Below are 51,016 nucleotides of genomic sequence, written 5' to 3' on the forward strand. Positions count from 1 at the left end.
GGACTAGTCTACCTGGTTACACATATAGAAGTAGAACTAGTCTACCCGACAACACATATAGAGGTAGGACTAGTCTACCTGGTTACACATATAGAGGTAGGTCTAGTCTACCTGGTTACACATATAGAAGTAGTACTAGTCTACCTGGTTACACATATAGAAGTAGAACTAGTCTACCCGACAACACATATAGAGGTAGGACTAGTCTACCTGACTACACATATAGAAGTAGGACTAGTCTACCTGGTTACACATATAGAGGTAGGACTAGTCTACCTGGTTACACATATAGAGGTAGGACTAGTCTACCTGACTACACATATAGAAGTAGGACTAGTCTACCTGGTTACACATATAGAAGTAGGACTAGTCTACCTGGTTACACATATAGAAGTAGGACTAGTCTACCTGGTTACACATATAGAAGTAGAACTAGTCTACCCGACAACACATATAGAGGTAGGACTAGTCTACCTGGTTACACATATAGAGGTAGGACTAGTCCACCTGGTTACACATATAGAAGTAGGACTAGTCTATCTGGTTACACATATAGAAGTAGGACTAGTCTACCTAGTTACACATATAGAAGTAGGACTAGTCTACATGCTTACACATATAGAAGTAAGACTAGTCTACCTGCTTACACATATAGAAGTAGAACTAGTCTACCCGACAACACATAGAGAGGTAGAACTAGTCTACCTGGTTACATATATAGAGGTAGGACTAGTCTACCTGGTTACACATATAGGTAGGACTAGTCTACCTGGTTACACATATAGGTAGGACTAGTCTACCTGGTTACACATATAGAAGTAGGACTAGTCTACCTGGTTACACATATAGAAGTAGAACTAGTCTACCCGACAACACATATAGAGGTAGGACTAGTCTACCTGGTTACACATATAGAGGTAGGACTAGTCCACCTGGTTACACATATAGAAGTAGGACTAGTCTACCTGGTTACACATATAGAAGTAGGACTAGTCTACCTAGTTACACATATAGAAGTAGGACTAGTCTACATGCTTACACATATAGAAGTAAGACTAGTCTACCTGCTTACACATATAGAAGTAGAACTAGTCTACCCGACAACACATAGAGAGGTAGAACTAGTCTACCTGGTTACATATATAGAGGTAGGACTAGTCTACCTGGTTACACATATAGGTAGGACTAGTCTACCTGGTTACACATATAGGTAGGACTAGTCTACCTGGTTAGACATAGAGGTAGGACTAGTCTACCTGGTTAGACATATATAAGTAGGACTAGTCTACCTGGTTAGACATATAGAAGTAGGACTAGTCTACCTGGTTAGACATAGAGGTAGGACTAGTCTACCTGGTTACACATATAGAAGTAGAACTAGTCTAAATAACAAAAAATATAGAAGTAGGACTAGTCTACCTGGTTACACATATAGAAGTAGGACTAGTCTACCTGGTTACATATATAGAAGTAGGACTAGTCTACCTGGTTACATATATAGAAGTAGGACTAGTCTACCTGGTTACACATATAGAAGTAGGACTAGTCTACCTGGTTAGACATATAGAAGTAGGACTAGTCTACCTGGTCACACATATAGAAGTAGAACTAGTCTAAATAACAAAAAATATAGAAGTAGGACTAGTCTACCTGGTTACATATATAGAAGTAGGACTAGTCTACCTGGTTACACATATAGAAGTAGGACTAGTCTACCTGGTTACACATATAGAAGTAGGACTAGTCTACCTGGTTACACATATGGAAGTAGGACTAGTCTACCTGGTTACACATATAGAAGTAGGACTAGTCTACCTGGTTACACATATAGAAGTAGGACTAGTCTACCTGGTTACACATATAGAAGTAGGACTAGTCTACCTGGTTACACATTAAGAAGTAGGACTGGTCTACCTGGTTACACATTAAGAAGTAGGACTGGTCTACCTGGTTACACATTGAGAAGTAGGACTGGTCTACCTGGTTACACATTAAGAAGTAGGACTAGTCTACCCGACAACACATATAGAAGTAGGACTAGTCTACCTGGTTAAACATTTAGAAATAGAACTAGTCTACCTTGTTACACATATAGAAGTAGGACTAGTCTACCTGGTTACACATATAGAAGTAGGACTAGTCTACCTGGTAACACATATAGAAGTAGGACTAGTCTACCTGGTTAAACATATAGAAATAGGACTAGTCTACCTGGTTACACATATTGAAGTAGGACTAGTCTACCTGGTTACACATATTGAAGTAGGACTAGTCTACCTAGTTACACATATAGAAGTAGGACTAGTCTACCTGGTTACACATATAGAAGTAGGACTAGTCTACCTGCTTAAACATATAGAAGTAAGACTAGTCTACCTGCTTACACATATAGAAGTAGAACTAGTCTACCCGACAACACATATAGAAGTAGAACTAGTCTACCCGGTTACATATATAGAGGTAGGACTAGTCTACCCGGTTACATATATAGAAGTAGGACTAGTCTACCTGGGTACACATAGAGGTAGGACTAGTCTACCTGGTTAGACATAGAGGTAGGACTAGTCTACCTGGTTAGACATAGAGGTAGGACTAGTCTACCTGGTTACACATATAGAAGTAGGACTAGTCTACCTGGTTACACATATAGAAGTAGGACTAGTCTACCTGGTTACACATATAGAAGTAGAACTAGTCTACCTGGTTACACATATAGAAGTAGGACTAGTCTACCTGGTTACACATATAGAAGTAGGACTACTCTACCTGGTTACACATATAGGAAGTAGGACTAGTCTACCTGGTTACACATATAGAAGTAGGACTAGTCTACCTGACTACACATATAGTAGTAGGACTAGTCTACCTGACTACACATATAGAAGTAGGACTAGTCTACCTGGTTACACATATAGAAGTAGGACTAGTCTACCTGGTTACACATATAGAAGTAGGACTAGTCTACCTGACTACACATATAGTAGTAGGACTAGTCTACCTGGTTACACATATAGAAGTAGGACTAGGCTACCCGACAACACATATAGAAGTAGGACTAGTCTACCTGACTACACATATAGAAGTAGGACTAGTCTACCTGGTTACACATATAGAAGTAGGACTAGTCTACCTGGTTACACATATAGAAGTAGGACTAGTCTACCTGGTTACACATATAGAAGTAGGACTAGTCTACCTGGTTACACATATAGAAGTAGGACTAGTCTACCTGGTTACACATATAGAAGTAGGACTAGTCTACCTGGTTACACATATAGGAAGTAGGACTAGTCTACCTGGTTACACATATAGAAGTAGGACTAGTCTACCTGGTTACACATATAGGAAGTAGGACTCGTCTACCTGGTTACACATATAGAAGTAGGACTAGTCTACCAGGTTACACATATAGAAGTAGGACTAGTCTACCTGGTTACACATATAGAAGTAGGATTAATCTATCTGGCCTGCAAACAAATGAAGGCCTATAAATGTGCCCATTTGGGGATGTCTGGTAGTATTTCTGATTGTCTTAACGCACCACCACTAATGAGTTGTGGAGCTTCTCAAAGCACATTTTTCCCCCACCTCAAACAGCAAGTAAACAAAGTCTAATCAAAATCAATTACAAATGAGAATAACTCCTCAAAGTATTTGTAAAATATTTCCAGCTCTCCCCCTTTCGATAACCACTCGGCACGAAAGGGAAAAACGTAATGCTCTGATCCAGTGGAAATGTCAAAACACCTGATTCCTTCTTATCCCTTTCACAAATAGCCTACAGCTGTGTCGGTCGAGAACTCACAGGCACGGGAAGCTGAGGGCCCAGAATATTTTATACAATGTTTCAAGTTCGTTTTAGACAGGCCATGCGATTTATAGGACATTTATTTGCAATGTTTTTATTTGTTGGCTTTATGTAGGCTATTTTTTTACATAGTTGGCAATGGCAATAAAAGTTACTTTTAGATTTGTATATCTTTCATTTAGATAGAATGTAGATTAATCACAGACAATGATTTTGAGATACTATTATAAATTAAATGAAACTGTTCCAGTAAAATTAACATATGAAAATCATAACTGTCACCAGATCAGTAGAAATGGTAAGATACATTTGCACTCCAAATGTAGGTTGCCAACTGCTTGTGTAGCCGATTACCAGCAACGTCAAATTTTATGAATGCCAGCAGGAAGAGTTTATTCTCTTCTGGTTGGGCGATATTGATGTAATGCCATGAAAATAAATGCTGAATATTATACAATGACTTATCAACAGCTCTAACAATTTGACCCCCACAGATTTCCTGTGGGGGTCAAATTGGTAATTCTAGAATATACTATATATCCTAGAAACCTGGTTAAACTATCATTATGACATCATGGATGAATTCTAGAATATACTATATATCCTAGAAACCTGGTTAAACTATCATTATGACATCATGGATGGCCAGTCCTTGTATTCATAGTGTAGTGAATTCAGGGGAAAGCCCTGAGCTGGACTCAAACCTGGGTCCAGCGACTGTCAAGCCAACACCTTAAAACTGTTACACCAAGATGTCAGAACTTCTTGACGAGGTCCCTAGGTTTTGGGTTAAGGTTGATACAATAGCTTTCTCTATGAATTTGAGAGTGGTTACATTTCTCCAACCCCCATCCCTCAGCTGTTTACCAAACCAAGTCTCTTGACAGCCATTTTGTTGCTGTTTAAATACTTGGTTGTCCCTTTAAAAAAGCCACACATCAATCAACCAATCTGAAGTTGAAACAATAACAAAGCAGTCATTCCACAACTGTTTTGGTAATAAGATGATGATGGGCCTGGAGACATTTTACTACTCTCAAATTCATAGACATACCTATGGATGCAAGGACTGACCATCCATGATATCAACATTATAGTTTTAACCATGTTGAGGCTATACAGTGTTGATTTACATTGTTTCTAAACATTGGAGTAAAAAAAGCTTATTTTGGGTTCTGATGGGGTACAACAGTTGAACTAAGCTCATGAGGCAAGTGTTATATTCTTCAAGAATCAATGGCTATAAAATAAATAATTTAAAAGTCAAAATATGGATGTAGCAATTGCAGATTTCCCTTTTAACACCAAACATCAGTTCAACAAATGCAGAGTTTGTACCTCTGTATTTAAGACAGTACTTACCAGTGGTAATCACGGCCCGGTTTCTCAAAACCATCTTATGGCTAAGTTCATCTTTAGAACCACTGGATGCCTTAAATTGCGTTTGGGAAATCGGGCCCAGATATTCAGTTTCTTCCTCCTCTTCTTCCGATTTGACCGTATTCTCCCCCTCCTCCGCTTTCACTTCAAAAACTGAATCATCCTCATCTTTTACTGTAACACCCTCCTCCTCTTTCACTCTGAACGCCTCTCCCTTCACTGTAACGTCTTTCTCTTCTTCTTTCCCTGTAACAGCCTCACCCTCTACTTGTTTTTGTATTGTAACATCCTTCTCTTCCTCCTCCTCTTTGACGAGAGCTTCTTTCTCCGTCCAGCAGACCGTCTCTTCTTCAGCAGGAAGAGAGTAATTTAGTGAACTCATGGTCGGAGATGTTAGCTAGCTAGGCTAATGCTAACTTAACCAGCCCGCCAGCTGAATAATAACAACACCGTAAATATGAAATGAAATAATATAACTTACTAACTAGACGACAGACGAGGGTTTCAAATACAGTGGCTAATATACACTAAATCGTCTAAAGAGCTTTATTGGTTCGTCTATCTTGTCTAGCAAGCTACCGATGTGGCTGAATTACTGTTGCTGCTGTTGAAAGAAGCGTTCCGTCCACTAGATTATACGTCACACTAACAGCATTGCGTTCCGTCCACTAGATTATACGTCACACTAACAGCATTGCCTTAAAAACGCACACTGCCATTAAGTGGGTAACGCTCAGTCTGAACTGTCTGAGAATTGCTGTGGGTGAGTTCAAAATTGAATTGTCCCGGGATAGAAATATATAAAGTTGACATTACATCACAAAATCCACGTTTTAAATCATACATTAGCAATTTATGTTTTAGGAACTACTGTTGTTGGTTTGGTGTCAAATAAGCCTCTCTTTATATGTTATTTGCCAAATCTCAGTTCTCCATGTGGGTTTTATGCTAAAGATCCCTCTTTCAAGTTGGTATCTAACTGGAAAATGCATCTTCTTTAGGAGTGCTATTTTTACCCTGTCGACTACTGATCATTCATCCACACTGTGTGTCTCATCAATGCAGGTCATTTATGACAAATGTATAAAGTATATGTTTTATAAACTCATGAACACCAGCCAGTTTATTAGCCCGGTTTTGTTAGTTTAGGTGTATTATACTTCTTCGCCACAAGAGGGGGACATTGAGTAATTCTTCAGGTTAATTTGATATATTTTGATAGTAAAATGGATGACAGTTTATTCTGATGTAGTGAATATGAGACACATGGAAACAATGTATATATTTATTTTAGTAAATTAGGAATTAGTAGGAATTGTTAAATCCACTATATGATCACAATGACTTTGATAGACATTTCAATCGTTTTTTTGTTAGTATATTATAGGGCAGATTAATGTAGAATTGCTGTGGGAGTGCTATTTATATCCCGTCACTACTGATCATTCATCCATACTGTGTGTGTCCCATCATTGCAGCTTTGGAAATAAATGAACTATCCATCCATTGCTCTTTCCTGTGTTGACTCACTGACTTGAGAGACCAGGAAGGTCACACTAGCTCGATAGGTTGATATCTAGCTCAAGCTTCACCTCATGCTTTTCATGAACTGTGTGGTTGTGTTATCTAGTGGGAACCCGTTAGCACGGTGGGCTCTGGTGCGTTCTTGCCGTGGGCTCAAAATGACAGAGGAAATCAACCTGCTTGCTCCTTTTGTTTTGTCAACTTTTCGATGGGGATGTTATGTTTGATACCGGAGGTACGAGGCTTTGAAAGCATTAAACTTCAAAGCAGTGTGCCGATGCCTGTATCACTTTATCAGCAGCACGTCATCAATGACGTCTGAAGATTCGTTTCATCGAACAACCACCTGATTGGTTTGGTTTGGTTCGACACTGCTGGCGACTGACTGATCTACAAATCACCTTACATCATAAATAACTACTCATTATTATTTAAGCAGTGTGTTACTTTATCAGCATTGATCAATGACTTCTGAAGGTTAATTTTCTCCCATCATTCTGTTTGTCTCTGATCTTTTGATCTGCAAACACGTTTAGGTTTTGTTAGTTTGGTTCTAAATGGTCTCGGTGCTGGTTGGCTACACTGGTTAGGCTAATAGCTAGTTGGCTAAATAGCTAACGTTAGCTGGTTGGCTACGCTGGTTAGGCTAATAGCTAGTTAGCTAAATAGCTAACGTTAGCTGGTTGGCTACGCTGGTTAGGCTAATAGCTAGTCGGCTAAATAGCTAACGTTAGCTGGTTGGCTACGCTGGTTAGGCTAATAGCTAGTTGGCTAAATAGCTAACGTTAGCTGGCCGGCTAAGATTACTGCATATAGCTAATGTTAGCTGGCTGGCTAAGATAACTGCATATAGCTAACGTTAGCTGGCCGGCTAAGATAACTGTATATAGCTAATGTTAGCTGGCCGGCTAAGATTACTGCATATAGCTAATGTTAGCTGGCTGGCTAAGATAACTGCATATAGTTAACGTTAGCTGGCTGGCTAAGATAACTGCATTTAGCTAATGTTAGCTGGCTGGCTAAGATAACATACTTTGATATTTGGTTAGATGGCGTTTTGTATTTCCAAAACGTTGGTTTACTTTAAATCACTCAAGTCATGAGTGCAAACGATTGGCTTAATTTGAAGTTCTACATTTTGTTAGGATTTATGTTTATGCACTATAGCCTGTTGGCATATTGAATCAAGGGGAGACACAAGACGGAGCTACTCTACCCAGCAACCAGATGTGGACAAAGAAAAGCGCCAAGGGGCTTGGACAGGTTCGGGTGCCCCCAAAAGCGGAGCAAGAGTATTAACCATGCTAAGCCTCTACTATGATAGGCCAACGGGAAGAGTTGGAACTAAAACTGTCATAGTATAAAAACTACTATTTGAGTACATTCCACAGTTCTCTGATCTACCCTGCGTGGTGATACAGTGAACCCGTATATACGAGAATTGCATTTACCGTTTGAGTTTAATTAAAATACTTAAAATATTTTCGGTGACTCTGAATCACATTTTTGTCCTGATGCCAGAAATCTCTTTACATTTGAAGTTATTTCTGTTGTAGTTTACATCATAGGGAATAGGCTGGTCCTCCATTTTACTTTACACCTGACTTTGGCATTCTTCTAAATTCTGATTGGTTTAATGTAATAACTCCAAAAATAGAACAGTGAGGTGTAACTTTGCATTGGGAAAAATATTTTAGTTTATCTTTTTATAAACAATACAAAAACATACAAACGACAACATCATACAAACATTAACTACATCACACCTGTCCAGACCCACTAGAACACACCTCCATCTCCATTAACTACATCACACCTGCCCAGACCCACTAGAACACACCTCCACATCTCCATTAACTTCATTCCATCACCTTTTTTCAGTCAGATGCCAACTCACTTTCAACTTTTGGATAATAAAGCATTTGACCTTTCTATTGAATTAACAACAGAGGATTGGTTGATTTCCAGGTTTAATTAAGTATAATATTTAAGATGATTTATGAGAAAAGTATCGTCCAACTCTGGGGTATCTCACTGCACCCTCAAATGTCCTGTTTTGAAATATACAGACAGACGGATTAAAAGTAATTTTACATTGTATAACTGTACTTCTGACAGCCAACTTTCTAACTCCGGTTATAACTTTAGGACATCATAACATTCCCAGAAGGATTATTGAGTCATTGTTAGTTTTACACTGAAGACATGACTCTGCCGTTGTGCTGTAGAATTTGTGAATTTTGTCTCTTGTATAATAAGGGACTATCATTTGTCCCACATCACAGGCCACAGACTTTGATGCAGTTAAAGACTTCCAAAATGTTTTCTGCAGTTTAAGATCAACTGAGTTTTTTAAATGAGGTTTCTCCCTGTTCACCTGCCAATGTTAATCTTTTGAACGAGACAAGTTACCAGACAGGACATATTGCTAATGTTCTTCCCATTAATAACCTGAATGACAATTAACTTGTGGGCGGTTGTGGTGATGACGGGCCTATTCGATGACATCGTCCATCAGGATTCCCCAAAAAAGAAGGCGCTCTGGATTGATCACTGGAGTCAGATGTGAAGGAGGAGGTTGATCATCAGGAGTCAGATGTGAAGGAGGAGGTTGATCATCAGGAGTCAGATGTGAAGGAGGAGGTTGATCATCAGGAGTCAGATGTGAAGGAGGAGGTTGATCATCAGGAGTCAGATGTGAAGGAGGAGGTTGATCACCAGGAGTCAGATGTGAAGGAGGAGGTTGATCATCAGGAGTCAGATGTGAAGGAGGAGGTTGATCATCAGGAGTCAGATGTGAAGGAGGAGGTTGATCATCAGGAGTCAGATGTGAAGGAGGAGGTTGATCATCAGGAGTCAGATGTGAAGGAGGAGGTTGGTCATCAGGAGTCAGATGTGAAGGAGGAGGTTGATCATCAGGAGTCAGATGTGAAGGAGGAGGTTGATCATCAGGAGTCAGATGTGAAGGAGGAGGTTGATCACCAGGAGTCAGATGTGAAGGAGGAGGTTGATCATCAGGAGTCAGATGTGAAGGAGGAGGTTGATCATCAGGAGTCAGATGTGAAGGAGGAGGTTGATCATCAGGAGTCAGATGTGAAGGAGGAGGTTGAGCATCAGGAGTCAGATGTGAAGGAGGAGGTTGAGCATCAGGAGTCAGATGTGAAGGAGGAGGTTGATCATCAGGAGTCAGATGTGAAGGAGGAGGTTGATCATCAGGAGTCAGATGTGAAGGAGGAGGTTGATCATCAGGAGTCAGATGTGAAGGAGGAGGTTGATCATCAGGAGTCAGATGTGAAGGAGGAGGTTGATCATTAGGAGTCAGATGTGAAGGAGGAGGTTGATCATCAGGAGTCAGATGTGAAGGAGGAGGTTGATCATCAGGAGTCAGATGTGAAAGAGGAGGTTGATCATCAGGAGTCAGATGTGAAGGAGGAGGTTGAGCATCAGGAGATGTGAAGGAGGAGGTTGATCATCAGGAGTCAGATGTGAAGGAGGAGGTTGATCATCAGTGAACCTCTAGGATTGTGGCTGGGCTGGCGTTTCCACTTACAGCTTGGTCATATATTTTGAAACATTGAATGTTGATACTGTGAAACTATGTTATATATTTGTACCTCCTGTTTCATGAAGTGATGTCACTAAGTACTGCCCCTATATATACAATGCATTCGGAAAGCATTCAGACCCCTTCACTTTTTCCACATTGTGTTACGTTACAGCCTTATTCTGAAATGGATTAAATCATTTTTTCCCTCATCAATCTACACAATACCCAATAATGACATCACAATACCCCATAAGACATCACATTGCCCCATAATGACAAAGCAAAAACAGGTAAATCAATGAAAAAATTTGATTTTCTTTAAAAAACAAGGAAATTTCTAAGTGACCCCAAATTTTTGAATGGTAGTGTAAATCTACATGGTGTATTGTTACACCATGTAGGAGCAGTATAGACCTAGTCTGTTCATTATATACATCTACATTATGTATTGTTACACCATGTAGGAGCAGTATAGACCTAGTCTGTTCATTATATACATCTACATGATGTATTGTTACACCATGTAGGAGCAGTATGGACCTAGTGTGTTCACTATATACATCTACATGATGTATTGTTACACCATATAGCAGCAGTATAGACATAGTCTGTTCATTATATACATCTACTTGATGTATTGTTACCCCATGTAGGAGCAGTATGGACCTAGTCTGTTCATTATATACATCTACATGATGTATTGTTACACCATGCAGGAGCAGTATAGACCTAGTCTGTTCATTATATACATCTACATGATGTATTGTTACACCATGTAGGAGCAGTATAGACCTAGTCTGTTCATTATATACATCTACATGATGTATTGTTACACCATGTAGGAGCAGTATAGACCTAGTCTGTTCATTATATACATCTACATGATGTATTGTTACACCATGTAGGAGCAGTATAGACCTACAGTAGCTTGCTAATTATTTAGATGTAATATAACTTAATGAAACTGCTTTAAATATGTGGTAAACATTTTTTATTCGTAATAATCAATCAACACATTCCTGTCTTTGTATGTCTCAATATAATGGTATTATTTAATTACATACCTTTATAATAATCTTTGTCTGAAAATAAAATATGATCCTCAACTGCGTTTCCCCTCCAGTCAGCAGACGGCGATGTGCGTCTTTCAGGCGACGCTGCCAGCGTGACGTATAATCTAGTGGACGGTTCTTCATAAACAGCTCGTCAACCACCTCGGTAGCTTGCTAGCCAACATAGCCGAAAGATTCAAGCTATTTATACGCTTTCGGTGTATATTAGCTACTGTGTTTTCGACACACTTAGGTCGTATCTAGTTGTTAATCTATTTAATATTACGTTATTTTGTATTAGTCAGCTGTAGTAGCTGGCTGTTTAAATTAGCACTAGCCTAGTCGCTAATGATAGCTAGCTAGCTAACATCCCCGACCATGAGGTCAGTAAGCTTCTCCCCTCTTGTTAAAGAAGAGGTCTGCTGGACGGAGAAAGAGGGTCTGGGGCTGAACATTGTCGTGAAAGAGGAGGGTGAGGCTGTTACAGTGAAAGAAGAAGAGATAGACGTTTCAGTGAAAGAAGAGGAAGACGCGTTCAGAGTGAAAAAGGAGGAGGATGTTACAGTAAAAGAGGCGGAAGAGAAAGAGGAGGATGCAGTTTATGGAGTGAAGGAGGAAGGGGAGATTACTGTCACATTGAAAGATGAAGAGGAGGAGATAGGAGATCTGATTCACACCAGTAAGTACCGCCTTAAATTCGTTTTTAACTTTGGATATTCGGAGTTGGCTCTTCAATACCTCTTCAACGGAGGGCCCAGGATGATGACTGATATGTCTAGAATCAGACGAGGTAGAGAGCAAGCTACCCCTTGTTTTCTCCGTTCCGTTAACAAAAAGTGACTTAACATATATATTTGAGAAGGGTCTATCTGCTGACCGCAGACTGGGGGGCACGGCATGTAATGATGATTTACTACACACCGTGCCCCCCAATAGTGCCATGTGAGAGTTGGGTTGCCTACAACAAAGATTATGGATGTCCTGACAAGATGTCTCTCCTCCCTATCAAGGGGAGTCGTTGTCCACAAAGCTTCACTGCGGGTTGTCTAGCTCCCGCCTATCCTATCTTTGGATTGGTGGATTCATCTTATTATTGTAATCTATTGTTTATATTCTATGAGGGCTGTTGTCGTCAACCGCCTGTATTCAATGGAGAGAGATGCTAAGCTACTAGCATGCATATGCTAAGCGATCTGGAGACAAGTCCTATAGTATTTTTATCAAAGTTGTCGGTATGTCACGTGTCCACATAACAACTTCAGCATTACGAAACTTCTGTTGGATCAACTAAACCTCACGTAGCAAATAAGCCTTTCATTTTGTTGTTGACCAAAAATCGACACTTTCCAGATTGGGTTGATAATTGTTTCCACGTGGATATAATCTACTGTAACCTACTGGCATGACCTAGAGAGATACAACCTACTGTAACCTACTGACCTAGAAAGATTAAGTTATGATATTCCTGGATTTTAAATGATTTTTTTCCAGTAGTAATGATAATTTGTATCTTCCTATCCACATGTGGGATCCCTCTCCTTTGTCGTTCCCTCTACACCAATAACAGACAACTACTGTGGGTGTCCCAATCACGGCCGGATGTTATACAGCCTGGAATCGAACCAGGGACTGTAGTGACACCTCTTGCACTGAGAGGCAGTGGTTTAGACCGCTGCATTTGTGTGTGTGTTAACTATTAGAATGCTGTACTAGAATGCTAACAAGGCCTCTAAAATTTTAAATACCGGTTATCGGTATCGTTTTTTGGGGCAAGGAAAATATTAGATATCGGTATTGGCCAAAAATGTAATATCGGTGCATCCCTTTATTCTAAAATGTTTCACAATACCCCATAATGACATCACAATACCCCATAATGACATCACAATACCCCATAATGCCAAAGCAAAAACAGGTTTAGGTTTTTTGCAAAATGTATTGAAACTATTCCCCAGGATAACTAGTCTCAGAGTAATGTAAGATCCCAGGATAACTAGTCTCAGAGTAATGTACGATCCCAGGATAACTAGTCTCAGAGTAATGTAAGATGCTTGGAAAAAGAAGCTGAAAAGAATAACAGAACTGCACCATTAGAACTAAAATATGTCGCCTGGATGTCAGACCCCAAACCCTCCAAACTAAATAAATAATAAAATGTGTATCCTGGAAGTCAGACCCCCAACCTTCCAAACTGTAAATAAATAAATAAAATGTGTCTCCTTGGCAACATTAGAACCTCAGCACGTTTACTGTATATGTCGAGACAAAGGAATGATGTAAACAAATAATCCAAAATATTTTTGTCAATGAGACAGTATATAAACAAAGGAATGACCGAACCCCCTTTGGTGACTGAATGCTTGTAAGGAAAACTAGATGATCAAAACATTAGATCACATCAAATAAGCCTGAGTGGTTTCACCTCCTCCCAGACTATACTGGATACTACAGTTATAACTATACATAGTTATACAGGATACTAGAGTTATACAGGATACTAGAGTTATACAGGATACTAGAGTTATACAGGATACTAGAGTTATACAGGATACTAGAGTTATACAGGATACTAGAGTTATACAGGATACTAGAGTTATACAGGACACTAGAGTTATACAGGATACTAGAGTTATACAGGATACTAGAGTTATACAGGATACTAGAGTTATACAGGATACTAGAGTTATACAGGATACTAGAGTTATACAGGATACTAGAGTTATACAGGATACTAGAGTTATACAGGACACTAGAGTTATACAGGACACTAGAGTTATACAGGATACTACAGTTATAACTATACATAGTTATACAGGATACTACAGTTATACAGGATACTACAGTTATAACTATACATAGTTATACAGGATACTACAGTTATACAGGATACTACAGTTATACAGGATACTACAGTTATAACTATACATAGTTATACAGGATACTACAGTTATACAGGATACTACAGTTATAACTATACATAGTTAAACAGAATACTACAGTTATACAGGATACTACAGTTATACAGGATACTACAGTTATAACTATACATAGTTATACAGGATACTACAGTTATACAGGATACTACAGTTATAACTATACATAGTTATACAGGATACTACAGTTATAACTACATCGTTATACTGGATACTACAGTTATACAGGATACTACAGTTATACAGGATACTACAGTTATACTGGATACTACAGTTATACAGGATACTACAGTTATACAGGATACTACAGTTATAACTATACATAGTTATACAGGATACTACAGTTATAACTATACATAGTTATACAGGATACTACAGTTATAACTATACATAGTTATACAGGATACTACAGTTATAACTATACATAGTTATACAGGATACTACAGTTATACAGGATACTACAGTTATAACTATACATAGTTATACAGGATACTACAGTTATAGAGGATACTACAGTTATAACTATACATAGTTATACAGGATACTACAGTTATACAGGATACTACAGTTATACTGGATACTACAGTTATAACTATACATAGTTATACAGGATACTACAGTTATACAGGATGCTACAGTTATAACTATACATAGTTATACAGGATACTACAGTTATACAGGATACTACAGTTATAACTATACATAGTTATACAGGATACTACAGTTATACAGGATACTACAGTTATACTGGATACTACAGTTATAACTATACATAGTTATACAGGATACTACAGTTATACAGGATACTACAGTTATACTGGATACTACAGTTATAACTATACATAGTTATACAGGATACTATAGTTATACAGGATACTACAGTTATAACTATACACAGTTATACAGGATACTACAGTTATACAGGATACTACAGTTATAACTATACATAGTTATACAGGATACTACAGTTATACAGGATACTACAGTTATACTGGATACTACAGTTATAACTATACATAGTTATACAGGATACTACAGTTATACAGGATGCTACAGTTATAACTATACATAGTTATACAGGATACTACAGTTATACAGGATACTACAGTTATACAGGATACTACAGTTATAACTATACATAGTTATACAGGATACTACAGTTATAACTATACATAGTTATACAGGATACTACAGTTATACAGGATACTACAGTTATACAGGATACTACAGTTATAACTATACATAGTTATACAGGATACTACAGTTATACAGGATACTACAGTTATACAGGATACTACAGTTATACAGGATACTACAGTTATACAGGATACTACAGTTATAACTATACATAGTTATACAGAATACTACAGTTATACTGGATACTACAGTTATAACTATACATAGTTATACAGGATACTACAGTTATACAGAATACTACAGTTATACAGGATACTACAGTTATACAGGATACTACAGTTATACTGGATACTACAGTTATAACTATACATAGTTATACAGAATACTACAGTTATACAGGATACTACAGTTATACAGGATACTACAGTTATAACTATACACAGTTATACAGGATACTACAGTTATACTGGATACTACAGTTATAACTATACATAGTTATACAGGATACTACAGTTATACAGGATACTACAGTTATACTGGATACTACAGTTATAAATATACATAGTTATACAGGATACTACAGTTATAACTATACATAGTTATACAGGATACTACAGTTATAACTATACATAGTTATACAGGATACTACAGTTATACAGGATACTACAGTTATACTGGATACTACAGTTATAACTATACATAGTTATACAGGATACTACAGTTATACAGGATACTACAGTTATACAGGATACTACAGTTATAACTATACATAGTTATACAGGATACTACAGTTATACAGGATACTACAGTTATAACTATACATAGTTATACAGGATACTACAGTTATACAGGATACTACAGTTATACAGGATACTACAGTTTTAACTATACATAGTTATACATTATACTACAGTTATAGAGGATACTACAGTTATAACTATACATAGTTATACAGGATACTACAGTTATAACTATACATAGTTATACAGGATACTACAGTTATAACTATACATAGTTATACAGGATACTACAGTTATAACTATACATAGTTATACAGGATACTACAGTTATAACTATACATAGTTATACAGGATACTACAGTTATACAGGATACTACAATTATACAGGATGCTACAGTTATACAGGATACTACAGTTATACAGGATACTACAGTTATAACTATACATATAACTATATAACTATTACTCTGGTAAAGACAGTTATGCCGTGCTCCATGTTGGATCTAACATCCCTAACAAATTGATGTTTATAATGTGTTAATGTCTGCTTGATTTACAGTAGGGTATCTTTAGTCTGTCTGGACACAGAGATACTTAGCTCATAATGTGTAGAGAACTGTTCCTTGATGGATAGGCTATTGTACAACACACAGAGCTATTTCCCTTTTATTTGTTGTTAGGTGAAGTTATGGGTCCTACAGTAGGTCTATGTTATTGTTAGGTGAAGTTATGGGTCCTACAGTAGGTCTATGTTGTTGTTAGGTGAAGTTATGGGTCCTACAGTAGGTCTATGTTATTGTTAGGTGAAGTTATGGGTTCTACAGTAGGTCTATGTTATTGTTAGGTTAAGTTATGGGTCCTACAGTAGGTCTATGTTGTTGTTAGGTGAGTTATGGGTCTTACATTAGGTCTATGTTATTGTTAGGTAATGTTTTGGGTCCTACAGTAGGTCTATGTTGTTGTTAGGTGGAGTTATGGGTCCTACAGTAGGTCTATGTTATTGTTAGGTTAAGTTATGGGTCCTACAGTAGGTCTGTGTTATTGTTAGGTAATGTTCTGGGTCCTACAGTAGGTCTATGTTGTTGTTAGGTGAAGTTATGGGTCCTACAGTAGGTCTATGTTGTTGTTATGGGTCCTACATTAGGTCTATGTTGTTATTGTTAGGTAATGTTATGGGTCCTACAGTAGGTCTATGTTGTTGTTATGGGTCCTTGAGTACACTATGTATGTCATGCAATAACAACCAAAGTGCTTCTTTGTTCATTACAGGTATATTTGTTGTTAGGTGAAGTTACGGGCCAATTTGGCAAACAGTGTACAAACCCTCATTGTCAGGTTGATGGAAAAGCTAGACAAAGAGCATTTTACTGTTTGAAGTGTTTTTTAAATACAAAGCGGTTGATTTGTGATGATGACACAAACATTATATTAAGCAGGACATTCAAACAAGCCTTACAATTATAATCCAAAGTAGTGTGAAATGTCCTCATAATCAACCTGGAAATGGAGGTTCCTCCCCTGAGTTTTACCCCATTAACATTCAGAATACATTGTGAAAAACTAAAATCTTTGCTCACCATTTTTGCTCCAGGCAGATATACTACATCCATAACTAGTGGTTTCCTTATTACCAGATATACTACATCCATAACTAGTGGTTTCCTCATTACCAGATATACTACATCCATAATTAGTGGTTTCCTCATTACCAGATATACTACATCCATAACTAGTGGTTTCCTCATTAGCAGATATACTACATCCATAACTAGTGGTTTCCTCATTACCATATATACTACATCCATAATTAGCGGTTTCCTCATTACCAGATATACTACATCCATAACTATCGGTTTCCTCATTACCAGATATACTACGTCCATAACTAGTGGTTTCCTCATTACCAGATATACTACATCCATAACTAGTGGTTTCCTCATTACCAGATATACTACATCCATAACTAGTGGTTTCCTCATTACCAGATATACTACATCCATAACTAGTGGTTTCCTCATTACCAGATATACTACATCCATAACTAGTGGTTTCCTCATTACCAGATATACTACATCCATAACTAGTGGTTTCCTCATTACCAGATATACTACACCCATAACTAGTGGTTTCCTCATTACCAGATATACTACATCCATAACTAGTGGTTTCCTCATTACCAGATATACTACATCCATAACTAGTGGTTTCCTCATTACCAGATATACTACATCCATAACTAGTGGTTTCCTCATTACCAGATATACTACATCCATAACTAGTGGTTTCCTCATTACCAGATATACTACATCCATAACTAGTGGTTTCCTCATTACCAGATATACTACATCCATAACTAGCGGTTTCCTCATTACCAGATATACTACATCCATAACTAGTGGTTTCCTCATTACCAGATATACTACATCCATAACTTGTGGTTTCCTCATTACCAGATATACTACATCCATAACTAGTGGTTTCCTCATTACCAGATATACTACATCCATAACTAGTGGTTTCCTCATTACCAGATATACTACATCCATAACTAGTGGTTTCCTCATTACCAGATATACTACATCCATAACTAGTGGTTTCCTCATTAGCAGATATACTACATCCATAACTAGTGGTTTCCTCATTACCAGATATACTACATCCATAACTAGTGGTTTCCTCATTACCAGATATACTACATCCATAACTAGTGGTTTCCTTATTACCAGATATACTACATCCATAACTATCGGTTTCCTCATTAGCAGGGAGGAGTTTCTACAACCAAATTGCATGTGCATCGACCTCGTGCCACAATTTTAGCAAACACAGAAAGGGGCCTATATTGGAGACCAAAAGTCGTCTGGCACACTGCTTAGAGTATCAACAACATGAATAACTTATTTCTAGTCTACAATCTTAGATGTTACTATATGACTTGTTGCTCATTTTAAATCAATTGTCAAATAATTTTAACATTCATTACAGACATCAATTGTTGTACAACATCATGGCTACGCTGTTGGCATCACCTTTTACAGTGAATTGCCGCTGTTGTGGGCCTTTAATCATCTGACTGATTTTGTTGTTCACATAGGAGAGAGACGGGACTATCGTGGATCCTCTGGGAATCCTCAACAACCTCATGATGCTGACGAGGCAGAGAAGAGTCTCTCCACATCAGAACTCCTCCAGAAACACCAGCAGAGACCCACAGGGAAGAAATCTCATTGCTGCTCTGACTGTGGGAAAGGTTGCAAATCTTCATCAGAACTTAAAATACACGCGCGAGTACACACAGGAGAGAAACCTTATAGCTGTGATCAATGTGGGAAGAGTTTTGGTAGATCTGACCAGCTGACATCACACCAGAGAATACACACAGGAGAGAAACCTTATAGGTGTGATCAATGTGGGAAGAGATGTACTACATCAAGCAATCTGACTTCACACCAGAGAACACACGCAGGAGAGAAATCTTATAGCTGTGGTCAATGTGGGAAGAGTTTTTTTCAATCTTGCTCTCTGACTGTACACCAGAGAACACACGCACAACACACAGGAGAGAAACCTTTTAGCTGTGGTCAATGTGGGAAGGGTTTTGATAGATCTGGCCAGCTGACATCACACCAGAGAATACACACAGGAGAGAAACCTTATATCTGTGCTCAATGTGGGAATAGTTTTACTACATCAAGCAATCTGACTTCACACCAGAGAATACACACAGGAGAGAAATCTCATAGTTGTGATCAATGTGGGAAGAGTTTTGGTGCATCTTGCTATCTGACAGTGCACCAGAGAATACACACAGGAGAGAAACCTTATAGCTGTGGTCAATGTGGGAAGAGTTTTGGTAGATCTGGCCAGCTGACATCACACCAGAGAATACACACAGGAGAGAAACCTTATAGCTGTGGTCAATGTGGGAAGAGATGTACTACATCTTACTCTCTGACTGTACACCAGAGAAAACACACAGGAGAGAAACCTTATAGCTGTGGTCAATGTGGGAAGAGTTTTGTTCAATCTGGCTCTCTGACTGTACACCAGAGAACACACACACAACACACAGGAGAGAAACCTTTTAGCTGTGGTCAATGTGGGAAGAGTTTTGGTAGATCTGGCCAGCTGACATCACACCAGAGAATACACACAGGAGAGAAACCTCATAGTTGTGATCAATGTGGGAAGAGTTTTATGACAACAAGCAATCTGACTTCACACCAGAGAACACACACAGGAGAGAAACCTCATAGTTGTGATCAATGTGGGAAGAGTTTTACGACATCAAGCAATCTGACTTCACACCAGAGAACACACACAGGAGAGAAACCTTATAGCTGTGATCAATGTGGGATGAGTTTTACTATATCTAGCTCTCTGACTTCACACCAGAGAACACACACAGGAGAGAAACCTTATAGCTGTGATCAATGTGGGAAGAGTTATACTACATCAAGCCATCTGACTTCACACCAGAGAACACACACAGGAGATAAATCTTATAGTTGTAATCAATGTGGGAAGAGTTTTCCTACATCATTCCAGCTGACTTCACACCAGAGAACACACACAGGAGAGAAACCTCATAGCTGTGATCAATGTGACAAGAGATACTCTGATAAAAGATCTCTGATCAAACATAAAAAAATACATACATGAAGTTGTTTCATGATATCAATGAAATAACGTCACAATGTAGAATGTTTTAACATTGTAGTAGGAGTATTTTAATGATGTCACAATGTAGAATGTTTTAACATTGTAGTAGGAGTATTTTAATGATGTTCTACCTTATCCTTATCCTTTGCCCTGTTCAATTGATTGCAGCATGATATTGATATTAGCCTCAGGGGAAATATAGGCTCTGAATTGAAAGAGTATTATTTAACAAAAAGTGACTAACAAAAAAAGAGCTGTGTTACACTTACTGCGTTGGTGACCCACTTTAATCAAAATGCAGCACTTCAAAATGTAGCTAGCTGTTTTCTACAAGTTGAAAAAGCTGCTTGTTTAAAAAAATACATGTAATATGATAATTGTTGCAGATGTTTGTGTATTTACACACTTGAAAGCAGTATAATAAATTGGTCTATAATCAATTTTATTAACAATCTGACATCACTCCAGGATTTCTTGACAACATTCAAATGCTAATTGTCTTTATTCCACTACTGAAGAAGCATGACTCAAAAGTAATCATAATTATTCATGCAACCAGCTGACCGTTTTTGTGTATAATTATATTGACAATGTTGCCCTGCTTTTAGAATATCAGGATTCATTCTCAGATGTGCTAACCCAAATGCATGACATTGGGGACTGGGCCCGATCCAACAACATGCCTATCGAGTGAACCCTGAAAAGAGAGAGAGAAGTAAGGTTGAAAGTTACTACGGATATTGCAGGAGTTGGTTGCTGATTGTCTCAAGGGTGGGCAGTCAACAAGTTTTGCGTTTAGCCAGTGCGTTGCCATGGATCACAATTTATTTTGACTGCACGTTTTTCCGTATTGGAGATGAGATTTAGTTTTTTGGGCTCGTTCCAAGGGGACCAGAGTTCTAGAAGCTAGTGAGTTTTAGGAAGAGGAGAGTTCTAGTAGCCAGTACTATAATACTATTGTATATTATTATTATTTATATTATTATTTAGAAATATGTGTTTTTTCTTGTTTTTAATTGTTGACAGCCAGTAGACACTATGTTTATATTGTAGTTGATTATGTGAAATGGAAGTTGTTTTCTGTTGGGGGTGAGCATACTTGTCCAACAAAAATATAGGATATATTTGTTGTCTAAAGGGGGAAGGTGTTACGGGCTTTGGTTTTTCCATTTATGTTTTGAGGTTGGACTTTAACACGTATAGCTCGTTAGCACGTATAGCTCGTTAGCACGTATAGTTCGTTAGCTCGTATAGCTCGTCAGCACGTTTAACTCGTTAACATGTAGGACGCACTGATTGGTGTCACCTCGTTAGTCAGTATGTGTTACACCTGTGCTGGCTTGTCCATCTCGTTAGTGGGAAGGTGTTTCACCTGAGCTGGTCCAGGTTCTATTTAAGAGTGTCTGGCCCAGTGCGCCAGTTGTCTTGATAGATGTGGAGAGTCAACACCTTTAGTTGCTCCACCTTTTTGGTTTGCGTCCTGTCTAAGTTTGGTGTGGGTTTTTATATTGTTTGCCTCTTCTTGGGCAGATTTAGTGGGTCTCATGGTGGGTGTCTTTTAGGTCCCAGTTGTTGTTACTAGTCAACTTTCATTCGACACCCCCATAGTGTCTTTGAGAACCCCTCCTAAAAAACAAGCTTATATTTTGGGTTGGATATTGCATCCAATTAGTGTTTTAATCAATGGCATTTCCTTAGAATGCTCATTAGTCTTTCAGTTGTTAATCTTCTGTTTTTTTTTATCCTGTTATTTTTGTGTACTAAGTATTTCTGTTTATTTTCATTGTTTTCTCCTGTGAAGCCATTGTGTTGCATCCATGTCTAAAATGTGCTGTATAAATAAAGCTTGATTTGATTTCAACAAATGAACCCAATGACTGATCAATCAACAGACCCTCCATCTTAGTATGAAAAACAGATCAATCCCACTTTTCAAGCCTGCTACCAGGGTCTACCAGGGGCTTGAGGTGGTCTCCCACAGCTCTGCTGGTGGAGTGGTAAACACCACCCCCGGCTCTACCAGGGGCTTGAGGTGGTCTCCCACAGCTCTGCTCATGTCATGTTCTGTGGCCTTGCCGTTCCATTTCATGACTGCCCCTGCAACACAGAAAGAAACACATTTAGTCATATTATATAAAACACTCAAACACAGTAATGGATATGGAGCATCTAGGGCCTCAGTTACACCTGGCACCTAAATGTGACTTCTGTCATCTGATCACTCCAAGCTGCATTAGGTTCAGATCTAACAGGATGGACCTTTGACATAGTCTGGATGCAGTCAGGCCACCGAATATGCATAAGCAATGTCAAAAGATGAGTGAGGAAAAGTACATTTTACACAAGTGACCTTCATAATAATTTAAATGTTATTTGTCACATATGTATGTTATTGCGGGTGTAGTTAAATGCTTGTGTTTCTAGCTCCCACAGTGCAGTAATATCTAACCAAATGCTTGTGTTTCTAGCTCCAACAGTGCAGTAATATCTAACTAAATGCTTGTGTTTCTAGCTCCAACAGTGCAGTAATATCTAACCAAATGCTTGTGTTTCTAGCTCCAACAGTGCAGTAATACCTAACTAAATGCTTGTGTTTCTAGCTCCAACAGTGCAGTAATACCTAACTAAATGCTTGTGTTCCTAGCTCCAACAGTGCAGTAATATCTTACTAAATGCTTGTGTTCCTAGCTCCAACAGTGCAGTAATATCTAACCAAATGCTGGTGTTCCTAGCTCCAACAGTGCAGTAATATCTAACTAAATGCTTGTGTTTCTAACTCCAACAGTGCAGTAATATCTACCAATGTCACCACAAATACCTAATACACACAAATCTAAGTAATGGAATAAGAATAAATCAAATCAAATGTATTAATATTTATATAGCCCTTCTTACATCAGCTGATATCTCAAAGTCCTGTATAGAAACCCAGCCTAAAACCCCAAACAGCAAGCAATGCAGGTGTAGAAGCATGATGGCTTGGAAAAACTCCCTAGAAAGGCCAAAACCTAGGAAGAAACCTAGAGAGGAACCAGGCTATGAGGGGTGGCCAGTCCTTTTCTGGCTGTGCCGGGTGGAGATTACAACAGAACATGACCAAGATGTTCATAAATGACCAGCATGGTCAAATAATAATAATCACAGTAGTTGTTGAGGGTGCAACAGGTCAGCACCTCAGGAGTAAATGTCAGTTGGTTTTCATAGCCGATCATTGAGTATCTCTACCGCTCCTGCTGTCTCTAGAGAGTTGAAAACAGCAGGTCTGGGACAGGTAGCACGTCCGGTGAACAGGTCAGGTTTCCATAGCCGCAGGCAGAACAGTTGAAACTGGAGCAGCAGCACGGCCAGGGGACAACAAGGAGTCATCATGCCAGGTAGTCCTGAGGCATGGTCCTAGGGCTCAGGTCCTCCGAGAGAGAGAAAGGAGTCATCATGCCAGGTAGTCCTGAGGCATGGTCCTAGGGCTCAGGTCCTCCGAGAGAGAGAAAGAGAGAATTAGAGAGAGCATACTTAAATTCACACAGGACACCGGATAAGACAGTAGAAATAGTCCAGAAAAACAAACTGACCCTAGCCCCCCGACACAAACTACTGCAGCATAAATACTAGAGGCTGAGACAGGAGGGTTCAGGAGACACTGTGGCCCCATCCGATGATACCCCCAGACAGGGCCAAACAGGCAGGATATAACCCCACCCACTTTGCCAAAGCACAGTCCCCACACCACTAGAGGGATATCTTCAACCACCAACTTACCATCCTGAGAGAAGGCGCCAACCCAGACAGGAAGACCACGTCAGTGACTCAACCCACTCAAGTGACGCACCCCTCCTAGGGACGGCATGGAAGAGCACCAGTAAGCCAGTGACTCATATATATAAATATATGGACACGCAATATCAGAGCGGCAAAGACAGATACAGTAGAATAGGATAGAATACAGTATATACATATGAGATGAGTAATGCATAGACTAAGATACAGTAGAATAGGATAGAATACAGTATATACATATGAGATGAGTAATACATAGACTAAGATACAGTAGAATAGGATAGAATACAGTATATACATATGAGATGAGTAATACACAGACTAAGATACAGTAGAATAGGATAGAATACAGTATATACATATGAGATGAGTAATACATAGACTAAGATACAGTAGAATAGGATAGAGTACAGTATATACATATGAGATGAGTAATACATAGACTAAGATACAGTAGAATAGGATAGAATACAGTATATACATATGAGATGAGTAATGCATAGACTAAGATACAGTAGAATAGGATAGAATACAGTATATACATATGAGATGAGTAATGCATAGACTAAGATACAGTAGAATAGGATAGAATACAGTATACACATATGAGATGAGTAATACATAGACTAAGATACAGTAGAATAGGATAGAATACAGTATATACATATGAGATGAGTAATACATAGACTAAGATACAGTAGAATAGGATAGAATACAGTATATACATATGAGATGAGTAATGCATAGACTAAGATACAGTAGAATAGGATAGAATACAGTATATACATATGAGATGAGTAATACATAGACTAAGATACAGTAGAATAGGATAGAATACAGTATATACATATGAGATGAGTAATGCCAGATATGTAAACATGCAGGAGATCCACGAAGGAAAGACAGTGATGGTGCTCAGTGACGTTGTTGCAAATGGAGGGTAAAATGGTAAAACGTTTGAGTTCATTTTGTCCATTATTACATCATTACATCAAGTGTTCCAATGGTAAAACGTTTGAGTTCATTTTGTCCATTATTACATCATTACATCAAGTGTTCCAATGGTAAAACGTTTGAGTTCATTCTGTCCATTATTACATCATTACATCAAGTGTTCCAATGGTAAAACGTTTGAGTTCATTCTGTCCATTATTACATCATTACATCAAGTGTTCCAATGGTAAAACGTTTGAGTTCATTCTGTCCATTATTACATCATTACATCAAGTGTTCCAATGGTAAAACGTTTGAGTTCCTTTTGTCCTGGTCACTTTGCCTACTGTTTATTGCCACGTTGGGATGCAACCTATGTTGGTTGTCATTTTTTAAACATTTTTTATCATTTTACCCCCGTTTTTTCTCCCCAATGTGGATCTTGTCTCATCGCTGCAACTCCCCAATGGGCTCAGGAGGCGAAGGTTGAGTCATGCGTCCTCTGAAACATGACCCGTCAAACCACGCTTCTTAACACCCTCCCGCTTAACCCGGAAGCCAGCTGCACCAATGTGTAGGAGGAAACACCGGGCGACGCTTGGCCAATTGTGTGCCGCCCTATGGAACTCCCGATCACGGCAGGTTGTGGTACAGCCCGGGATCGAACCCGGGTGATGCCTCTAGTGTCGCCTCTAACACTGCCATGCAGTACATTTACATTTACATTTAAGTCATTTAGCAGACGCTCTTATCCAGAGCGACTTACAAATTGGAAAGTTCATAAATATTCATCCTGGTCCCCCCGTGGGGAATGAACCCACAACCCTGGCGTTGCAGGCGCCATGCTCTACCAACTGAGCCACACGGGACCAGTACCTTTGATCGCTGTGCCACTCAGGTCTATAGTGACACCTCTAATACTGTGATCTAGTACCTTAGACTGCTGCACCACTCGGGTCTATAGTGACACCTCTAACACTGTGATCTAGTACCTTAGACTGCTGCACCACTCAGGTCTATAGTGACACCTCTAACACTGTGATCTAGTACCTTAGACTGCTGCACCACTCGGGTCTATAGTGACACCTCTAACACTGTGATCTAGTACCTTAGACTGCTGCACCACTAGGGTCTATAGTGACGCCTCTAACACTGTGATCTAGTACCTTAGACCGCTGCACCACTCGGGTCTATAGTGACGCCTCTAACACTGTGATGCAGTACCTTAGACTGCTGCACCACTCGGGTCTATAGTGACGCCTCTAACACTGTGATCTAGTACCTTAGACTGCTGCACCACTCGGGTCTATAGTGACACCTCTAACACTGTGATACAGTACCTTAGACTGCTGCACCACTTGGGTCTATAGTGACACCTCTCACACTGTGATCTAGTACCTTAGACCGCTGCACCACTCGGGTCTATAGTGACACCCCTAACACTGTGATCTAGTACCTTAGACTGCTGCACCACTCTGGTCTATAGTGACACCTCTAACACTGTGATCTAGTACCTTAGACTGCTGCACCACTCTGGTCTATAGTGACACCTCTAACACTGTGATCTAGTACCTTAGACTGCTGCACCACTCTGGTCTATAGTGACACCTCTAACACTGCCATGCAGTACCTTAGACTGCTGCACCACTCGGGTCTATATTGACGCCTCTAACACTGTGATCTAGTACCTTAGACTGCTGCACCACTCGGGTCTATAGTGACGCCTCTAACACTGTGATCTAGTACCTTAGACTGCTGCACCACTCGGGTCTATAGTGACGCCTCTAGCACTGTGATCTAGTACCTTAGACTGCTGCACCACTCGGGTCTATAGTGACGCCTCTAACACTGTGATACAGTACCTTAGACTGCTGCACCACTCGGGTCTATAGTGACGCCTCTAGCACTGTGATCTAGTACCTTAGACTGCTGCACCACTCTGGTCTATAGTGACACCTCTAACACTGTGATCTAGTACCTTAGACTGCTGCACCACTCGGGTCTATAGTGACACCTCTAACACTGTGATACAGTACCTTAGATCGCTGCACCACTCGGGTCTATAGTGACGCCTCTAACACTGTGATGCAGTACCTTAGACTGCTGCACCACTCGGGTCTATAGTGACACCTCTAACACTGTGATACAGTACCTTAGACCGCTGCACCACTCGGGTCTATAGTGACGCCTCTAACACTGTGATCTAGTACCTTAGACTGCTGCACCACTCGGGTCTATAGTGACGCCTCTAACACTGTGATCTAGTACCTTAGACTGCTGCACCACTCGGGTCTATAGTGACACCTCTAACACTGTGATACAGTACCTTAGATCGCTGCACCACTCGGGTCTATAGTGACACCTCTAACACTGTGATCTAGTACCTTAGATCGCTGCACCACTCGGGTCTATAGTGACACCTCTAACACTGTGATCTAGTACCTTAGACTGCTGCACCACTCTGGTCTATAGTGACACCTCTAACACTGTGATCAGGTACCTTTGACTGCTGCACCACTCGGGTCTATAGTGACAACTCTAACACTGTGATCTAGTACCTTTGACTGCTGCACCACTCGGGTCTATAGTGACACCTCTAACACTGTGATCTAGTACCTTAGACTGCTGCACCACTCGGGTCTATAGTGACAACTCTAACACTGTGATCTAGTACCTTTGACTGCTGCACCACTCGGGTCTATAGTGACACCTCTAACACTGTGATACAGTACCTTAGATCGCTGTGCCACTCAGGCATAATCTTTTTTTAACCAATTCTGATGGTTGTTAAAAGTGGAATTTTGACATTATTACTTAACACTCCCAACACTCCCAACTATAATTCTCTTTGGCACCGTAGACATCTAGTGACCACTTGATTCCATGTGACATTATTACCGTTATATCAACTCACTGGACACTCCCAACACCCTCAACTATAATTCTCTTTGGCACCGTAGACATCTAGTGACCACTTGATTCCATGTGACCAAACATTCCTGAGTCTCAAATAGTCGCCTGTTCCTTTTAATAGCCGGGCAATGGCACACATTATGGCAAATACATTTTGGGTCTAAATTAAAGGAGCTACAATTATAGTTTAATTACATGTTTTAAATAAAATGTCCATAATATCTGCATTAATACGAACGAGCTACAAAAATCTCTGAAACTGGAAACACTTATCTCCCTCACTAGCTTTAAGCACCAGCTGTCAGAGCAGCTCACAGATTACTGTACCTGTACATAGCCCATCTATAATTTAGCCCAAACAACTACCTCTTCCCCTACTGTATTTATATATTTATTTAGCTCCTTTGCACCCCATTATTTCTATCTCTACTTTGCACATTCTTCCACTGCAAATCTACCATTCCAGTGTTTTACTTGCTATATTGTATTTACTTCGCCACCATGGCCTTTTTTTGCCTTCACCTCCCTTATCTCACCTCACTTGCTCACATTGTATATAGACTTATTTTCTACTGTATTATTGACTGTATGTTTGTTTTACTCCATGTGTAACTCTGTGTTGTTTTATGTGTCGAACTGCTTTGTTTTATCTTGGCCAGGTTGCAGTTGTAAATGAGAACTTGTTCTCAACTGGCCGACCTGGTTAAATAAAGGAGAAATAAATAACACATAATAATACATAAACATGTAGGAGCAGTATAGACCTAGTCTGTTCATTATATACATCTACATGATGTATTGTTACACCATGTAGGAGCAGTATAGGCCTAGTCTGTTCATTATATACATCTACATGATGTATTGTTACACCATGTAGGAGCAGTATAGACCTAGTCTGTTCATTATATACATCTACATGATGTATTGTTACACCATGTAGGAGCAGTATGGACCTAGTCTGTTCATTATATACATCTACATGATGTATTGTTACACCATGTAGGAGCAGTATAGACCTAGTCTGTTCATTATATACATCTATATGATGTATTGTTACACCATGTAGGAGCAGTATAGACCTAGTCTGTTCATTATATACATCTACATGATGTATTGTTACACCATGTAGGAGCAGTATAGACCTAGTCTGTTCATTATATACATCTACATGATGTATTGTTACACCATGTAGGAGCAGTATAGGCCTAGTCTGTTCATTATATACATCTACATGATGTATTGTTACACCATGTAGGAGCAGTATAGACCTAGTCTGTTCATTATATACATCTACATTATGTATTGTTACACCATGTAGGAGCAGTATAGACCTAGTCTGTTCATTATATACAAATACATTATGTATTGTTACACCATGTAGGAGCAGTATAGACCTAGTCTGTTCATTATATACATCTACATGATGTATTGTTACACCATGTAGGAGCAGTATAGACCTAGTCTGTTCATTATATACATCTATATGATGTATTGTTACACCGTGTAGGAGCAGTATAGACCTAGTCTGTTCATTATATACATCTACATGATGTATTGTTACACCATGTAGGAGCAGTATAGACCTAGTCTGTTCATTATATACATCTACATGATGTATTGTTACACCATCTAGGAGCAGTATAGACCTAGTCTGTTCATTATATACATCTACATGATGTAATGTTACACCATGTAGGAGCAGTATAGACCTAGCCTGTTCATTATATACATCTACATGATGTATTTTTACACCATGTAGGAGCAGTATAGACCTAGTCTGTTCATTATATACATCTACATGATGTATTGTTACACCATGTAGGAGCAGTATAGACCTAGTCTGTTCATTATATACATCTACATAGACCTACAGTAGCTAGCTGCTAATTTAGATGTAGTATAACTTAATGAAACTGCCTTAAATGTGCTGTGGTAAAAAAAAATATTCGCACTAATCAATCAACACATTCCTGTCTTTGTATGTCTCAATATAATGGTATTATTTAATTAAATCCATTTACAATAATCTTTGTCTGAAAATAAAATATGATCCTCAACTGCGTTTCCCCTCCAGTCAGCAGACGGCGATGTGCGTCTTTCAGGCGACGCTGCCAGCGTGACGTATAATCTAGTGGACGGTTCTTCATAAACAGCTCGTCAACCACCTCGGTAGCTTGCTAGCCAACATAGCCGAAAGATTCAAGCTATTTATACGCTTTCGATGTATATTACCTACTGTGTTTTCGACACACTTAGGTCGTATCTAGTTGTTAACCTATTTAATATTACGTTATTTTGTATTAGTCAGCTATAGTAGCTGGCTGGTTAAGTTAGCACTAGCCTAGTCGCTAATGATAGCTAGCTAGCTAACATCCCCGAACATGAGCTCCCTAAACTTCTCCCCTCCTGCTAAAGAAGAGGAAGTCTGCTGGACGGAGAAAGAGGGTCTGGGGCTGAACATTGTTGTGAAAGAGGAGGAAGAGGAGGCTGATTTTGGTGTGAAGGAGGAGGAGGAGGAGATGACTGTCACATTGGAGGAAGAAGAGGAGGTTGGAGATCTGTTTAACCCCAGTAAGTACCGTCTCTGCAGTTGTTGAACCAATATGCAGTAAAGGGGTTCTACACTTTAATGTTGTTCTGTAGGAATGGCTGAAGCTACACTGTAACGTGTAGAACATCAAGAGTGGACCATCAACAAAACGTTAACAATTGATAAAATGCATCCAATGACAATGCCTGAAATACTGTAGTCCTCAATATCTCCTATTAGATTAGCCCAATATGTAGTCTTAAAGGGGCAATCAGCAGTTGTTACATCCATTTTGGGACTTATACATTAATGATATGTACCCATCTGTTTCTTGAAGAATTCACTTATAAATGCCTCATGAGCTTATTTCAACTGTTGTACCCCATCAGAACCCAAAATATGAGCTTTTTTGACTCCAATGTTTATCAGTAAATATAAACAAACACTGTAACACTGTAAAAACATGGTTAAAACTATCATGCTGATATCATGGATGGTTGCATTTCTTCAGCCCCATCCCTCAGCTTTTTACCGAAACAGGCAGCGCTTTGTTATTGTTTCTACTGCTGATTGCTGCCACCGTTACTCCTCAAGGTCCAAGGACTGTATGTTATTTTCAGAGGTAGACTGGCTCTGGCAGCTAAAATAGTCAAATATTCCATCTAAATGTGAATCGATTCTCAATGGGCAGGGAGTACGCTTTGTTATTGTTTCTACTGCTGATTCTCTGCCCCCGTTACTCCTCAAAATAATTTCACATAATACTTTCATATCACATAACAATTATTTCACACAATACTTTCATATCACATCAAAATATTTTAAAATACTTTAACATCAAAATAATTTCACACAATACTTTCATGTCACATCTAAATAGGTAACCAGTCTGTATAGATAGATAGCTAAGTGAATTAAATATCATCAGCTGTCTAACTTCATATTAGCTAGCTATCTTGATCTATTTATCACTGTAAAAAACAAACTCCAAATGCATTTGTAGGTAGCTAGCTAACAGCCATGGAGGGTGAAAGGATAGCAGCCCCAACTGTCAGTGAGAGAGGAGGCTATTCTGGATAGGGCAAGTACTTTTGTGTAGTTCCTGTCCCTAGAAGTGAGGACGGAGATAATAGTAACATAATATTCAGTGTGGTGTAATTTGACTATAATGAAGTGTGTTTCTTGTGAGGTTTTCTGTCCTCAGATAAAGAGCGCTATGAAAGCCAGTCTACATATGAAGAGGTCCCAATGAAGAGCAGTGGTTCTCAGTCCTGGGGACTCAAAGAGGCACATTGTTGTTTTTGCCTCAGCACTGCACAGCTGATTCAAATGATCAACTCATCATCAAGCTTCAAGTGGTATTTATGTATTCATTTGTGATGCCGTCCTTGATATGATCCTGTTATTGTCACATGCTACACATGTACATATGTGTGCCCATGCATCTATCAATCCAATGTTATCATGATTTGTTATCAGGGATATTATACTTTAGTAATCCACAATGACCTGGTGATGTAACAGTCTAATAATGACATTGTCTTCCATATTCCTACAGATACCTTGTAACTGGAGATTCCTTCAAAACGATTGCCTACAGTTACCGTGTAGGGCACTGCAAGGTTGGGTGACCAGGGTCATCTGGGACTGCCTCTTGGAGGAATTCAGGTGTGTGAAGGCTACCTGTGTCCTGCGTAACTTCATGAGGATGGACACGAGGACCAGGAAGGGATCTGCAGCTCGCCGCCGTGTCCCAGAGGAGGAGTCTGCTGCTCTGCAGGATGTTTCAAGGATGGGGTCCAACAACGCAGCAAGAGAGGCAATCCGTGTGCAGGAGATCTTCACCTCCTACTTCTTCAAAGAGGGTGCTGTTCCCTGGCAACACCATAGACTACACTATGCACAACCAAAGGCTCTTTTAAGAGGGTACTGTTCCCTGGCAACACCATAGACTACACTATGCACAACCAAAGGCTCTTTTAAGAGGGTGCTGTTCCCTGGCAACACCATAGACTACACTATGCACAACCAAAGGCTATTTTAAGAGCCATCCACATTGCAATAAGAGTATTCTTCCATTTACTTAGCTATGTCAACTGTAGTTATTCAATTCATAGTTTCTCTCCCTTTGATTTCTACTTCTCAGGTGAGGGTGCTGTTTAGGTAAGGGTGTGATGTCTGTGCAAAAACAAAACAGGCTGTTTTAAATCACCCATATTGAAAAAATGTAGAACAATTAGACACCCTATAACCCACACCTACACACTCATGTAACAATCTGATTGATGGATTGTGTTGTGCAGTAAGCAGGCTCAGGTGTATAACTGTGGCTCCTTCCACCTTCAAAGAATAGGCAAGAGGGCCAACCATGGAGAATAGTAAGACACTTCATTATTTCTATAACTACGCTATATTGTTTGTCCTTGTGGGTCCGTTCATGTTTTTCAGCATAAAGTACTCTGCAGCCACTTAGTGTGGTGTGGACACCAGGTGAGGCCACACACAGATTCCTGTTGAACACTGTCACTTTAACTACCTTATTTTCTCAATAACAGTCTCTCTCCTTCACTTCATCCCTCTCTCCCCTTCTCCCTAAGTCCTCTAGGTTATATCAGCTGTGTCGGTGAACCCCTCCTGCATCTGAACTGGCTACATAGAGGGCACAGCATGGTCAGAGGTGAGAGGTCACTTGGTCAGGTCAACAGGAAGTATTATTAAAGAGATGCTTTACATTGAAATACAGACAGAGATGCAGTAGTCCCAGAGTTAATGATCCCAGGTCAGTTTATATTATACAGGAAGTATTATTAAAGAGATGCTTTACATTGAAATACAGAGAGATGCAGTAGTCCCAGAGTTAATGATCCCAGGACAGTTTATATTATACAGGAAGTATTATTAAAGAGATGCTTTACATTGAAATACAGAGAGATGCAGTAGTCCCAGAGTTAATGATCCCAGGTCAGTTTATATTATACAGGAAGTATTATTAAAGAGATGCTTTACATTGAAATACAGATAGATGCTGTAGTCCCAGAGTTAATGATCCCAGGTCAGTTTTGCATTTCACCTCCTGATTGATGACTAACAATGTTAGAATAAAAACTAAAAACACAAGGCTTAAACATGCTCTCTCTCTCCATCTGTCTCTCGTCTGCAGATATGTTTTGATGTGAGAGGATGCCAACCCCCAGTCCCATCATCACCACCTCACCCTCTTTTAAGATAACCTTTGGGCCGACTAGAGACACTGCTATGTAATTGTGATGAACTGAGAGAATATTTATGTAGCACTGTGATTCATTAATCATGTGCTGCCTTCCCTGCTCCTATGTGCTTACCTCTTTCCCTTTCTGTCTTTTACACCTCTCTCTCCACCTCCTCTTTCTTCCTCTGTTTTTATAATGCACAACAGATGTGCATTGAAGTACAGATTGAACTTGTATTTATAACACTTGGATAATGAGCTTTTCAATATTCTCTACTGATTGAAATGAAGTGTAATGTGATGAAATACTCCACCTATCCTGTGTTTATCAGATCAATGCAGATGAAGGGCATTAGATGTTGAGATGAACCGGTGTTGGAGTATTTACATGATGCATAGGAAGTGTAGTGTTCTGTTTTTAACATTATGTTTCTGTATATATGAATTAACTAGTTAAATCCTATTTCTAGTCTATTAGTTACAATGTGTAACCATTGATGTCCCAGGACCAAGATTGGTAAACACTGTTGAAGTGTAGAATTGTAATACATACATGCAGACACAGCATCATTCAAAGACTGGAATTTGACACTCCTGGTATTGGATATGACTGAAAGATAATCTCAAAGACATTCATACCTAAACTGCACATTTATTTGCCAAGGTACAGTACATGATCAGTGAATATATTAAATGTACAGGCTACAATGTGGGGATCTCATGCATGGTAATAACTACATGTATATACGACTTGCATTCTTGGCACAACATGATATTATATTCTACTCAATCCATAGGCTTCATTAATGTCATTCAGGCTGTTTTGAAGTTGATACAACTGGCTATGATAGCTGAGGTTCATAGCTAGGTTCTTAACTAATATGTATACCAAACGTTTGGTTGCATACACAGATCGGCTAGATAGCTAGCTACACATCCATGGGCATACAGGGATTTTAATCATCCACTGCACAATAAGCAAGAACATAGCTAGCTACGTGATTTCATCTATCTGCATGGCAAATATCAGTAAGGCAAGCTTACAAAATTGTACATTCAATTTACAGTAAATTCTTCAGCTAGCTAGATTCTATACATCCACTGTTTCACAAATCAACCGCCTGGTTTGCTGGTTGTTTCAGGAGTCCCTAAAACAACCAGAATTACAATTTCATACTCATGTCACAACACCCATAAAGCTAGCCAGCTAGCTGGCTAATGTTAGCTGGGTCAGCTAGCTGGCTAAATCGCGATTTTCATGAATTAACTTTATGATAAAAAAAAATGCATAATCGTTTGTCTCTACATGAACAAACATTCCTGTCAACTGTACATGTTTTTTGCATGATTCGTTATGACGTTATAATCCCTTACATTTGCTTCCATCCTAGTATTTCCGTCCGCCATCTTTGATTCAGTTCAGTTCTGTGTAGGGGTTCCCCTCTCTCCTAGTATTTCTGTTCGCCATCTTTGATTCAGTTCAGTTCTGTGTAGGGGTACCCCTCTCTCCTAGTATTTCTGTCCGCCATCTTTGCTGAAGAAAGTGTAACAGTCACTAGCGCAGCAGCAGCCTCCCCCGGTCCTAGTGCCGGCCCGGTAAGATGTTTAAGATGCGATGGAACGGTTGACGAAATAAGAAATCACAGACAAAATATATTGACTGATATTGATTTATTTAGTTTAAAATTAATATTTCATATCAGCAGATTGCGGTCTGCGACTTTAAGGCAATGCTGCTACTGTGACGTATAATCTAGTGGACGGAACGCTTCTTTCAACAGCAGCAACAGACAGTCAGCCACCTCGGTAGCTTGCTAGACAAAATAGACGAACCAATAAAGTTCTGTAGACGCTTTAGTGTATATTTGCCACTGTATTTTAAAGCCACTTCTGTCGCCTAGTTAGTTATCCGTTTTAATTTCATATTTACGGTATTGTTTTTATTATTCATCTAGCGGGCTGGTTAAGTTAGCATTAGCCTAGCTAGCTAACATCTCCAACCATGAGGTCACTAAGCTACTCTCTTGTTAATGAAGAGGAGGTCTGCTGGACGGAGAAAGAAGCTCTCGTCAAAGAGGAGGAGGAAGAGAAGGATATCACAGTAAAACAAGAAGTAGAGGGTGAGGCTGTTACAGTGAAAGAAGAAGAGAAAGACGCGTTCAGATTGAAAGAGGAAGAGGATGTTACAGTAAAAGAAGAGGAGGAAGAGAAAGAGGAGGGTGCAGTTTTTGGAGTGAAGGAGGAGGAGAGGGAGATGACTGTCACATTGAAAAAGGAGATGGAAGAAGAGGAGGAAACTGGATTTCTGGACTCGGTTTCCCAAACGCATCTTAAGGCATCCGATGGTTCTAACGATGAACGGGCCCTGGTTAACACAAGTAAGTACTGCCTTAAAAACAGAGACACAAACTCTGCAGTTGTTGAACTTTTTTATTTAACCAGGTGGCTATGATGTCATAATGATAGTTTAACCAGGTGACCATGATGTCATAATGATAGTTTAACCAGGTGACCATGATGTCATAATGATAGTTTAACCAGGTGGCCATGATGTCATAATGATAGTTTAACCAGGTGACCATGATGTCATAATGATAGTTTAACCAGGTGGCCATGATGTCATAATGATAGTTTAACCAGGTAGGCCAGTTGAGAACACGTTTTCATTTACAACTGCGACCTGGCCAAGATAAAGCAAAGCAGTGTGACACAGACAACAGCATAGAGTTACACATGGAATAAACAATAAACAAGCCAATAACACAATAAACAAGTCAATGACACAGTAGAAAAAAATAAAGTCTATATATAGTGTGTGCTATAGTGTGTGCAAAAGGCATGAGGAGGTAGGCAATGAATAGTCCATAGTAGCGAAGAATTACAATTTAGCAGATTAACACTGGAGTGATAAATGAGCAGATGATGATGTGCAAGTAGAGATACTGGTGTGCAAAAGAGCAGAAAAGTACATGTACAGCTGCAGCGATCGATTAGCTGCTCAGATAGCTGATGTTTAAAGTTGGTGAGGGAAATATAAGTCTCCAGCTTCAGCGAATTTTGAAATTCGCTCCAGTCACTGGAAGGATGTGTGGTGTTAAAGGGGAAATCTGCAATTACCACATCCATATTTAGATTTTTTAATTATTTATTTATAGCCATTGATTCTTGAAGAATATAACACATGCCTCATGAGCTTAGTTCAACTGTTGTACCCCATCAGAACCCTAAATAAGCTTTTTTACTCCAATGTATAGAAAAAATGTAAATCAACACTGTATAGCCTCAACATGGTTAAAACTATAATGTTGATATCATGGATGGTCAGTCCTTGCATCCATAGGTCTGTCTATGAATTTGAAAGTAGTTACATTTCTCCAGCGCCATCCATCATCTTATAAGCAAAACAGTGGTGGAAAGACAGCTTTGTTATTGGTTGATTGATTGTTGTGTGGCTTTTTTAAAGGGACAACTTAGTATTTAAACAGCAACAAAATGGCTGCCCAGAGACTGGGTTTGGTAAACAGCTGAGGGATGGGGGCTGGAGAAATGAAACCATGCTCAAATTCATAGAGAAAGCTATTGTATCAACCGTAATCCAACACCTAGCGACCTCGTCAAAAAGTTCAGACATCTTGGCGTAACAGTTGTAAGGTGTTGGCTTGACAGTCGCTGGACCCAGGTTTGAGTTCAGCTCAGGCTACACCCTGAATTCACTATACTATGAATACAAGGACTGGCCATCCATGATGTCATAATGATAGTTTAACCAGGTTTCTAGGATATATAGTATATTCTAGAATTCATCCATGATGTCATAATGATAGTGTAACCAGGTTTCTAGGCTATATAGTATATTCTAGAATTCATCCATGATGTCATAATGATAGTTTAACCAGGTTTCTAGGCTATATAGTATATTCTAGAATTGCCAGTGTAGATTTCCTGTGGGGGTCAAATTGTTAGAGCTGTTGATAAGTCATTGTATAATATTCAGCCAATTTATTTCCATGCCATTACATCAATAACGCCCAACCAGAGGAAGAAACAAACTCTTCCCGATCCACCTCCTGCTGCTGTCCTTCATACATTCTGACGTTGCTGGTAATTGGCTCAACAAGCAGTCGGCAACCTACATTTGGAGTGCAAATCTATCTTACCATTTCTACTGATCTGGTGACAGTTATGATTTTCATATTCACATTTTACTGGAACAGTTTAATTTCATTTATAATAGTATCTCAATCATTGTCTGTGATTAATCTACATTCTATCTAAATGAAAATTATACAAATCTAATTTATGTAAAAAATAGCCTACATAACAAATAAAAACATTGCAAATAGATGTCCTATAAATCACATGACCTGTCCATAACGAACTTGAAACATTGTATAAAATATTCTGGGCCCTCAGTTTCCCGTGCCTGTGAGTTCTCGACCAACACAGCTGTAGGCTATTTGTGAAAGGGATAAGAAGTAATCAGGTGTTTTGACATTTCCACTGGATCAGCACATTACGTTTTTCCCTTTCGTGCCGAGTGGTTATCGAAAGGGCGAGAGCTGGAAATATTTTACAAATACATTCTCCTTTGCAATTGATTTAGATTTAGACTTTGATTACTTGCTGTTTGAGGTGGAAAAAAAACATTACTTTGAGAAGCTCCACAACTCACAATCAGACATCCCCAAATGTGCATATTTATAGGCCTCCATTTGTGCTCAGGACAGGTAGACTAGTCCTACTTCTATATGTGTAACCAGGTAGACTAGTCGTACTTCTATATGTGTAACCAGGTAGACTAGTCCTACTTCTATATGTGTAACCAGGTAGACTAGTCCTACCTCTATATGTGTAATCAGGTAGACTAGTCCTACCTCTATATGTGTAACCAGGTAGACTAGTCCTACTTCTATATGTGTAACCAGGTAGACTAGTCCTACTTCTATATGTGTAACCAGGTAGACTAGTCCTACCTCTATATGTGTAATCAGGTAGACTAGTCCTACCTCTATGTGTAATCAGGTAGACTAGTCCTACTACTATATGTGTAACCAGGTAGACTAGTCCTACTTCTATATGCGTAACCAGGTAGACTAGTCCTACTACTATATGCGTAACCAGGTAGACCAGTCCTACCTCTATATGTGTAACCAGGTAGACTAGTCCTACTACTATATGTGTAACCAGGTAGACTAGTCCTAGTACTATATGTGTAATCAGGTAGACTAGTCCTACTTCTATATGTGTAACCAGGTAGACTAGGTCTACTTCTATATGTGTAGTCAGGTAGACTAGTCCTACTTCTATATGTGTAGTCAGGTCGACTAGTCCTACTTCTATATGTGTTATCGGGTAGACTAGTCCTACTTCTTTATGTGTAACCAGGTAGACTAGGTCTACTTCTATATGTGTAGTCAGGTAGACTAGTCCTACTTCTATATGTGTAGTCAGGTAGACTAGTCCTACCTCTATATGTGTAACCAGGTAGACTAGTCCTACTTCTAAATGTGTAACCAGGTAGACTAGTCCTACTTCTATATGTGTTGTCAGGTAGACTAGTCCTACTTCTATATGTGTAGTCAGACTCACTCTGACATCTGTCGAGTTGAAATATCTCCTCTCTAGGTGAGATTTCACCTCTGGTGCAGATGTGCCCACCTGCTCTCCAGGTGTAGACCCAGGGGGCCCGTTTAGAACCTTTTTAGGACATTTCGAGATGACAGATGTTTGTGTTTGGTCTATTAATGTACCTGTGAGTTGAAATTTTTATCATTTTTGCATTTTTGACAAAATTAGACTCCTTTTAAAGTGTCATTTTTTCGCTCAGGTAGGGTATCAGCCTGATCTATTTAAAAACACTTTTTCCACATTTCAAGATAGCAGTGTGTTCAGTTTGATCATTTCAAAGACAGCTGCAGCTTCATTTTATTAATAATATTCAAAAAATTTTTTTTTTCCATTTTCATCATAAAAATTCCCTCGGCTGTTAACCTCAACTCCAGAGGTGTTCAAGGTGAGGGATCAGCCTGGATTATTTAAAAACACGTTTTCAACATTTCAAGATAGCAGTTAGTTTAGTTTGATGTACATAAAGATAGCTGCATCTTTATTTTATTCATTTTCAAAAATATTTTTTTTACCAAAAACATGTGAAAATGAATAAAATAAAGTTGCAGCTGTCTTTATTTACATCAAACTGGAGTAACTGCTATCTTGAAATGTTGAAAAAGTGTGTTTAAATAGGCATCCTATTTAAAATAGGCATTTCCAAATTAGCTGAAAGGCTGAGGGAATCATCTCCAACCTCTTCTCAGGAGATGGCCCCCTCAGCCTTTCAACTAATGTTCAAATGATAGGATAATTATTTAAAAACACTTTTTCAACATTTCAAGATAGCAGTTAGTTCGTTTTGAGCATATCAAAGACAGCTGCAAGTTGATTTTATTTTATTTTTATTCCAGCCAAAAATATTCTAAGTCCACACAGAAGTTCACACTCAACTTTGTTTGGTGATTGAACAGGTTAGCAGGTGTATTTTTGAATATGGTTCTTAATATGGTTCATTGGGTTGCTGGGGTCCACTGCTTGCTAAGGGGGAACCCCCCACCCGTGTTCAGCCGACTGGGGCGCACTCTCTGTCAACATTTTCAACATTTCAAGATAACAGTTTATTAAGTCTGATGCATATTTATTTTTTTAATTTTCACACACCCTAACCCACCTCATTTGAAAGGTTAATGTGAATAGTTACCACTTCTCAGGAGATGATAGACTTAGCCTTTCAAATGTTTTGTAATGATGGGATGGCTATTGAACAGAACTTTAAAACCTGGTTTTCTTGTCTGTACCAGTTCATGAAATCACACATTTGACATTTATGCTCACTGAGTCTGTACATAGTCAAAGCTTTCCTTAAGTTTGGGTCAGTCACAGTGGTCAGGTATTCTGTCACTGTGTACTCTCTGTTTAGGAACAAATTGCAATTGATAATGTACAAGTGTCAGCTTTTTTCCACATTATCAATTGCTCATGTCATGTTGATCCAAATATAGTAGTTGGTTCTCTGTTGAATAGTCTGACCCCTCAAAACATCTAGGCATTAGTTCCTTGCATAAGCCATTACAGGCAAAATTGTTGAACTATTTGTCACAAACTGTCAAGCATAGTTTTACACATTTCTATAAGACCTTTTGTACAAAAAGGTAAACTGATGAATCGTGCAGGTGAAATTGACCCTCACTCATGAAGGAATGAAGTTTTGATTTACATAGCCTGCAATTGTGACAATCACTGCATTCAAACCTGTGTAGATCAGTCAATTTTTAATATACAGACTTAAAACTCAGGATTCTGTAACAGCATACTCCATTCAAGATATGTGTTTACTGTGACAACCAGAAGGGCCTTAAGATGGTGTCATAGATGCTGTTTTGAAGGGGTAAAAGGTCAGAACTTTTCAAAACTTCATATATGTGATTAGACAACCCTCGTGAACTGTAAATCAGTCATTTCTCCCAACAGATGTCAAAGAAAAGCTCTCACACACACACACAGCAGGGATGGAGTGAAAAAGTACGGTGCTTAAAGACACACAAAGCCTGCAATGGCATTACTATTATCTCCAGGCCGTGCCGAGTTCAACGAGATGCCCCGCTTGACCGTAGCTCACTCGGTCTGAGCGCAGCCACAGTGACAACAAGACGGACCCAGAGCTGTCTGTCTGTCTGTCTGTCTGTCTGTCTGTCTCTGTCTCTCTCTCTCACATTCTCTCTCTCTCTTTCTCTACGATTAGAATGTAAAGTCTCTCTCTATCTCTCTCTCTCTTTCTCTCTCAATTCAATTCAATTATATTCAAGGGTCTTTATTGGCATGGGAAACATGTGTTTACATTGCCAAAGCGAGTGAGGTAGATAATATACAACAGTGAAATAAACAATAAAAATGAACAGTAAACATTACACATGCAGAAGTTTCAAAACAATAAAGACATTACAAATGTCATATTATATATATATACAGTGTTGTAACAATGTACAAATGGTTAAAGTACAAAAGGGAATGAGATCCCTGAATGGTAAAAAACATCTCCAAATAGAATATGTTTGTATCACAAATGATCTTACAGATATTTTGACCATATCTGACAGGCTCCCAAAGGCAATCAAAGGATCTAGCTCACTTAATGCCCCATACCCTCCCCATCACCAATCAGCCCTGCCATTGTTTGTATTCATACTGTTTTGTAAAGAATGGCTTCTTGTCTGTTAGGTTGTATTCCACTGGGAAAGTGATTACAGTTTTCCTCAGTCGCTTTGGTGCATTTCTTAGATCAAAAGTGCAATTCTTGATACGACTTGTACAAATTCCAAATCATCTAGTCACTTGTGCACATCATTAAAGCAATTTCTTATTCCTTTGAACACATTGCAATTGATAATGTACAAGTGTCAGCTTTTTTCCACATTATCAATTGCTCACATCATGTTGATCAAAATATAGTATATGGTTCTCTGTTGAATAGTCTTACCCCTCAAAACATCTAGGCATTAGTTCCTTGCATAAGCCATTACATGCAAAATTGTTTAACTATTTGTCATAAACTGTCAACCTCTCTCCGCCTCTCTCCCTTTTCACTCCCCTCTCTCCCTTTTCACTCCCCTCTCTCCCTTTTCACTCCCTCTCTCCGCCTCTCTCCCTTTTCACTCCCTCTCTCCACCTCTCTCCCTTTTCACTCCCTCTCTCCGCCTCTCTCCCTTTTCACTCCCTCTCTCCGCCTCTCTCCCTTTTCTCTCCCTCTTTCCGCCTCTCTCCCTTTTTACTCCCTCTCTCCGCCTCTCTCCCTTTTCACTCCCTCTCTCCGCCTCTCTCCCTTTTCACTCCCTCTCTCCGCCTCTCTCCCTTTTCACTCCCCCTCTCCACCTCTCTCCCTTTTCACTCCCTCTCTCTCCCTTTTCACTCCCTCTCTCTCCCTCTCTCTCCCTTTTCACTCCCCCTCTCCGCCTCTCTCCCTTTTCACTCCCTCTCTCTCCCTTTTCACTCCCTCTCTCCGCCTCTCTCCCTTTTCACTCCCCTCTCTCCGCCTCTCTCCCTTTTCACTCCCTCTCTCCGCCTCTCTCCCTTTTTACTCCCTCTCTCCGCCTCTACCTTTTCACTCCCTCTCCCTCTCTAAGAACTTCCCATTTGAATCAATAAGGATTGCAGTTGTGGGTGACTATCTGGGTGGAGCAGACTGGGAGGCTGGTATTCTGCCCTGGGCTGGAGCAGACTGGGAGGCTGGTATTCTGACCTGGGCTGGAGCAGACTGAGAGGCTGGTATTCTGACCTGTGCTGGAGCAGACTGGGAGGCTGGTATTCTGACCTGGGCTGGAGCACACTGTGTTGGAGCAGACTGAGAGGCTGGTTTTCTGACCTGGGCTGTGGCAGACTGAGAGGCTGGTATTCTGACCTGGGCTGGAGCAGACTGGGAGGCTGGTATTCTGACCTGGGCTGGAGCAGACTGGGAGGCTGGTATTCTGACCTGGGCTGGAGCAGACTGAGAGGCTGGTATTCTGACCTGGGCTGGAGCACACTGTGTTGGAGCAGACTGGGAGGCTGGTATTCTGACCTGGGCTGGAGCACACTGTGCTGGAGCAGACTGAGAGGCTGATAAGTTGACCTGGGCTGGAGCAGACTGGGAGGCTGGTATTCTGACCTCGGCTGGAGCAGACTGGGAGGCTGGTATTCTGACCTGGGCTGGAGCAGACTGGGAGGCTGGTATTCTGACCTGGGCTGGAGCAGACTGGGAGACTGGTATTCTGACCTGGGCTGGAGCACACTGTGCTGGAGCAGACTGGGAGACTGGTATTCTGACCTGTGCTGGAGCAGACTGGGAGACTGGTATTCTGACCTGTGCTGGAGCAGACTGGGAGACTGGTATTCTGACCTGTGCTGGAGCAGACTGGGAGACTGGTATTCTGACCTGGGCTGGAGCAGACTGGGAGACTGGTATTCTGACCTGGGCTGGAGCAGACTGGTAGGCTGGTGCAGTGTCATCAGGTTGTGTGGTGGAGGCCATCCTGTTCTCGGGTTCTGCTTGTGTTATGCCAACCACCAGGTCATTATAACCACCAGGTCATTATAACCACCAGGTCATTATTACCACCAGGTCATTATTACCACCAGGTCATTATTACCACCAGGCCATTAGAACCACCAGGTCATTAGAACCACCAGGTCATTAGAACCACCAGGTCATTAGAACCACCAGGTCATTAGAACCACCAGGTCATTATTACCACCAGGTCATTATTACCACCAGGTCATTATTACCACCAGGTCATTATCACCACCAGGTCATTATCACCACCAGGTCATTATTACCACCAGGTCATTATTACCACCAGGTCATTAGAACCACCAGGTCAGGGAGAAAAGACTCACCTTGTTGCTCTGGTAGGGTATCAGCCTGAGCTATTTAAAAACACGTTTTCAACATTTCAAGATAGCAGTTAGTTTAGTTTGATGTAAATAAAGATAGCTGAGAAGTGGGACTCTGTCATTGTTTCTGACAAAATCTCTCATTGATCTCGGGTTCAGCCACCAGGGGGCACCAAACCTCTTTGAAAAGTTCATGTGAATAGTTACCACTTCTCAGGAGATGATAGACTTAGCCTTTCAAATGTTTTGTAATGATGGGATGGCTATTGAACAGAACTTTAAAACCTGGTTTTCTTGTATGTACCAGTTCATGAAATCACACATTTGACCTTTATGCTCACTGAGTCTGTACATAGTCAAAGCTTTCCTTAAGTTTGGGTCAGTCACAGTGGTCAGGTATTCTGCCCTTTCTCCGCCTCTCTCCCTTTTCACTCCCTCTCTCCGCCTCTTTCCCTTTTCACTCCCCTCTCTCCGCCTCTCTCCCTTTTCACTCCCTCTCTCCGCCTCTCTCCCTTTTCACTCCCCTCCGCCTCTCTCCCTTTTCACTCCCTCTCTCCGCCTCTCTCCCTTTTCGCTCCCTCTCTCCGCCTCTCTCCCTTTTCACTCCCTCTCTAAGCCTCTCTCCATTTTCACTCCCGTCTCTCCCTTTTCACTCCCCTCTCTCCGCCTCTCTCCCTTTTCACTCCCTCTCTCCGCCTCTCTCCCTTTTCACTCCCTCTCTCCCTTTTCACTCCCCTCTCTCCGCCTCTCTCCCTTTTCACTCCCTCTCTCCGCCTCTCTCCCTTTTCACTCCCTCTCTCCGCCTCTCTCCCTTTTCACTCCCTCTCTCCGCCTCTCTCCCTTTTCACTCCCTCTCTCCGCCTCTCTCCCTTTTCACTCCCTCTCTCCGCCTCTCTCCCTTTTCACTCCCTCTTTCCGCCTCTCTCCCTTTTCACTCCCCCTCTCCGCCTCTCTCCCTTTTCACTCCCTCTCTCTCCCTTTTCACTCCCTCTCTCTCCCTTTTCACTCCGCCTCTCTCCCTTTTCACTCCCCTCTCTCCGCCTCTCTCCCTTTTCACTCCCTCTCTCCGCCTCTCTACCATTTCACTCCCTCTCCCTCCCTAAGAACTTCCCATTTGAATCAATAAGGATTGCAGTTGTGGGTGACTATCTGGGTGGAGCAGACTGGGAGGCTGGTATTCTGACCTGGGCTGGAGCAGACTGGGAGGCTGGTATTCTGACATGGGCTGGAGCCCACTGTGCTGGAGCAGACTGAGAGGCTGGTAAGTTGACCTGTGCTGGAGCAGACTGAGAGGCTGGTATTCTGACCTGGGCTGGAGCAGACTGGGAGGCTGGTATTCTGACCTCAGCTGGAGCATACTGGGAGGCTGGTATTCTGACCTGGGCTGGAGCAGACTGGGAGGCTGGTATTCTGACCTGTGCTGGAGCAGACTGGGAGGCTGGTATTCTGACCTGGGCTTGAGCACACTGTGTTGGAGCAGACTGAGAGGCTGGTTGGCTGACCTGGGCTGGAGCAGACTGAGAGGCTGGTATTCTGACCTGGGCTGGAGCAGACTGGGAGACTGGTATTCTGACCTGTGCTGGAGCAGACCGGGAGACTGGTATTCTGACCTGGGCTGGATCAGACTGGGAGACTGGTAAATCACACATTTGACCTTTATGCTCACTGAGTCTGTACATAGTCAAAGCTTTCCTTAAGTTTGGGTCAGTCACAGTGGTCAGGTATTCTGCCACTGTGTACTCTCTGTTTAGGGCCAAATAGCATTCTAGTTTTCTCTGTTTTTTGTTAATTCTTTCCAATGTGTCAAGTAATTGTCTTTTTGTTTTCTCAGGATTTGGTTGGGTCTAATTGTGCTGTTGTCCAGGGGCTCTGTGGGGTGTGTTTATGTTTGTGAACAGAGCACAATGACCAGCTTGCTTAGGGGACTCTTCTCCACGTTCATCTCTCTGTAGGTGATGGCTTTGTTAATGGCCCATACCCTCCCCATCACCAATCAGCCCTGCCATTGTTTGTCTTCATACTGTTTTGTAAAGAATGGCTTCTTGTCTTTCAGGTTGTATTCCACTGGGAAAGTGATTACAGTTTTCCTCAGTCGCTTTGGTGCATTTCTTAGATCAAAAGTGCAATTCTTGATACGACTTGTACTAATTCCAAATCATCTAGTCACTTGTGCACATCATTAAAGCAATTTCTTATTCCTTTGAACAAATTGCAATTGATAATGTACAAGTGTCAGCTTTTTTCCACATTATCAATTGCTCACGTCATGTTGATCAAAATATAGTAGATGGTTCTCTGTTGAATAGTCTTACCCCTCAAAACATCTAGGCATTAGTTCCTTGCATAAGCCATTACATGCAAAATTGTTGAACTATTTGTCATAAACTGTCAAGCATAGTTTTACACATTTCTATAAGACCTTTTGTACAAAAACGTAAACTGATGAATCGTGCAGGTGAAATTGACCCTCACTCATGAAGGAATGAAGTTTTGATTTACATAGCCTGCAATTGTGACAATCACTGCATTCAAACCTGTGTAGATCAGTCAATTTTTAATATACAGACTTAAAACTCAGGATTCTGTAACAGCATACTCCAATCAAGATATGTGTTTACTGTGACAACCAGAAGTGCCTTAAGATGGTGTCATAGATGCTGTTTTGAAGGGGTAAAAGGTCAGAACTTTTCAAAACTTCATATATGTGATTAGACAACCCTCGTGAACTGTAAATCAGTCATTTCTCCCAACAGATGTCAAAGAAAAGCTCACACACACACACACACAGCAGGGATGGAGTGAAAAGGTACGGTGCTTAAAGACACACAAAGCCTGCAATGGCATTACTATTATCTCCAGGCCGTGCCGAGTTCAACGAGATGCCCCGCTTGACCGTAGCTCACTCGGTCTGAGCGCAGCCACAGTGACAACAAGACGGACCCAGAGCTGGCTGTCTGTCTGTCTGTCTGTCTGTCTCTCTCTCTCTATCTCTCTCTCTCACTCTCTCTCTCTATCTCTCTCACATTCTCGCTCTCTCTCTTTCTCTGCTATTAGAATGTAAAGTCTCTCCCTATCTCTTTTGGATAACTTTATGAAATAGATACTCTCTCTCTCTCTTTCTCTCTCTCTCAATTAAATTAAATTCAATTCAAGGGGCTTTATTGGCATGGGAAACATGTGTTTACATTGCCAAAGCAAGTGAGGTAGATAATATACAGCAGTGAAATAAACAATAAAAATGAACAGTAAACATTACACATGCAGAAGTTTCAAAACAATAAAGACATTACAAATGTCATATTATATATATATACAGTGTTGTAACAATGTACAAATGGTTAAAGTACAAAAGGGAATGAGATCCCTGAATGGTAAAAAAACATCTCCAAATAGAATATGTTTGTATCACAAATTATCTTACAGATATTTTGACCATATCTGACAGGCTCCCAAAGGCAATCAAAGGATCTAGCTCACTTAATGCCCCATACCCTCCCCATCACCAATCAGCCCTGCCATTGTTTGTATTCATACTGTTTTGTAAAGAATGGCTTCTTGTCTGTTAGGTTGTATTCCACTGGGAAAGTGATTACAGTTTTCCTTAGTCGCTTTGGTGCTTTTCTTAGATCAAAAGTGCAATTCTTGATACGACTTGTACAAATTCCAAATCATCTAGTCACTTGTGCACATCATTAAAGCAATTTCTTATTCCTTTGAACAAATTGCAATTGATAATGTACAAGTGTCAGCTTTTTTCCACATTATCAATTGCTCACGTCATGTTGATCAAAATATAGTAGATGGTTCTCTGTTGAATAGTCTTACCCCTCAAAACATCTAGGCATTAGTTCCTTGCATAAGCCATTACATGCAAAATTGTTTAACTATTTGTCATAAACTGTCAACCTCTCTCCGCCTCTCTCCCTTTTCACTCCCCTCTCTCCCTTTTCACTCCCTCTCTCTCCCTTTTCACTCCCTCTCTCTCCCTTTTCACTCCCTCTCTCTCCCTTTTCACTCCGCCTCTCTCACTTTTCACTCCCCTCTCTCTGCCTCTCTACCTTTTCACTCCCCTCTCTCCCTTTTCACTCCCTCTCCCTCCCTAAGAACTTCCCATTTGAATCAATAAGGATTGCAGTTGTGGGTGACTATCTGGGTGGAGCAGACTGGGAGGCTGGTATTCTGACCTGGGCTGGAGCAGACTGGGAGGCTGGTATTCTGACATGGGCTGGAGCACACTGTGCTGGAGCAGACTGAGAGGCTGGTATTCTGACCTGGGCTGGAGCAGACTGAGAGGCTGGTATTCTGACCTGTGCTGGAGCAGACTGAGAGGCTGGTATTCTGACCTCGGCTGGAGCAGACTGGGACGCTGGTATTCTGACCTGGGCTGGAGCAGACTGAGAGGCTGGTATTCTGACCTGTGCTGGAGCAGACTGGGAGGCTGGTATTCTGACCTCGGCTGGAGCAGACTGGGAGGCTGGTATTCTGACCTGGGCTGGAGCAGACTGGGAGGCTGGTATTCTGACCTGGGCTGGAGCACACTGTGTTGGAGCAGACTGAGAGGCTGGTTGGCTGACCTGGGCTGGAGCACACTGTGTTGGAGCTGACTGAGAGGCTGGTATTCTGACCTGGGCTGGAGCAGACTGGTAGGCTGGTGCAGTGTCATCAGGCTGTGTGGTGGAGGCCATCCTGTTCTCGGGTTCTGCTTGCTTTATGCCAACCACCAGGTCATTATTACCACCAGGTCATTATTACCACCAGGTCATTAGAACCACCAGGTCATTATTACCACCAGGTCATTATTACCACCAGGTCATTAGAACCACCAGGTCATTAGAACCACCAGGTCATTAGAACCACCAGGTCATTAGAACCACCAGGTCATTATAACCACCAGGTCATTATTACCACCAGATCATTATAACCACCAGGTCATTCTTACCACCAGGTCATTATAACCACCAGGTCATTATTACCACCAGGTCATTAGAACCACCAGGTCATTAGAACCACCAGGTCATTAGAACCACCAGGTCATTAGAACCACCAGGTCATTATTACCACCAGGTCATTATAACCACCAGGTCATTATTACCACCAGGTCATTATAACCACCAGGTCATTATTACCACCAGGTCATTATTACCACCAGGTCATTAGAACCACCAGGTCATTAGAACCACCAGGTCATTAGAACCACCAGGTCATTATTACCACCAGGTCATTATTACCACCAGGTCATTAGAACCACCAGGTCATTAGAACCACCAGGTCATTATAACCACCAGGTCATTAGAACCACCAGGTCATTATTACCACCAGGTCATTATTACCACCAGGTCATTAGAACCACCAGGTCATTAGAACCACCAGGTCATTATAACCACCAGGTCATTAGAACCACCAGGTCAGGGAGAAAAGACTCACCTTGTCGCTCAGGTAGGGTATCAGCCTGAGCTATTTAAAAACACTTTTTCAACATTTCAAGATAGCAGTTAGTTTAGTTTGATGTAAATAAAGATAGCTGAGAAGTGGGACTGTGTCATTGTTTCTGACAAGATCTCTCATTGATCTCGGGTTCAGCCACCAGGGGGCACCCAACCTCTTTGAAAAGTTCATGTGAATAGTTACCACTTCTCAGGAGATGATAGACTTAGCCTTTCAAATGTTTTGTAATGATGGGATGGCTATTGAACAGAACTTTAAAACCTGGTTTTCTTGTATGTACCAGTTCATGAAATCACACATTTGACATTTATGCTCACTGAGTCTTTACATAGTCAAAGCTTTCCTTAAGTTTGGGTCAGTCACAGTGGTCAGGTATTCTGCCCTTTCTCCGCCTCTCTCCCTTTTCACTCCCCTCTCTCCGCCTCTCTCCCTTTTCACTCCCTCTCTCTGCCTCTCTCCCTTTTCACTCCCCCTCTTCGCCTCTCTCCCTTTTCACTCCCTCTCTCCGCCTCTCTCCCTTTTCACTCCCCCTCTCCGCCTCTCTCCCTGTTCACTCCCTCTCTCCGCCTCTCTCCCTTTTCACTCCCCTCTCTCCCTTTTCACTCCCTCTCTCTGCCTCTCTCCCTTTTCACTCCCTCTCTCCGCCTCTCTCCCTGTTCACTCCCTCTCTTCGCCTCTCTCCCTTTTCAATCCCTCTCTCCGCCTCTCTCCCTTTTCACTCCCCCTCTCCGCCTCTCTCCCTTTTCACTCCCTCTCTCCGCCTCTCTCCCTGTTCACTCCCTCTCTTCGCCTCTCTCCCTTTTCACTCCCTCTCTCCGCCTCTCTCCCTTTTCACTCCCTCTCTCCGCCTCTCTCCCTTTTCACTCCCTCTCTCCGCCTCTCTCCCTTTTCACTCCCCCTCTCCGCCTCTCTCCCTTTTCACTCCCTCTCTCTCCCTTTTCTCTCCCTCTCTCTCCCTTTTCACTCCGCCTCTCTCCCTTTTCACTCCCCTCTCTCCACCTCTCTCCCTTTTCA

At 40.6% G+C, this 51,016-nt stretch overlaps 1 protein-coding gene and 1 long non-coding RNA gene across 2 annotated transcripts; both read left to right on the plus strand.

The window, feature by feature from the left end:
* The first annotated feature begins 11,440 nt into the window (after positions 1–11,440).
* On the plus strand, positions 11,441–22,652 carry LOC129848860 (zinc finger protein 883-like). The gene is made up of 2 exons (XM_055915957.1): positions 11,441–11,990; positions 19,216–22,652. Exons 1-2 carry the CDS (start codon positions 11,690–11,692, stop codon positions 20,781–20,783), a joined length of 1,869 nt encoding a protein of 622 aa, XP_055771932.1. The 5' UTR covers positions 11,441–11,689; the 3' UTR covers positions 20,784–22,652.
* Positions 22,653–30,515: 7,863 nt separating this feature from the next.
* Positions 30,516–43,568, plus strand: LOC129848859 (uncharacterized). Its single transcript, XR_008758575.1, has 5 exons — positions 30,516–30,974; positions 32,123–32,291; positions 32,492–33,610; positions 34,094–36,519; positions 43,312–43,568. It is a non-coding gene; the product is annotated as an uncharacterized LOC129848859 (long non-coding RNA).
* The last annotated feature ends 7,448 nt before the right edge of the window (positions 43,569–51,016 follow it).

This window comes from Salvelinus fontinalis, unplaced genomic scaffold, assembly GCF_029448725.1.
Source record: "Salvelinus fontinalis isolate EN_2023a unplaced genomic scaffold, ASM2944872v1 scaffold_1238, whole genome shotgun sequence".
In the NCBI taxonomy this organism is placed as follows: Eukaryota; Metazoa; Chordata; class Actinopteri; order Salmoniformes; family Salmonidae; genus Salvelinus; species Salvelinus fontinalis.

Excerpts from the sequence above, each read along its gene's own strand:
- LOC129848860 (XM_055915957.1), top strand. The coding sequence starts at position 11,690 with ATGAGGTCAGTAAGCTTCTCCCCTCTTGTTAAAGAAGAGGTCTGCTGG. Across the intron at positions 11,991-19,215 it reads AGGAGATCTGATTCACACCA|GAGAGAGACGGGACTATCGT; the intron begins GTAAGTACCGCC and ends TTGTTCACATAG.